The sequence below is a fragment of the Onychomys torridus genome, chromosome 14 (assembly GCF_903995425.1).
Source record: "Onychomys torridus chromosome 14, mOncTor1.1, whole genome shotgun sequence".
In the NCBI taxonomy this organism is placed as follows: Eukaryota; Metazoa; Chordata; class Mammalia; order Rodentia; family Cricetidae; genus Onychomys; species Onychomys torridus.
The window spans coordinates 18857008-18929096 of record NC_050456.1 but is presented as its reverse complement, the minus strand read 5'-3'; the positions used below and the strand labels follow the sequence as shown (position 1 = coordinate 18929096).

Here is a 72089-nt window from a genome sequence, read left to right as displayed (position 1 = left end):
ATTTACCTTATCTCTTATCATAACTATAACTATCTTGTCTTCAACTACATCAAAGGCTTCAGAAGGATACAATATTACCTAAGTAAACAGGAAATGTATTGTAAGCAACTTACAAAATTCTAGAAATGACAGAGACAGCTGCCTGCCTGGACAGTTACCCAAAGTTCCTCTGTAACACTGGGGCATCCATCTTCAGCCCATAGGCCTAGTCTCTCAGTCATTTTTTTTCTCTGTCCTGTAGAATGACTGTATGCTGTGAATATGTGTTGCTCTGATTGGTTGATAAATAAAGCCATTTGGCCAATAGCAAGGAAGCATAGAGGCAGGCAGTAAATTCAAAGGCAGAGACAAGAAGGATGAGAAAGGCGCCAGTCAGCCACCCATGGAGCAACATGTAATGGTATGCAGGTAAAGCCACAGAACATGTGGCAATATATAGATGAATAGTTATGGGATAATTTAAGATATAAAAGCTAGGTAGCAAAAGGCTTGAGCCACGGCCATGCAGTTATAATTACTATAAGCCTCTCTATGTTTACTTGGGTCTGAGCTGCTGGGAGACTGGTCAGTGAGAGAGATTTGTCCCTACTGCAGGCCAGCTAGGACACAGGAAAACTTCAACTATACCCACTCTTACCCAGTCAGCCACCCTGAGTCTCTTTTTGTCCTTGGTTTCATACCTTCAAATATAATTTTTAAATGAAACCATAAAAAAAGGACAAGACAATGTGTTCCTTGAAATATTTATCTTCAATATCTGAAACCTTTCTTTTACTGGAGAACTTTTACAATGATCAATTAATGCTTACTCTCTCTAATTTGTGTTGGTTGGTTCTGTCCTAACCATTTGGATTTTGTTTCCAAGCCCTTCATAATAATGAAACTTCTCTACAGCCTGAAGAAAATGGTATGTATTTTCTCTTACGTTTTTCTCTGGGTATCACTGGCTGTTCTTCAGTCAGTGACTGTAACAGTCTGTCCACTCACCTGCAAAGCATGATGGGGATTCCGTTCCTACCATTGTAGCATCACTCATATTCCTCATTTGCATTTCTACTGGCCTCTTACTGGGTTTTAAGGGATACTTTAATAATGATCATTTTCATGTAATGTGGTTTTCAACCTTCCTTCTGTTGTTTCAATGCAGTTCCTCTTTGGTTGACACTGAATCATAAAATTTGTTGCTACTTCATAGCTGTAATTTTGCTACTGTTATGAATTATAATGTAAATATTTGTGGTTTTTTATGGTCTTAGGTGACCTCTGTGGAAGGGTAATTTGGACTCCCCCCAAAAGAATCATGGCCCCAAGGTTGAGAACCACTGATATATAATGTATTGGTTCATTTCTGTATGCTCTCTGTAATTCTGGGTTCTACTTTTTGTTAATTCACTTTCTGTAAATTTGACCTAATATTCCGCAGGGTCCTCTTTTTGCTATTATTACTGTTCATTTACAGGAGTTCCTTGATTGTTCTTATACAACCATTTAGAATATAGTAGTTGTTAAGTTTGATGTCAATATTATCAGATGACTTTGGTGTGTAACTTCACATCCTACTTACTATATCTACTTCATTCATGATCAGGACAACTACTTTGTCATATTAGTTACTTGACAACACATTGCTGCTGTGGAATAATCATTTTGTACACTGTGAAGATGTGTTGTTCTCTTTGCTAATAAGAGGCTGATTGGTAGATTGCTAGGCAGGATTTTTGGGGCAGAGAGAAGGCTGGTAATAAGAGAGGTAGAGTCTCAGGAGTCAGAAGGAGATGCCATGAGATGCAGAGTGAGCATGACGGGAAGTACGTACATGAGACAAAGGAGCCTTGGGGCAGCACATATATGAATAGAAATGGATTGATTTAAGTTATAAGAGCTAGGTAAAAACAAGCTTAAGCTATTGGCAAAGAATTTATAATTAATATTAAAGTCTCTGTGTGGTTATTTGTGAGCGTCTGGTGGGACAGAAAAGTCTGCCTGCACATTGCATTTTGTGTCTCCTATTTTGTCTTTGTTGCTGATAAGAAGCCAAGCAGCATGAATTATTCCATATGTTCTTGAAAGTACATGGACAAAGACTCTCATACAAATGAAGAAGTATGAGACTATAGAAAAATGGTTTCTACTTCTATCTCTGAGTGAATAATGTTGAGGTATATCCTTTATGATCTATATAGATTTCTGGAAAGTAAATCAGAATGTGCCAACTACATTAATAACTTTTTCAAATTCATTTTCAGTCTCCCCTTACTTCATTTTTCTCAGGCACTGTAAGTGATACTTGAGAGTATTTCCCAAAGTGAATGAATACATTAAGCTGTTGTCTCTGAATCTGTGGATTTTTTAAAAAAAATATTTGTGTATTTATAAAACAATCTTAAGTCTTATGGTTACCTAGGATTCCTAGGAAACAGAACTTCAGAATAAACACCTAAAAATTATCACCCATTAGTCAGTAATAAGTACCTAATTGCTACCAGCAAGAATAGATGATGATTGTAAGACATAGCAACATCACAATTGTATCGAGTCTAATAGATAGTGGGTTTTGATAAAGAATGTGGAGGATTCCAAATACCACCTCATACACTGGTAGCACATGTTTTGTGGGAAGAAGACAGTGATGTTGAAGTTATTTATATTTTTAAAAGTGGCTTCAAGTATCTGCAAAATTAAAATTACAGGCACAGATGAGCAAACTATCAACTCAAAGTAAGTAAGGTAAAGAGGCATCCACTGTGGTTAAAGGTTTCTTCTCTTTTTATTTTACTCGTCCTGTCCTTCTTTTACCTTTCTATTTCCTTTCATTTTTGTTGGTATTGAGGATGGAATGCAGAATTTTACACAGGCTTGGCAAGATGAACTATGTATCTAGGTGCCATGTAGCTCAGCCTTTCTACCTTCAAACACAGTTCTTTTGACTCAGCCTCAACATATGTAATGGGATTGAGGAATGAGAATGATATCCTGTTCTGGAAGATTCATACTACATATATCTACAAAGTAGATGGTTATGAAAACTTGCCCCAGAATCAAATTGTAGTGGTTGCTGATTTGCCCTGTGCAGACCTTATGTTAAATCTGATCCTAACAAGTATAGAGGAGTCATATAATCCTCACACTGGAACAAATGTTTGGACTAGTCAGAAAATCCTGATATGCTAGCTCATCTAGGATGGAGGAAGAAGCTCCTGTTACAATACAATCTCACCTGGAAACACTTTAAAGAACTTGTATGGGACAAATTCCTTTCAAGACAGTGCTTATTTTCTTCAAACCTTATCTCATTTATAGCTCCTTTACACTTAAGAATCAGACAGCAAACTTGGTGTAAAAAGAAGTGCACTTTTAATAGTTGGGGTTCTCAGCAGAAATAGAACTAGTAGAATGAATGAATACATATATAGTTATACACACACACACACACACACACACACACACACACACACTCATTGTAGAATGTGGTCTGGATACTCTTTGCTCTGGAGAGGTTGAATATTGGTAGCTGTTCAATCCATAGTTCTTAATGCCCAATGCTTCCAATGTGTTTTGAAGATCTGTGAGATTCAGAGAGTGACTAGAACACAATGAGATCAAGTTCTTATGTCAGCAAAGAATGACAACACTAGTGCTACCAATAATTGCAGAGGCATCAGCAGGGCAAGATATGAAGCCAAGCAGGTCAAAACAATCAGCTTTCCCCCTGGATTTCCTTATATCTGAGCAATCACTGGAAGGTGTCATCCACATTTAGGATGCAAATTTTCATTTCAGGTCACCTCATCAAGGAAATTTCTCACAGGTGTTCCCAGAGACTTGACTTCTAGAACATTCTAGATCTTGTCAAGTTGACAATCTGTAGTTTCCATCACAATATTCAGGAGACAATTGTATCTATTTGCAAATAGCTGCAAGTCTGATTAATGAATGCTGTTCATAAGGATACAAACACTTCTAGAGCGAAGGAGTTTCCTTTAGAAAGCAAAAAGTAAAGGAAAAATCTACATAGAAGAATATATTTTGACATTTGTGGAAAGTAATCTGTCACCATATTAATGAATTTATGCTAGCAATGGGGAAGAAATCTTGTTGTAAATTAGGGAGCAGTATATATGAAAACTCGTGTATATCTTTAATTTCTTCCACACACACAGTGAGATCTGTAAATAATTAGATGCAGCAACCTCAATCTAGACTTCATTCCAACACTGTAAGAATTTACCATTGGTCACATAACAGAAAGATGAATAACATTAAGTATGATATAAAATCTAGTTGACTTATCATAAACTGTATTTCTTATATTAATTCTTTCAAAAGAGACGTTGGGAGGACATTATAGGGAGAATTCTGTTCTGAACTCACTTGAGGGTGCAATCCATCTAAGTAGTATTTGAAGTGTATAAACCAATAGTAGTGAGCCAAGCAGTCAGGTTTCTGAATAATAAATAGTCCCGTCTGGTTTGTGTATTATAGTTTATCATTGAATTTATTCCCCTTTAAAGAGATATTCTAGAGGAATGCTTATATTCTGGGCATACACACTCATTCTTTCTTCCATTGTGTTGTAATAGTTTAATTTCCTTCTGGGATCAAAACAAACCATAAATCTTTCAGGTTTTGGTTCAGGGATGAAAGCAGCCAATCAAGAGCATTCATTTCCAGCTCAATAAAATTATTGCTGTTTTCTTATTGGACACACTTTCCATTTGGTAACTCACATCTCTAAGCAAGCAAAGCATAAAACTAAAGGAATAGAGCATAAGTCTTTTGCTAGTGGGTCACTAGGGAGTAATAATGGACCATTTGACTCTCGTTTTCACTCCTTGACTGCAGGGTCTGGCTATTGAATCTGCAACAGTATACACTGGATGTTAATTTTGAACATGCATAACCTCCTTAAGAACATTACTCCATTCTAAGGTTTTGTCACCTAATTAGTTCTGTAAATGAATCTTAAAAGGCAAGAGATATCTTGATATAGGGAAACATTATGGGGTAAGGGAGAAACCTGGTGCTAGCGAAGTTCCTAGTAATCCACAAGGATGACCCCAGATTAGACTACTAGCAACAGTGGTGAGGGTGCCTGAACTGGCCTACCTCGGTAATCAAATTCATTAATACCCTAACTATCATCATAGAGCCTGTATCCAGTAACTGATGGAAGCGGATGCAGAGATCCACAGCAATACACCAGGCTGAGCTCCAGCAGTCTGGTTTAAGAGAAGGAAGAGGGATTACATGAGCAAGAGGGTGGGGGTCAAGACCATGATGGCAAAATCTACAGAGACAACTGAACCAAGCTCAAATGAATTCAAGAACTTTAGACCAAAAGCTGTGGAACATGCATGGGACCAAACTAGGCCCTCTGAATATGGGAGACTCATTTGTGTATCTGGATCTGTTTGAGAGGTCCCTGGCAGTGTGATCAGGATCTATCCCTGGTGCATTAACTGGCCTTCTGGATCCCATTACCTATGGTCAGACACCTAACTCATCCCTGATAAGCCAGGGAGAGGCTTGGTCCTGCCTCAACTGAATGTTGCCAGGCTTAGCTGTTTCCCCCCTGTGAGAACCTGCTGGAGGAGGGGATGAAGGGTAGTGGGGGAAGGTAGGGAAGAGTGGGATTAGGGATGAGAGGATGATCTGTGGTTGGTATGTAAAAATGAAGAAAAAATTAAAAATAAAAAGCTTTTCTAATGTTCTGATACTTCAACTGCTTTAGGATGTAAGTAAAACTAGTGAACTCCATCATCATGGGTTCATTGCCTCATTTTATTTGCAGAGAAGTATCTCCTGGTCAGAATCAATGCTGTTTGGAATGACAAGACAGGACATAAGACATCCTTAGTAACTGGGTGAACATTATGGGAGTTGTTGCCATATTGGATAGTTAGTGCTGATCTCTGTAGTTGTTAAATAAGTATCAGCTATGATAAATGGAAGTCATGTTGCTGAGCCCATACTAATCTATGTTTTCCATGATTATCCATGCATACATTGGTAATGGCAGTGTTCACTGGAGAAGTATAATAAAGACTGGGTCATCTATTGCCCTTGGTTATTACAATTCTCCTGTAAGTTAATGTACTACTTAGTGTACATTTACATGACAGACAATTATTTTCACATATTTCAGTCATTCAGAGAAGCGTGTCTACATATCTTCTTCAAATTTTCTTTTGTTCCTTTTCAGTCATACTTCTTCAAAGTCCCTTACCACCAAAATAAACCATTGGCAGGAACTAGAGATCAATATCTATCTAGTTATATGCTTTGGCCATTTCTATTACTGAGAGATCAACTTAGTGTACTGCTCAATACTCTGCATGTTAGGGAGATCTCCCATAGATCTCTAAGAATGTTTTAGCTTCTCATTCATGAGTGTAGCATTCATACCTTGTAGAACCATTTATACATCATGCCCAAATCTTTTCTTCTTTTACCAACTAGTTGTAGGTAGCTACTCATAAGGCTATAAACACTAGCTGGGAAAGAACACTGGAGCAAGAATGAAGAATAAGGGCATTTGCAGCATTCTTCATGTAATGTACTTCTGCTTTTAAGGGGTAGCCTGTTTTAACCACATCTCTACTGCTTCTGATAGATGATAAAATCTTTTGGTATGTACTCTTATGACTTGGCAGTTTATATAACACACTCTTAATGACAGGTAGCTCAGGATACATACTAACTTTAGTGAATCATGATTAAGCATAAAGTTCATACTAAAGCCAGTGTTAGGCCATAAGTGATTTTGACAAAAGAAAATTAATAGACTATGGATTTTGCTTATTGATAAAACACATTATTGGCAGGTTTTAAAATATGGGTTTGATTCACCTCATTCCACAAGTGTATGCACACACACACACACACACACACACACACACACACACACACACACACACACACACACACGTAACCCACAAGTAGTGGCAGGGCACTACTCCAAAATACTATGGCTAAGCTGTGACTCACCTATGAATATTTTGCCAAAGGCTCCAGACTTCATCCCTATATGTGACTGATACTTCAAACATAACCTACATTACTGGACTATTTGCCTCAAGTGCTACAACAGCTAGGGAGTGTTCAAGATCTCTTGCTTGTTATAGACTCCACTCTCTGGCAGTATTTAAGTCGATAGACAAAGAGGCTAAAATAACACATCTAAGTGAGAGATGGGTTACTTTAAAATCCAGAAGCCCACTATATATTATGCCTCCTTCTTTTTATTATAGAAAATACTAGATTCAACCACTAATCTATAACATTGAAAAGAATTTAATACCATACATTTTAGATCCCTAGAAATTTTTGTGAAATATAAGGATGCTGAATTTTTGTTAGATTTATTTTTTAACCCTCAAACATAAAAACATCTTAGTAGTAAGTTAGAAGTTGCTACTTCTTACTCACTGGCCCCAGTGATTATAACTATCTCAGGACAGTGGGAAAGTATGAATGTTTTAGAATGGAGAGATGATTAGGACCCCAGGAAACTATACTGTGCTGAATAGCTAGAGAGTTGATCTTCCTCTGATGCAAGTCAGTGAGTGTGCAGTGAACTCACTGGCTGTAAAGAAACAGCTAGTATTTTTTTTTTTTCTTAGCAACTGTGGTTAAAAGGCATTTACCAGATCAGAAGCTCTATAGCAATGGGCTAACCTCTCAGTACCAGATTACTTACTCATCAAAATAGAGGGCATATTTATTTGTTGAAGCAATAACACCACATCTGACATAAAAGCTGTAATTGGAGCCACGATCTTATAGAGTTTACAGTAATCCCATGGTCATATGTAAGGTTCATTATCTTTCATTCTTGTTCAAATAACTAAATTGAATGAGTATATGGTGTATTTCAGCTCTTCTTCATCTTTCAGATGTCTGCATTAAGGTCTTCCATTCCTCTAGAAAGGGAGTCTTGCCTTTATATTGCTTGCTACTCCACTGACTGCCAGTGGTAATCTTACCAACATGTCTTCACTCCATAGGACAGAGAACTGTTGTTGCAAGTCTTTCAGCTGCTAAGTTGCTATGTTCCAGTCACACATTCCCAACCTGGACACTAACCACACAATGAGTTTAGTGATTTATGGGTGCCACTATGACCTAAAGTTTATTGCTCCTCTTTCCTATAACTCTTGCAGTGAATGGTGCATAACAGTGATCTTCTTGGGCTCCAAAAAGTAGTGTCTATCTCGAAACAGTATCCAGTAGCTCTTAAAAGTTCTGGTTAACTAATTATTTATAGGTTGGTTTTATTTGGGACCTAGAAAATATATTAGATCCCATTGGAGATGACTGGGAGAAATTTTAATATATATAAAATATATTAAATTAATGTATTATATTGAAAATATATAATATGTAAAAATATATATATGTATATATATATATATTTTTCATGGCATATAAATGTCTTTCCTCAGGAAGCCTGAGAGGCCAATGAGTCTGTATTTATGATTCAGGTTAAAATCTTGTTCATCTAATTTTGACAATTTCTGCTAACACAGATCACGAAACTAGTCTTATTTCTAACCATTTCATGTCTGAGACCACTATTAGTAATTCTTAATCCAAAAACATCTGTGAATTCAGCTTCAAACACACCTGTCTATCTCAGTCAGAAGGATTCCTATAACAACATACCATGGAGGATATGGATTAATCAACAGATATTTATCATAATTTTGAATGTTAGAAAGTTTATGGAAAGATTGTGGCAGATCAGGTTCTGGATGATAGCTAGCTCTATCAGTCTTTGCTTTTATATGGCCGCTTTTCACTGCGTGCTTATATAGCTTTTCCTTTGTGCCCATGCTTGATTCTGCTCGGTTGATTAGTCTTACCCAAAAATGTTCTCTAAGAATATTCTTATCATTCTGAGAGATTAAATCCCTTCCTCCTCCTTGAACCGTGTCAGATTTGGCACCTATAACTTTCTCATTGTAGACAATGTTTTGATTTATCTTTTGCCACACAAACGAACAGTTTAAAGACCTTTCTGTTTCTCAAACTGCAATATTAAGTGCAAAATATTCTGTTTGGCAAGGTTATATCAATGAATTCAGCTTCATCCAACTTCATGTTTCAATTCTTGCGTATTTTCCTCAGAAATCTATCTGTATAAATAAGAAAGCTCAGTGAGTGTGTTTAGAGTGTAGCATACATTCTCATGGGTTATAACTTTGTAACACACTTTAAAGAGAATGGTAGGTCCTGGATGTAGTTATGTCTGTCCATATGAAAACAGGAATGCTGGCATAGATCTTGAAAGGTCACAGCATAGTATTTCAGGGCGACTGCATCAGGGAAATTTAAGGTTAATCTCTTCAGATGAAAATGGAAGTTCTTCCTGTGTTAGGCCTCTTCCAGGTGAAAAAACAATATTGCCTTTAATTAAGAAGATTTATTAGAATTAAGGGCTCAATGTTTCCAGCTTCACATAAGTCCTCCCATATATTTCCATTTCAATCTTCAGGATGTCATTTCTGGCCAATCATTCTTCTCAACTTAAAGGGGAGCATAGAGAGATCCTGTATGTACACTTACATCTATCTCATACAGTTTCAGGACTAGATTCTGGTTTGGGTGCACAGCAATTAGTCCCAAAACTATAAGAGACATTATACGTGTTTCCTTCAGGTCATACATAAAACCTTTTGGAATGTTGAACATTTGTATTTGAGTGGAGAATTTAAATCACTGTGCTTATTTTTTTCCTGTTGTATCCAGTGATATTAGGAGCAACCAGTTCACTTACTACCTTTGTTAATTTGACCAAAATGCTCCAACTCACAGAGCAAGGCGCGTCAATGAATTCATATTATCCTAGTACGTAAGTGGCTAGGACAGAAAAATTGCAAGTTTGAGTTTAGCCTGGAGTACATGTAACTCTGGCCTCATAAAATGAATTGGAATATATTCCTTCTATTTTTATTTTGTGAAAGAATTTGAGGAGTATTGTCATTAACTTTTCCTTGAAAGTGTGGTAGAATTCTGCTATCTGTGCCTGGGCTTTTACTTGGTTGGGGGGTCTTTTAATGTTTGCTTATTTTTCAGTAGGTGTTGTAACTCTACTTAAATTGTTTAATCTAATCTTGGTTTAACTATGGTAAGTGGTACATATGCAGGGATTTATCCATTTTGTTTCAATTTTCCAATTTGATGGAGTACAGATTTTTAAAGCATGTTCTTAGGTTTCTCTGGATTTCATCAGTATTTGTTTTTATGTCCCCTTTCTCATTACTCATTTCATTAATCTGGGTATTTTCTCAAAGAATCACCCTTCACTTCACTGATTATTTGTATTGTTCTTTGCCTTTAATTTATTGATTTTACCCTCAGTTTGATTATTTATCACTGTTTCCTCCTTTGCATGTGATTTCTTCTTTGTATCTAGATATTCATGTGTGTTGTTAAGTCACTAGTATGAGATCTCTATAGTTATTTAATGTAGGCACTTAATGCTGTCTGTTTGCCTCTTGAACCCCATTCATTGCATCCCATAAGTTTAGATACATAATTTATTCATTTTCATTCAGTTCTAGATAGTCTTTAATTTCTTTTTTGATCTATTTTCATTCAAAAGAGAGTTGTTCAGTTTTCATGAGTTTGTAAGCTTTCTGCTTCTGTTGTTATTGATATCCAGCTTTAATCTGTGGTGGTCTGATAGAAGGAAGGATGTTATTTCAGTTTTCCTTTATCTGTTGAGACTTGTTTTGTGTCTGAGCATGTGTTCAGTTTTGGATAAAATCCCATGAGATGAGAGAAAAAGGTATATTCTTTTGGGTTTGAGTGAAATATTCTGTAGATTTGGCTTATAATGTCTATTAGCTCTAGTATTCCTTTGTTTCGTTTTTGACTAGATGACCTGTCTATTGGTAAGATGGGTATTGAAGTCTCCTACTATTAGTGTGTGATGGAGACTTAAATCCCTATCAGTATGTGATTTAAGTGACAGTAGCGTTTCTTTTACAAACCTGGATGCCCTCACTTTGGGGGCATAAATGTTAAAAATCGAAATATCCTCCTGGGTGGATTTTTCTTTGATGAGTATGTAATGTGCTTCCCTATTTCTTCTGATTAGTTTTGGTTTAAAGCCTATTATATTAGATATTAAAATGGCCACACCAGCTTTCTTTGTAGGTTCATTTGCTTAGAATAGCTTTTTCCAACCCTTTACTCCACTAGTCTATGTCTTTTTATTGGGGGAATTGAGATCAATGATATTGAGAGATATCAATGTCCATTGATTGTTGATTCTTTTTCTTTTGTTGTTTTCGTTGTGTTGCTGCTGCTGCTGCTGCTGCTGGTGATGGTGTGTGTGTGTGTGTGTGTGTGTGTGTGTGTGTGTAAAATTCCCTTCTTTTGATTTTGTTCATCATAGTTTGGTTGGATTTTCTGTCTACTTCCTTATGTAGAACAGGATTTGTAGATAGACATTATTTAATTTTGGCTTTAATGAGGAATATCTTATTTTTTCCACCTATGGTGATTGAAAGTTTTTCTAGGTATAGTCATCTGGGATGGCATCTGTTGTTTCTTAGCATCTGCAGCACATATGACCAGGCCCTTCTGCTTTTAGAATCTCCATTGAGAAGTCAGATATAATTCTAATAGATCTACCTTTATATGTTACTTGGTCTTTTCCCCTTGCGGGTTTTAATATTCTTTATTTGATTTGTATGTTTAGCAGTTTGCTTATTATGTTTTGAGTAGACTTTCTTTTCAGGTCCAATCTATTTGGTGTTCTATATACTTCTTGTACCTTGATAGGTATCTCCTTCTTTAGGTTAGGAAAATATTCTCCTGATTATGTTGAAAATATTTTCTGGGCCTTTGACCTGGGATTCCTCTCCTTCATTTATTTGTATTATTCTTAGATTTTCTCTTTTCCTGGATATGTTTTATGTCAGGAATATTTTACATTTAAGATTTTCTTGGATGAGTATATCCATTTCTTCTACCATAGCTCCAATGCCTGTGATTCTTTCTTGGTGAAGCTTGTCTTTGTAGTTCCTTTTGGAATTCCTAGTTTTTTGTTTGTTTGTTTGTTTGTTTGTTTTGTTTTTCGAGACAAGTTTTCTCAGTGTAGCTTTTGCTCCTTTCCTAGAACTCACTTGGTAGTCCAGGCTGACTTCAAACCTGCCTCTGCCTCCTGAGTGCTGGGATTAAAGGCACCACCCGGCTTTGGCATTCCTAAATTTTTCATTCATAGAATTCCTGAAGTTTGTGTTTTCTTTATTTATTTGTTTCCATTTTCAGATATTGAATGGTTTTAATTCATTTCCTTCATGGATTTATTTAAGAGATTTATTCGTTTCCTCTTTAAAGGCCTGTATCAACTTCATACAGGCTGTCTTAAGGTCTTTTTCTTGTGCTTCAGCCATGTTGGAATACTCAGAGCCTTCTATGTTTAGGTTGCTGAGCTCTAGTGGATATATTTTTTCTGGTTTTTATTGTGTTTTTACTCTGGACTCTAGACATCTGAGGTTGTGATGATTATAAGTCTAGGTGCTGGTTTCTGGTTTGGTCTTTGTTGGGTAAGTGTTTTGTTTCTTGTTTTCTGCTTCCTGTATGGATTTTAGGAGAGTATAATGGCTGTGTGTTGCCTGGTGAGAAGTTTTCTGTGGATATGATAAGTGTGGTCATTTTTACCAGGGAAACAGGCTAGCTGCAGATCTTCACCTCACCTGTTCTTCCAGTCTCATCCCCAGATCTGTAGGACATCGTCTGCTGGGGGTTCCAGGTAAAATGTGAATTTGGGTATTAGGATCTGACTCTTAGGTGTAGGAATAGGCTAGGATTCTGATGGAGTTCACAGGAGGGAGGAGAGAGAAGTCTTCCACCAGGATTTGCTTATTTTGTCTCTTTAGAATGGGGATAGAAAGTGAAGTGAGGTCACCCCCAGAAGGTTTGCTATAGTGTTGTAGATGAGGCTCAGAATTAGATTTGTTTTCCTGGCCTGCTTATCTGGTGTATTTGCCAGGAATGCTTGCTGGTGTTGGAGATTGGAATAACGGGATGAGTCGAATGAAGAAAGGTTGAAGGAGAAGAACTTTGTGATCTTTTTCGGGTGGGATTGGATGGGAAATGGAGACCACAGTAGATGATCTCCTACAGATCAAGGGATGAGACTGGGAGAACAGATGAGGTGAAGATTTGCAGTCAGCCTAACTGTTTCCCTGGTAAGAATGGTCTTGGGCTAGCAGGGGGCATTGGAGGCTGGGAACAAGCAGTAAGTCTAATGGTAGTCTCATATCTCTTTAGTGCAAGAAATACTGTCCAGTATCAGCTCTTTGTTTACTAAGAGAAATAGAACAATTAGCAACTTTAATCACACTGGACAGTCAGTCCTAGAAACCCAATAATCTGTTCAGAATACTTGTCCTTAAAATATCTATTGATAAATAGTATTCAAAAATTATACATTTTGGAAGCTTGAAGAAAGAAGTTTGAAAGTTTCTCCATAGAGAAGCAATGAATATTTTAGTAGTTTAAGTTAATGTGACTCTTATAATACATGACTTTTGCATGTGTGTTGGTTACTTGTATTGTTGATATGATAAAGATTCTGCCAAAATTAGTAAATACAAGAAAGGGTCCCTTTTGGCGTATAGTTATGGGGACACATTTCACTGTCCTGGGAAATGCCAGGTAGCAGGTCCCACTACAATCACATGAAAAAGCAGAGAGACATGAGTGTTGATCCTTTACTTCTTTCTCCTCTTTATTCAGTGTAGGAGAATGGGGATGCTGACATTAGGGAGGGTGTTTCCCACTTCAGCTAATCCAGTCTAGTTCCCTCTCAGAGATGTAGCTAGAGCTTTTACTTCTAGGTGATTTTAGATAATGTACAGTTGACAATGAATATTAACCCTCATAACATCCATAGAATATCATATTGCCTATTAATATGTTTATTTTTGTGCCCTGTTGGATGCCAGATGTTGTTCGAATCATAGATGATCTTTTGATGAAAGACACAGAGCCAGGTATCAGGGTGAAAGCTGCAAGATCAGAGAAGCAGAACAGCCAACCACTAGTTCTTATCTCTACAAAATCGTCAGACTAAAGAGAATGAGTTCCTGTTTCCTCATGTCTTAAGTAATTTCCTCTGTCTTACCATATTACTTCCTGGGATTAAAGATGTGTGTGTTTCTCAAGCAAAGGCATGAGATCTCAAGTGTATGCTACCACTGCCTGGCTCTGTGTCTAATCTAGTGCCTGGACCTATCCTCTGATCCTCAGGCAAGTTTATTACAGTATATAATATATCACCACATTTGTGTATCATCTAAAATTATTTGGTAAAAATAGTCTCAAGAACCATTTTTCCTACAAAAATACTTATTAACCAGATTTTATCTAAATAGAACTTATAGGTATTAGATGTGTATATATAAGGATTAACTACTACAGTTATGATGACTGCTAAGTCCTAAGATACTCCAGGTGAGTTAGAAAGCTGTAGACACAATAGAGTTCAATCATTGCAGTCCAAGTTGGAAGGCGTGGGAACTGAAAGAATTAACACTGTGATTGTAAATAGAAAGGCATCAGGCTAGAAACCATTAAGAGCCAATAGTTTAGGCCTTTGCCTTAGTTCAAATGTCAGGCAAAAGTTCTCTTAAGAGCCAGATGGTGGTGGCACACACCTTTAATCCTAGCACTTGGGAGGCAGAGCCAGGAGGATCTCTGTGAGTTTGAGGTCAGCCTGCTCTACAGAGCGAGATCCAGTACAGGCACCAAAACTACACAGAGAAACCCTGTCTTAAAAAACCAAAAATAAAAAAAAAAAAAGGAAAGTCAAGCTTTTATGTATTCAGATTTTCAAGTTACATGATGAGAGCCACTAACATTTAGAAGATAATTTACTCTCTCCAATCTATTTAAACAAATGTTCATCTCACCCCAAAGCACACTTAGAGGTAATTGACTAAATATCTCGGTAACATGAACCCTATTGTATTGATACAAAATTAATCATGAAAACTGACTTGTCTGTATTATTTTGAGTCCTCCTTTGAAGGCTTCAATAGGTTGAAGCCCATGACAGTAACCTGGTTGATTGTGAACCTTTGTACTTATGCCCCCTTTTTTTCTGTGTTTTAGGTCCCAAGAATCCACTCCTTTTTGTCTATCACAGAATGAAGTAATGGTAGAGTGGTTCCTACACTAGGCTTTTCTTTGTGACAAGAACTTGTACAATCATTTGTGATATCTTTTGTGTTTTCAGCTACATAATGAGATTAATTTATGAACCATAATTTGAAATTGTATTTATGAAAGCTTGTTTCATGAGTAACTTTTTAAATAATTAGTTATTATATATACATATATATATATATACATATATATACATGTATATGTATATGAATTTTGATGGCACTTATGGATAGGTGTCTTCCCTTTGTGTGCATGAAATACATGCTGGATGTCTGTAAAGGTCAGAAGTTGTTGGATCCTCTAGAGCTAGAATCTCAGATGGCTGTGTTCCCAGCCACAATGGCAACTGTCTGCATTATTTGGGAGCCACTACATATTGGGGGGTTATTACTTATTTGGCATTTGGATTTTGTATGAAAACCTATCACATCTGGAAGCAGTGTTGAATGCCCAATCAGAGTCATTCCTTTCAAGATCTTTTCTTTATTTTTTTTTTCAGTGATCTTGTTAGGTAGTAGCTTTTTATATGGCTTTTCATACATTTTGATTCAGTTTATGCCCTCAGAATTTTAATATTTGTCTTACAGATATCTTTCACTCCCTTGGCTAGGTTTATTCCACAATATTTCATTTGAATTGCAGTCTTTTGTGATTGGAGTATTTTCTCTCAATTCTTTCCTAGTAAATTTGGAGTTTATGGCTGTTCGTTTTTGTATATTAATTATATTTTGTAATTTCTGAAAGTGTTTATAAGTTTTAGGAGTTTTCTGTAGGAGTCTTTGGGATCTCACATGCATAGAGTCAAATCCTCTACACACAGGGATTCTTTGACTTCTTTTCTTTATTTTTTCCCTGGCATTTCTTTCTTTTATCTTTAATTTTTTTTAGCATTTGTTTATTTTACATATGTACTTATATACATGCACACATGACACATTCATGCATATATACTTGTGTGTGAGTGCTGTGGTACCTGTGTGGAAGCACTTGCACTTGTTTGAGTGATTTCTCTCCTATCAGGTTGTCAGACTTTGCACCAACCAACTTTACCTGCTGATCTATCTCACTGGCCATGTTCTCTTGTCTTATTGTTATAAGTTTTGTAATTGGAGAGCTTCTCTCCAGGTGCCACCAAGCCCCCATGGTTCCATAACCCACATATAAAATAATCATTCAGACACTTATATTACTTATAAACTGTATGGCCATGGCAGGCTTCTTGTAAACTACTTCTTTTATCTTAAATTAACCCATTTTTGTTAGTCTATAAGTTGCAATGTAGCTTGTGGCTTACCAGTACCTTACATCTTCCTTGTCATGGTGGTGGCTGACAGTATCTCTCTACTCAGCCTTCCACTTCCCATAATTCTCCTCCTCCTTGTCCCACCTACCCTATCCTTCCTGCCTGGCTACTGGCCAATTAGCACTTTATTTATTTTAACCAATCAAAGCAACATATTTGATATACAGAATATCCCACAGCACTTCCCCTTTTCTTTTTTTCAAAAAGCAAGGTTTTAACTTTTATATAGTAAAATTTTAGATAAGAAAACAATTATCAAGCAAGAATTACAGTTACAATATTAAATAAGATATCCTATCTATCTTATATTTATGAGTCTAAGGTTTTATATTTAACTTATCTTTTATCATAACTGAGGAAATTATAACTATCTAGTCTTTAACTGCATCAAAGAACTCAGAAGGATATAATATAACCTGAGAACTAGGAGAAGGATGCAAGCAACTTTTGGGAGTCTTGCAGGGTAGACAGAGACAATAGGCAGCCTGGACAGTCACCTAATGTTCCTTTGTAAAGTTGGGGCATTTTTCTTCAGCCCACAGGGCTAGAGTCTCTTGGTCACTTTTTTCAGTATCCTGTAGAAAGTCTGGCAGTTTCCTCTGTGAAGCAGGAATCTTTAAGGAACATTTTGTCAAGCAAAGTTTAGTGGTTACCTTTTTATGGGTCCTGTATGTTTAGTCGATAAATTTTTTTTAAGCAGTTCAGGCAAGAACAGTTTCCTGCTCAAATGGCTATTTTTGTCAAGAAGAAGATAAACTCCATAATGGAGTGTCTTTGATGCCCATCCTCCTCTCTGAAGTAAGTCAGTGCTGCCAGGAGCAGACATGTCTCACTGCCCAGAAAGTCTAAATGTTAAAAATATTTTAAATGCCATATTCTGTAGACCTTTGAAGTGTTTGAAGATTACCTGTCTATCTGAAATATGTCTATGTATACCTAGAAAACTTAACATGACTATAAGTTTGACTATCATAGAAGACTAATTGATCTGTATTTCTTAATTATCCATTACAACCTAAATGAGTTGCATAAACATAATACTTCAAAGGAGAGTAGAAATATATATACAGTATAACAAAATTAACTTTAAGTTTGTATCAATAGACTAAAATCTATACCAATATACAACATTTTAAATAAGTTATTGTTCTTTAAAAGTAAGTTCATTAATCTCCCCTTTAATCCTATTATATCTATATCATATGTCCTTTTTTTAAGAAAGAGATCATATTTATAATCAACCTGATTTAAATAAAAATACTGGTTCTTCTCTGTCCCACACAAGTGGGCTCTTCTGATTTGGGACACAAGAATCTCTTAACCTTTTCTTTTAGCAATATGCCTGGGTTTAGAGAAGGAGTGAGCCAATTCCATCTCCAAAGCCAGCTTGATAATTTTGGGAATTTGGACATAGTTTTTCTTACTACTTCCTGCTGGAGGGGGCGATGTATCTTATGGGGACATAAAGAAAACTAGGATTATGGAGTAGTCCATTAGGGTAAACCTCTGAGCCAGTTGCCTTGAAACCATTTTGGATGTTGGATCATCTGGGCCATGGTGTCATTAGAAACCTTTTAGGTGGTCTTGGCTGATCAAACCTGATGTATCTTAATCTGGAACAAATCCACAGCCTCTGGCTTTCTGTGGAAATAAAAGCAGAGACTCTTTTTCAAAGCAACATATCCTTATATCCAAATTTTGAAGTCAAGGTACCTTTAAAATTTACATATTTGTTTAACTCAACAGCTTTTATGATCAAATCTTTTTCTGTAGATACCCCTCTCTTCTCTTGTCCCACTCCTCTAGACTCCACCCTAACCCAACTCCTATTCCCTCCTCCAACAAGATAAGGCCACCCATAGAAAGTCAGCAGAACCTGGTATATTTAGCTGAGGCAGGTCCAAGTCCCCCTGAATCAAGGCTGTGCATGATGTCCCATCATAGGAAATGGGCTCCAAGAAAGCCTGCTCTTGTACCAGGGATGAACCCTGATCATACTGCCGTGGGGTTCCTTAAGTAGATCAAACTACACAACTGTTTTGCTTACGCAGAGGGTCTAGTCCAGTCGCATGCAGGCTCCACAGGTGTTGGACTAAAGTTTCTGAGTTTCCTCTAGGTTGCTTTGGTTGTTTCTGTAGGTTTCCCCATCATGATCTTGATGACTCTTGCTCATAGAATCCCTCTTCCTGCTCTTCGACTGGACTCCTGGAGCTTTGCCTGGTGCTTGACTGTTTAAGTTCTGCATCTGCTTCCATCAGTTACTGGATGAAGGCTCTATGATGGCAGTTAGGGTATTCACTGATCTGATTACTTGGGTAAACCAGTTCAGGCACCCTCTCCACTATTGCTAGTAGTATAAACTGGAGTAATCCTTATGGATTCCTGGTAATTTCCCTAGCACCAGATTTCTCCCTAGCTCTAGGATGTCTTCCTCTATCATGGTATCTCTTTTCATTGCTCTCCCACTCCGTCCCTGTTCCAGCTTGACCATCCTGTTCCTTCCATCCCCTGCCCTTTATTTCCCTCCCTCACCCTCCATTTACTCATAAAGATCTCATCTATTTCCCCTTCTCAGGGTGATCCATGTGTACTCACTCATAAGTGGATACTAGCTTTAAAGCAAAGGATAACCAGACTACAACCCACAGCACCAGAGAAGCTAGCTGACAAGGAGGACCTTAAGAAGGACACGTGGATCACCTTTCCCAATATTGACAGAAATTTGTCTCAGTTGACTGATTGGCCACATAATGGATTACTCCAATGTTTGATAATCAATTATCTCAGGGAATCTATCCACCTAAAGGCAAGAGCTGTCAATATATTTTTATTAAAGTGTGTCCATCTTTGTTTGCCTTTGCAATATTTAAAACTGAAATTGGTCCATAGTGTTGTGTTCAGATTTCTCCCCCTGAGTTAAGACCACTTCACTAGAGGTTTCATGCTGGTCTCTTTCCCTCTATCTTCTCCTGCCCACAGGCAACAGTGTTTCTAAATATCTAAATTCCTAGTTTTGAGCAGCTAGTGCTCATGATTTGCGTAAAAATGATGAAACATGTTCAGAAGATTAGTTTTGCCTGTACTGTAGGGCTGGGACGAAACCAGGGCCTCACAATTGCCAGGCAGGATTTCCACCGGGCTGCAGCCCCAGCCCATTCCTTTTATCTCGTCTGACTTTTCTTCTTAGACTGTTACATTATTTCATGTAAATTAACAAGCAGAGATGAATAAAACACAAGTGTGCTGAAAGGAGGGTAGCCAGGTCATCTACAAAGTGAACACTGCTGATTATTTTGGTTTCTCTTCTGCCTTTCCTTCATTTTAGATAATGAGCTGTTGAGGAGTGGACTTGTGTTTTTCCTGTTCATCAAACCAAGCAGTGAATACAAAGTAAGCACTGTTTAAAATAATTAGAAATGAAGCTCTGAGGGTATTTTCAGACTACACATGTGAAATTTTGAACGAGAGTCAACCAACTTGGAGATTTTTACTAATATCTCATTTTTTTCTCCTAGCTTTCACAAAAAAGTGATCATATTACCAGTATTGTCACAGACTGTATTTTGAAGGCCTAGCAAAAGTAGAGGTTTGAGAGTTCTAAACTCAGTCTGTCCTTGTTTCTGCAATCTGTACAGTGACTGTGCTCATGTGTTGTTACTATAGTAGGAACCACATACATTGTCATTCATTTTGGAAATTTAAGAATGGATGTGAAATGATTTCAGATATGCAGAGTCTGCATTAACTCATAGAAGTGGGTTACCAGCGACTTCAAAGGTAGTAGAGAAACAGCAATGATGTTTGAATGTTTTAAAGACCGAGTGTGGTCTAGCTAGAGGCCCAAACACTAAGGTTACAAACCAATAGACAATGACACTGCCGACTTCAAAGACAAAGATGTGTAATTAATTATAGTTTACGACCATGAGACTATGTCATACATTCTGTGTTTTATGTAAGGGTATAATATGTATATAGGATGTATACTATGCATATACTTCACTCATATGAAGACATTCCAGGTTTATTCTATGATCTTTGGACCTGCACATGAGGCTGGCAGACTGGAGTTATGAAATATGAGTAGTGATGTGTATACAAGGTGCTTTAACCACTCTCATTGTTTATAAGAAAGGATGAAAACTGTAGTGCTCAGCTTTTCAAATGAAACTTCATCATATAAATGAGGACTCTGATAGAGAACTATTGAGGAACAGCTTTAAGAGGCTCACTTTATTCTAATCAAATGTAGAGCAACTGCTACTCAGTGTAATATTTGACCTATTATTTATTGTCATTCCAGGACATAAAAACCTGATTTTTGAAGCATGAATGCCCATCTGTCTTAGTTGGCATAGCCAATAAATATCTGCCAGATGCTGTACTAATCCTGTTTTTAGCTTTTCTGACAGGTGAGTATTTCTTAAGTAAATATAAGACAGAATACATTTCACCATCACTCAATAGAAAAGGGTCAGGAGTTAGAAGATGATTATAATAATAACTCCAATCATTTATTAACTATTTTTGAAATTGCCTTACTAATATTTATCTCATATATACATTCTCTCTAGGTCCTGATGAGACATATTTTTAAGTTACCGCTAGTGTTTTATACATGTTCCATACACTTATATACATATATTTGCATACAAACATGTATGTATTATACTGCAAACATAGGAACATGACAGAAATAGGTGAGAAGTTCTACATCTTATGCAATGAAATCAGAATGGCTTTTTATTCTTCTTTTCTGGGCTAATCAGTCACACTAATTCTTAAAGCCTGGGGTTCCACTGTAATTGTGCTGTTGCTGTCCTGTTTTGTGTGTATATGAAGTTGAGGCATAATACAAATACAGGTCAAGAATGGGTATAATTCATCAGGACTTCTCAGAGAATTTTCCACATGGTTCATTCTTTTAAAGCTTCAGTTACTTGGACCAGAACCATGGAACAAAATGAAGTAAGGGGTACATCTAAGAAGATGAAAGCAAGGATAATATGTCCAAGACAAGAAACTTTAAAGAGAGGGCATATAAAACCCAGAGAAAACATTGCCTGCAACAGACATCTAATTGTTAGATGAAAGTATTTCTGTATAGCCCTAATTGTCTAAATATTTTATATATTACTTTTTATGTTGTAGACATTAAAGGTTGGAATTAGTGCTTTGGTCATACAAAGTCATATATTTTTTGAGGTTACAGTATAATTACATCATTTATCTTTTCTTTCATCTCTTCCCTTTTCTCCCTCACACCTCCCATATACTCCTCCTGCTGCTTTTCAAATTCATGGTGTTTCATTCATTAATCTTTATTGCATATATATATATATATATATATATATATATATATATATATGTATGTAATTGGTTCAGTCTGTATAATGTTACGTGTATATATGTTCTCATGTCTGACTATTTGGCGTTGGATGACCAGCTGGTGTAGTCTTCCATGAGGAAGACTGTCTCTCCCACTCTCAGCATTCTTTAGTTGACTGTAGTTATTTATGTAAGGTTGAGGTCTCCTGGGCCTTCCCCATTAACTTTGGTATATCTATTGGTGTTCTTATTCAGCTTATGTTTAGACAGTCACGTTGCTGAGACTTTATGAGTATACTTTTTGAAATAACCAGGAGACACAATCTCACAACAAACTCCATGATCTTCTGGCTCTTATAGTCTTTCTGTCTCCTCTTCTACAGTGTTCTCTGAGCCCATCATGTGAGAAGACTTTGTGTATACAGATACACACACACACATACACACACACACATTGGGATTAGGCACCACAACTCTGTATTTTGACAACTTGTCTACAAAATATTATACAGGTAATTGTGTGTGTAAATACACATACATAGTTTCAATAAACATTTCTCATCTGACTGGCAATACTCTCAATAAGAGCCAAAGACTATTTAACAAAATTTCCCAAAATAGACACAGGAAGCCCTCTTTTGACTTGATGGTCAGGGGCTGTCCTAGAGACTCTAAAAACATGTAGCCCATTGCAATTGTGCTTGCTTTCCCCCAAGAAGTGGAAATCCCTATTACTGAAGGCATCATGCACTTCAGAAATAGGACTAAATACTATTGAGCTGGGACTGACCTGAATGCTTCCTCCTTGTGGATTAACTTTCATGACACCAGAAGGCGCCATGCCAGCTTCCAAATGAGGGAAATAAACGTAAGTCCTACCAGTCCATGATATCAATGAACCAAAATGACCAATGCGGCAAAAAATGACTCTAAGAGTGCAGCAGTGATACACATACCTTGGTGGTAACCAGAAGCTCTCTATTTAAACCTAAGACCTTCTCAACAAGAAGGAAGCCATGACTGTTACTAGAAACCTAGGCAACTACTTAGTGCTAGTGACGTCATCTTGGAGTAGAGCTTCCAACCACCACTTTACTAAACCATCATAATCCCTAACAACAATCTAAACATTTGTCCTTATGCCCAAAGATAGGTTTAGTACTCACTCTCTCATCAAGGAAATTTCTCTTTCAATCAGACAGAGATCATTACATCAAAGTCATATTTTTAATCAAAGCATAATTATACTTAAATATCAAACTTGTCACTGGTGTCCAAGAGTAACAATATGACTAATAACTTAAAGTCCTACTTATCATGTTAAATTCCATTCACTGCCTCTCTATTTTATAAACTTGCAATTGTTGGGTTCAGAAGCATTTTGACTTCTTCCCTAGCTTTCTAAAAGAACATCTTTAGGATCAATAAGTGGTTTCTATTTTATCACAAAAGAGTGGGGAGACAAGTGTTGATCTACCTCTTTATCTCTTAGATTTCTTTAAGGGAATTGCAATTTTGTTCTTCCTTTTACCATTTGTGCTTGCCTTCTTGTGTGTTCTGAGAGCAGTGGCATGGTAGCACATGCTGGTGTGATGATATTTTATTTTTGCTCTAATAAATAAAGCTTGCACAGAGATCACAGGGAAAAGCTAGCCACTATATTAAACATAGAGGTCAAGCAGTGGTAGTGCATGTCCTTAATCTCAGCATTTAGGAGGCAGAGATTCATATGGATCTCTGTGAGTTCAGGGCCACACTGGGAACAGAGCTGGGTATAGTGGCACAAGCCCAGCACTAGTTAACCACAGAAGTCTGGAAGTCTGTACAGACAGATAGGGTGTGATAGAGCTGGGCAGGAAGAGGAAGGGATGTAGCTGGGCAGAGCGAGGAAGTGAGATGGCAGGGACAGAAAGGATATAAGCATGAGTATACAGGAAGTAGCCCTTGGTAAAGGCTGAGAAGTTGGTGAGGTGAGGTTGGCTATGGTTTGTCCTATTCCTCTGATCTTTCAGTTTTCACCCAAATATCTGGCTCCAGGATTTTTTATTAATAAGACCTTTTAAGATTTGTCTTACATGTTGGCAAAAAGAGTAGCTTCACTTATTTGAGAGCATTCTTCAAAAGCTAGCAAGTATTTATCCTTTTGATTCCACCAAAAATATTCATTATTTCAAAGTTCCTCTCTTATACAAATAATGGTATATATTTGTGTCTTAATTAGGGTCTCTATTTCTGTGAAGAGACACCATGACCAAGACAACTCCTATAAAGAAAAATATTTAATTGGGGTAATTCACTTATAGTTCAGAGGTTCAGTCCATTATCATCATGACAGGGAGCATGGGGCCATGCAGGAAGACATGGTGCTGGAGTTATAGCTGGGCTCTACATCTTGTAGGCCACAAAGTTGACTTAGAAACTAGGTGGTATCTTGAGCATAGGAAACTTCAAAGCCCACCCGACAGTGACACTCTTCCTCCAACAAATCCACATCACCTAACAGTTCCACTCTCTATGAGATCATGAGGGCCAATTACATTGAAACCTTTACATTCCACAACCTGGCCTCTAAAGTTTGTAACAGTGTCATAATGCAAGATTCATTTAGTCTAATTTCAAAAGTCCCCATAGTCTATCACAGTCTTAACAATGTTTTAAAAGTCAAAAATTTCAAGTCTCTTCTGAGATTCATGAAATCTCTTAATTATAATCAGCTATAAAAATCAAAATCAAAAAGCAGATCACATACTTCCAACATGTAATGGCACAGGATTACATATTACGATTCCAAAACACAGGGAAGCGTCATAGTGAGGAAATACTGGACCAAAGCAATACTGAAAACTGCTGAGTAAACTCCAAACTCTGCATCTCCGTGTCCGATGTTAAAATGCTCTTCAGATTCCTACTCTGTTCAGCTTTGTTGACTGCAACACACTTCTTTCTCTCGGGCTGGTTCTACTCTCTGTTAGCAGCTCTCCTTGGAAGGTGTCCCATGAATCTGACATCTCGAACACCTTGGGTTCTCCAAGACAATCCAGCCTCAAATTCTCAGCTTCATGCAATGGCCTGTCTGTTAGGCCTCCACTCAGGGACAACCCTGACACATGCCTGGCCTAGTGCCTTTCTTTAGGCATGGAGGCAAATTCTATTATATGTTTCTTTTATCCTTAATTCTAAAGACAAAATCATGTGTCCAATGCTGGCAAATTCTGCTGCTTACTGTGACTGGAACATATCCATCCCCCTCTTTCTCCCCCCCCCTTTTTGTTTTTTATTATATTTGTGTTTTAATTTTACACATCAGCCATGGGTTCCCCTGTCCTCCCCTCCTCCTGCCCCTAACCCCACCTTCCCCCCCATCCCCTCCCCTCCATTCCCATCTCCTCCAGGGCCAAGACTCCCCTGGGGATTCATTTAAACTTGGTGGATTCAGTACAGGCAGGTCCAGTCCCCTCCTTCCAGGCTGAGCAAAGTGTCCCTGTGTAAACCCAAGGTTCCAAACAGCCAGCTCATGCACTAAGGACAGGTCCAGGTTCCACAGCCTGGGTGCCTCCCAAACATTTCAAGCCACACAACTGTCTTGCTTATCCAGAGGGCCTGATCCAGCTGGGGGCTCCACAGCCTTTGTTTCACAGTTCATGTGCTTCCATTCGTCTTGCCTTTCATCCCCGTGCTTTTTCCAATCCTGGCCTCAACAATTCACGCTCCCACAGTCCCTCCTCCTTCTCGACAACTGGACACATGGAGCTCCACCTGGGGCCTGGCTGAGGATGTCTGCATCCACTTCCATCAGTCACTGGATGAGAGTTCCAGTCCGACCTTCAGGGTGTTTGGCCATCTGAACACCAGACTAGGTCAGATCAGGCTTTCTCAAGACCACTGCCAGCAGTCTACAGAGGATGCATCACTGTGGACCTCAGGGGACCTCTCCAGCACTCTGCCCGCTCCTGTTCTCATGTGGTCCTCATCCATCATGGTCTACCATTCCTTGTTCTCTCTTTCTGTTCCTGATCCAGCTGGAATCTCCTGCTCCCCCAAGCCTCCCTTCCCTCAAACCTTGCCCCCTCTTTCAATTACATCTTTACCTGCTTTCTGTCCTTCATTGCCCAAGTTTAGCTGTCCTGAAATTTTCTCTGTAGACCAGGCTGGCCTCAAACTCAGAGATCTTCCAGCCTCTGCCTTTTGAGTCCTGGGATTAAAGGTGTGCCCACCACACCCAGCTCTATGCTTTTCTTTAATTCCTTTTCACCAGTTGGAACCTTACCTGGGTGGGATCTTGCCTGAGGTCAGCACTCCCTACATTCCATTCTTTAATCCCTTCATCTCACCAGCCTTATCTAGCAGGTTTAACACAGGATTTAGCTCCTTTCTACTTCCTGGTGTTTTTTTCTTTTTCTCCTCAAACTTTACATTTTGTAATTTACCTTCCTCACCTTGCTCCTTTTTATTATAAATATTTATAAGCATTAACACTAGTAGCCACATGGGCAGAGTCTATACTAGGCTGCTTTGAGGTTTTTTTTGTTTTGTTTTGTTTTGTTTTGTTTTGTTTTGCCATTGGAATTAATCCAAAATTTTTTACTTTAACTTCAGGCAGATTGTTTGGATAAGGGCAAAAGGCAGCCACTTTCTTCACCAAACTATCACAAGAATGATCTCTAGGTAATATATTAAAATTCTACTCCTCTGAAACCTCTTGCATGAGTCCCAGTTTGGTCAAATAAAAATTAGCACTTCTGTCTTCCATGGCTTTATTAGAATAGCCCATTAAGTACTGCTTAAAGCATCTCACTACTTTCCTAAACCAAAGTACCAAAGTCTAAATTCCTCCTAACAAAAGTATGGTCAGGCCTTTCACAGCAATACTACATTTCTGGCACCAACTTCTGTCTTAGGTAGGGTTTCTATTACTATGGAAAGACACTATGAACACAGCAACTCTTATAAAGAAAATATTTAATTGGGTGGCTCAATTACAATTCAGAGATTCAGTCCATTATTATCATGGCAAGGAGCAGGGCACCAGGTAGGCAGATATGCTAGGGAAATAGCTGAGAGTCTTACATCTTGTAGGCAATAGGAAATCAATTTGAGAGGACCAAGCAGATACCATAACAGGTTGCTCACTCTTCTCTTAGAGATATCAGGCCTCAATTTTGGTTTCCTGAAGCTAGATAAACAATTTCTAAAATTTCCAAGGACAAAGGATAATCAATCTCCAATACCCCCAATAGCAAGAATGAGGAAACCTCGTACATACAGGCCAGATCTGAGCCACAGTCAGCAGATAACCAGATAAAGACAAAGCCTGGGACTTGTCCAGGCCTACCCCAAAGTGGAAAACTGTACTCTGACCATCCTATAAGTATCCCTGGCCAATTAGATTGTACTAACATGATTGCCACTTGCATAAGCCAGTCATATCTAAAATGACCTAACTGCTCTAGGATCTTCCTTTATCTGTGCTTCAAAGGAGCCCACACATCCCTCTCAGGGTCTTCTCCATCTTGCCTTTGAGTGGAATGACTGGCCCCAGCATGCTGGGATAATAATAAACAGTCTTGCTGATTGCATACATGAATGGTGGTCCTTTGTCAGACTTCTCCAGGACCCTAACAGATTGAGACAGTGGGCTGTATCCTGATCACAGGAAACCTCTAAGCCCTCCCTGACTGTGGCATACTTTCTCCAAACAAGGCCACACCCACTCCAACAAAGCCATACCTCTTAGTGCCACTTCCTATGAGATAATGGGGGCCAATTCAAACTACCGTGGTTTGTGATAATAATAGTTAAATTTAACAATCCTTTGCCCAATTTGTGCATTCTAATGGCAAAAAAAACCAAGCCCCAAACAAGGATAACTTACATAAGTAACAGGCTTTTCAAAGTAGCCTATCTAATAGAAATATCAAGCAAATCTGGGGTCATTTCAGATTCTCTAGCAGCTGTATTGTAAAAAAGTAAAAGCAGCAAGAAAAAGAAAACAATGAAACTTTTTACTAAAATACCTTATTTAGACATAAGTCCAAATACAAATTCAACATGTTATCAGTATTCATACTATCAATGAGGTAGTCTTATTTCTTTTCTCATTTCATTGTATTTTTACATATGACTCTTTTATTAACAATAGGATATTGAATTGCTATTTGACCTGCATATATATGTCTTATAAATGTATGGTTATAAATGAATATGTCTATAAATAGGTTGTATAAACAAATTACCTTTTCCAAGTGCAGAATATCATATCCATGTTTAGATTTCAGTTAAAAATTAGGAATTGAGTCCTGGTGACATCAGCCCACATGTCAAGCACAGAAGCCACATGTGCGTTGTGGCTTGTGGCAAGTTTAAAGTCCTATATTTGAGGAATGGCAAATAGATTATGACTACTGGAGAGTTCAGGATGGCTATTGTATAGTTCAGGTCTTTGGGTTGGTCATTAAATATGTCAGACTTCCAGGATATCTCAGGAATTAAGTCACAATAGCATCAGCTGACTTCATTCATTGTGGGTACTACAGATACGTGACTCATTCAACTCTTCTATGGATTGAAGATTTATTACCTTTTGTATTAGTTACTTCTAATTTTCATAATAAAGGTAACTTATAGAAGGAAGGATTTACTTGAGCTCTCAGTTTTAGAGTGATAACTTGGCAGAGAGACACTGCAGTATTTTCAGGTACGATGGCAGAAGTGGGACACTGAGAGCTCACGTCTTCAAACACAAGCACACAGCAGAGAGCAAACAGGAAGCAGGCAAGGGTTTTTATTTCAAATACCACCCCAAGTAACATACCTTCTCCAGCAAACTGGTACATCCCAAATATCCTCAAACGGTGTCACCAACTAGGATCAAGTGTTCCAATAACTGAGCCTATGGGAGAATATTCTCAATCAAACCACGGTAGTTTAGACCTGGATAGACTTTGCTTTTCCTTCCCACTCAGTGGCATTTGAACTACTCCTGGTGTCATTTTAACAATCTAAGTAGATTTTTCTTAAATCTTAGCTATTATGTCAGTCATATGCAGCTATTGCACAGCTTTCAATAGACTCACCCCCAACCTACAATACTATATAAAGTGGTATCACAAGTATCCAGTCCTTTCTGTTCTTTCACAAGTCTGACCCTAAGCTTTTCTCTACAATGAACAAGACCCTTGTCTTCTCAATATAGTGAAGAGCATAGAATCTAAAATCACTGATGTACATTTATGTTTGGTGACTTGGCATCTTTGTCTCTAAGATATTTTATGTGATTCTGTAATGTATTAATACTACCAAAATTTAATGTTCACTCAGTACATGTTGTTGCTTAGAATCCAGCCTTTTGATAAATAATAATTTTTGAAAGTTTTTCCTTGTAATAGTTTCAACTATAATTTGAAATTTGACTGTCAATATTTTTCTTCAGCAGAGGCAAAAAGATCACTTCCTTCAAAGCTGCTTGGGGATTTCTCCCGGCATCCAAATAGGATTTTTGTAGTGTCCTAATTTGGTTTCTATTGCTGTGAAAAAGGCCATGACCAAGAGCAAGTTGAGGAAGAAAATGTTTATTTAGCTTATAGTTCTCCATCATAATTCATCAATTAGAGAAGTCAGGCAAGAACTCATGGCAGGAGTCTGGAGTCAAGAACTAAAACAGAGACCATGGAGGAATACTACTTACTGGCTTGCTCCCCATGATATGCTCAGTCTGCTTTCTTATACAACCCAGGACAATCCACCCAGGAATGGCACTACCCTCATGGCCTGTGCTTTACCCCTTCAATCATTAATCAAAACAATACCCAGTAGATCTGCCTATAGGCCAATCTGTTGAGATTCCCTCTTGCCAGACAAGTTTAGATTTGTGCCTATCTGGCAAAAACTATCACAGGCTGATGGTATGTTTTACCAGTTGGTATAAAATAGATAATTTAAAGGAATCTGATGATGTGTCCACTCAGCTTTCTTGTTTAAAGTGTTTTGTTTGTTTCCATCTATGATTATTTTCTTCCTATTTTGTAATAAGTTGGACTAGTCCCTTGAGGGCCGAGTCATTCCTATATGTAGAAATTGAAGAAGCAAACATTAAAAATACAAATCATTGTTGGCTCTTATGCTATATGGTATTTGGAAATCAAACATTGAAAAATACTGAACCAGTTTCAGGTTTTCTATAGACATTTTGACTCAAACCTGACATAGTATTGTATCTATGTTAAGACAGTACAGACTTCTGCTTTCTATTTAAAAATTCCTACCTGCCCATATGTTTTAAAACTGAAACATTTTAAAAGGTAACATTTCTAATGTTATTTTAGGAAGACATTCATTTCTGTTTGTTTCATTTGTAAATAATGTTGAAATAAATCATATTGCATTTGCAACTTTAGTTGTTTCCATAATTCTAATGCAGTCCCATTAAGTATGATTTACATGGTTGCTTATAATACATATATCCTTATTTAAATCTCATTATGTTTTTAATTGTTTGTATTTGTCAAATCCACAGTTTTTCTGCATATGTTAAAACTGCAGTTTTTGCCAAGTGAAAGGCAAATAAAGAGAATGAAATATATTAATTACAAGGAGAGAATTAATATGCATGTCTGCACAATATATAATTATCTGAGGACTTACAACCCTTCATTGAACAGCCTGCTTTACATTTTTAATAGATTCTCTTTTCTACCTTTTGAGAAAATGATTTTCCATAATAAAAATTAAAGTCCTGAGAGATAAGATTCAGGACTGTAGCACTCATAACCTATAAAAAAAATCACTCTTGTATTCCACCCAGTCTGTCTTCCCCTCTCCTATAAGTTGCAATAGAAAAAATATAAAATGACTGTTTGCAACTAATCACCTTACATCCTTGCCAAGCTCAAAGCCTGCCTCCACAGCTACCTATCTTGTTTACTTGCTTACTTGAAATCAGGGACAGTATTTCTTCCTCATAAGATCTTCTCTCTTCTAATAACCTGGATCTTGAACTTACCTGAGGAGATGTGACAACCTCTTTCATATCTTGCCCTAGTTTATTGATTGTTGTTTCTACTGTCTGAAACACTGCTCTACTTTTATTTTTTGAAATTCTGTCCCTTTTTTTTGCTACTACTTATGTTTCAATTTACTATCTCAGATGTTTTCTCTACAAACCCCACTTATTTGTATGTTAAGGTTTCCCTCCATTCCTTGCTCAAGCCCCATTTATCTTCCTCTATCACAGAATTCAGTTTTCCCCTTCATCATCATGCGGCAGAATTTGTTTGGTAATTATCTATTGCATTATCTGGAAGATAGGCTCTAAACAAAAAGAGGCCATATCAACTTTTTATCTTCTCTCTCTAGCTCTTGACACAGTCATGGTCAAGGGTAATTTCTTAATAAGTATTTTATTTATCACAAATGATTTCTTTCAGCTTTATGTATTTTCATGTGCTACATCCTAATAATTTTCCTTTGTAAGAATACTTAAGTACTTCTAGTTATTTTCTATTGCAAACACTTCATAATACATTTTCTATGACTGTATTTGTGTATTCATGCTATACTCACTGAAAGAACAGCTAGTTGGTGTGGGATAGATGAATCATGCCATTAGATATTGCACTTTGTAAATGAATAAATAGGGCATCAAACTCTGAGCATTGCTTATATCAATTCAGTATAAGAAAAACATCTCTATTCCCCCCCCTCTAATCTTCTTCTTAGGGCTATGTCTTCATGGGCTGTTGGATTTTTTTTTCAGACCTATGTAAGGACAAAACACCCACCAGAGAAATTCATTCGACCAGAAAAATCAGTGAATCTGTAGTATCTGAGGTCCTAGGGCCACACTATGGAGTAAGAGCCAGGTCTCTAGGAAGTCCACTGGCAGGATGGACAAAGGAAACCTTGATAGAGACAGTGGTTTTATAAGATCATGCTGTGGTCAAGCCTGTGGGGAAATTTCTCACTTAGGGATTGATATAGGAGGGCTCAGCCCATAGTGGGTGAGATAACCCCTAGGCTGGTGGTTCTGCTTCTATAAGGAAGCAAACTGAGCAAATAATGCCCCAGCATAGACTCTGCATCAGCTCCTGCCTCCAGGTTCCTGCCCCACTTGGGCTCCTGCCCTGACTTCCTTCAGTGATAGATTATGATGTGGAAGTGTAAGTCAAATAAACTCATCCCTCCCCATCTTGCTTTTGGTCATGGTATTTAATTACAGCAATAGAAGCCCTAACTAAGACACTGAGGTGGTAAGTAATGCTTTTGGCAGGTGGAACAATGAGTCTACACCGTGTTGAATAGAAGCTGTCATTATGCTGGTTGGAGAGTGATTATTGCCACTATTAAGGACCAGAGAAGTTCAGTGATGATTGTTCTTAACAAACTTCTGATTACTTTTATAATTTTCTCCCAGAGAAACCCCTTCCTGAAGAATGGTTATAGACTACTGCATAGTTGGTTTAGGTCCTGGCTGTTCTGGCTTAAATTGTATCATTGCTAGAGAATACTGCTGAGGCATATAGCCAGTAATTTGTCAAAATGCATTCATCTCAATTCCACTTGGAAAAGCAAATTAAAAATAGCTTATATATTTTTTAAAGCTTATATTAGGGAGAAATTCTACATGAAACATCAACACCACACCCTCTCATCTTAAGGCTCAGGAACCATTGGAGATGGGAGCAGAAAGATTCTAAGAGCCAGAGGTTGGGGAGCACGTCTGCAAAAGTGTTTTCTGAATAGGACATGGTGGTTACTTGAAAGAACATTCAGGAGCCATGGCTACATGTATAAGACCTTTCCATGATTAAGCTGGCTGCATTTAGAGCATGAATGTGGGAGCATCCCAAAGTTTCCTATCCACAGGTGAAGAGATATTGGCAGTTGATAGGCACTAGGGAAGGGAGAGTTCATTTTCTTCAGTGAAACAGCCACTGATAAATGACTCACTTTTCTTCCAGTGAATGGGCCTGCAGCCACAGATGGTTCCAGAAGCATTGAATGAACTCAGTGTTAAGAGATGTATACATGAATGGGATGGAGAAGTATTATGGGTGGTAGAAGGAGTTGGAAGGGAGGGAGTTGTGAGTGGATTTGATCAAAACATCTTATATATATATATATATTATTCTGAAACAAAAACAGTTTATATTGTTTGGGAAAATAATAATTTTAACATTTCTGAATCTGGGATAGGTTAACTGCTTCCTCATTCACAATTCAATCTAAAGATATCTGAACTTTATGTGCCCCCCCCCCAAACAAAGTCACAAAAATCCGTTACAACAATGACATTATTTTGAATGTACAAGGTAAGCAAGGTGTGACCAGTGCACTGTAGTCCTCAGATATATGACCTCTTAGGTAAAAAGACAAACTGTATAAAATTTCAAGGACCAGTGTCTTCTGTAAAATTTATGGTAGAAATGTCCTGAGATATCCCCTGCAAAGCAACAACAGCAACAACAACAGCAAAAACATGAATCTTGCATCCTTTATAACATACTTGGAAGAGACACACATAGTGGACTTTTTTTCAGGGATAAGGGAGTTCCAAATACAGCATATTCCACTTTTGGGATTACCATCTTATTATAATAGTGGACAACATGAAAAATACCCAATATGAAGTTTAGCAAAGGCCAGGAAATAGCTCTGTAGAATTTATAGGCTGGTATATAACAGCCTGCCACTTCAGTGACATAATTTAACAGACTCTGTACTGGTTTTGGAGTTTTAGAGGTAGAAAAAGAGACAATATAGAGATCACACCAGTCCTTATTAATTTTATAGGTCCCTAAATACTTTAACAAAACCATGCATCCTGTAGAGATCAGACAGATGCTACATAGGTAAATAGAATATGGTAGATAGTTGATAGGTAGATGATAGATAGATAGATAGATAGATAGATGATAGATAGATTAGATAGATGCCAGAACATTGCTTGAAAATAAATAGAATAACCTATCTCCGAGCAAACATAATAGGACAATGAATCTGGAAACAGGTACTATAAGCTTGCCTCTGTCAGAGTCTCCAAATTAAAGTCTCATGTATGCAACAGATGCCCCTTGCACAGGAAGTGGTACATTTGCACTAAGCCTGAGAATGGTCATATGTAAAAGTGGATGCATCAGCAGGTAGCATCATCCATGCCATCCACTATAATTACAGAGTGTGCTTTCTTCTATCCTTGCCTATGTGAGGTCTCCAAAGATAGCTTAGTTCACAAGCAAAACTTGAACCAGGTGCCTTATAGAAGCTTAGTAGATGGGAAGTGAATAAGAGATTTATTTAAACTTTTGCTCTTATGCATATACTTAATTATTATCTCTATTTTGTGAATGAAGAAACTGATGTAAAATGAATAAAATAAAACTGATTTTCCCATTAGTCATGAATAAAGGCCCTGCAAAGTGTTCTACTTTGGATGACACCATGCTTTTTCTGTCACTGTAGCTGGAGTTATCTCCAATACTGCCTGGTCCGGTAGCCACTCACAAAACCACACAGACGCTTATATTATTTAAACTGTTTGGGTTAATGGCTCAGGCTTCTTGCTATCTAGTTCTTATATCTTAAATTAACCCATTTCTATTAATCTATAAGTTGACACGTGGCATGTTATATTAACATATATTAACATCTGCTTCTCATGGCAGAGGCTGGCAGCATCTCCTCACTCATCTACTTCCCAGAATTCTTCTCTCTGCTTGTCCTGCCTCTCCTATATTTCCTGCCTAGCTACTGGCCAATCAGTTTTTTATTTATCAATCAATCATAGCAACACATTTTTCACAGCATACAGAAAGACATCTATAGCACTTGCCCTTTCATTTTTTTCAAAAAGGAAGGTTTTTAACTTAACAATAGTAAAATTACATATAATGAAACAATTATCAAGCAAGAATTACAGTTACAATATCTAGTCTATTTATATTTGGCAAAATTAAAGAAGATATTTTATCTCTCCTATAATTGTGAGTTTAAGGTTTCATATCTAACTTATCTTTTATAATGACTAAGGAAATTATAACTATCTAGTCTTCAACTACATCAAAGACCTCAGAAGGATATAATATTACCTGAGAAATGGAAGAAGGAAGCAGCAACTTTTGGGAGTCTTGCAAGAGTTGACAGAGACAACTGGCTGCCTGGATAGTCATCCAAAGTTCCTCTGTAAACTTGAGGCATCTGTCTTCATCCCACAGGCCTAGCGTCTCTCAGTCACTTTTCTCAGTGTCCTGTAGAATGTCTGGCAATCTCCTTGGCAAAGCAGGAACCTGAAGGACCATTTTGCCAAGCAAAGTTTAGTGGTCACCTTTCTATGGCTCCTGCATGTTCAGTCGACCAAGAACAGTTTCTTGCCCAAATGGCTAATTTGGCAAGAAAAAGACTCCATATAGAGTGTCTTCAATGCCCATCCTCCTCTCTAAGTAAATTGGTGCTTCCAGGAGCAGACATGTCTCACTGTCCAGAAAGTCTAAATTTTTAAATGCTGCCAGCCACCACCATGAGGCAAGATATAGATTTATAGAAATGGGTTAATTTAAGAATATAAGAACTAGGTAGCAAGAAGCCTACAATGGCCATGCAGTTTATAAGTAAAATAAGTCTCTGTGTGTTTACTTGGCTACAGGACTGGCAAGTGAGAGAGATTTGTCCTGACTGTGGGCCAGGCAGGACTAGGAAAACTTCAGCTACATGTCACCAACTTGGTTTTTCATGCCTTCTACAGACTATGTTATTTATTTTGGGAGGAGACTTGAGTTCATTATTAGAAATTAAATTGCAACAGCTAATTATTTCCCATTTAAACACTTACAATCCCCTGTCCCATTTACTAACCTAAAAACAGGTATACACATATGTTGAGTCATTTTGTACAATTACTTGCAAAAAAACGGATAGAGATGGGGAGGGCATGTGAATTTATGCATGCTAATGAAACCTTAAAATAAAATGTTTCCATGCACAACTCCCAGTCTTGTTGGATAACTTTACTTGATTGAAAATTACTTGAGAAAGATGAAATCATAAATTACCTTAAATTTCCCGAAAGCCTGTGAACCACCTATATTAAGTGTTAAGCTGATGAAGCATCAACCTGAATGGTAAGAATTTGTTAGAAACAGCAAGAACTACATTTTCTAAATGGGGGCTGACATGTAACAGTACCACTGGGTACAATTCTGGGTAATATTGTGTATTTGTAATGTGGTGATAATTGTTTGCCTTACCATTCACAACTTCTGCTTTTCTTACTCCTACCCATGACTATTTATAGACACTATTTATGCTTTTTTATACTATTGTTAATGTATTTATTTACTTATTATTTCATTCAACAATAAAGTTATTATATAAGCCATTATATATTCAAGTGATTCTTACACTCATTGCTAATCATATGTGAAAATATTATCATTAAGTTATGACAATGAAGCATTTGACAGATGAGCAAATACAAGGTAAGTGAAACTGGGATTGATATCAGGAACTATGAGTCTGAAAGGCATGTGATTTTTTAAGATAAAAATATTAAATTATGTGTATGTGTTTGTGTGGTGGCATGTGTATATGTGAGTGCAGTTGCCTGCAGAGGCCATGAGAGAAGGTATTTACTCCCAGAACTGGAGATATAGGCAGTTGAGTGATGAGCTGCCCAATGTAGGTGCTGGGAAGGGAGCTCTGGTCCTCTGTATGAGCAGTACTCACTATTAAGCAGTTCACCACCCCTTTAGCCTCTGGAGTGCATATCTTTAACCACTGTGTCTTTTCTCATAAATTGATTCTATAATATCTCTCTCCACTTCTCTGAACTCAAACACATCTGTAACCACAACAGGAAAGCTCAAAAGATATCCCTTTTCCAAACTCCTTCCAAATCTGCCTTCCATATCAAACTAAACTGGAGTCCATGTGTGGTTTTTGTTTTTGTTTTAAACACATGCAGTCCAATTTGTGCTGCCATATACACTTGGGTCTGTGAGCATACTGGAGTTTTGTTGACCTACCAGGGGCAATACCCTTAAGAAAACTGAATTTCCCTCTCCCAGCACATATCAGTTGCCAATAACTCTTCAGTCAGTGGTGAAGCTTCACCCAGTTTCCCTTTCCATGGTGAAATGTTGTCTGGGTTCAGCTTGCCCTGCTCTTATGCACACCATCATGACTACTGTGAGAGAATACGTGTAACTTCTCAGTGGAATATGAAAACACTGTTTCCTTGTGTTTTCAGCTACCTCTGGCTCTGAAAATCTTCCAACACCTCCTTCACATCAGTCCCTGTGCCTTGGGAAGATCAAGTTCTGATATAGATGTCCTGTCCCTAGCTGAGCATCATGCAGTTTCTTTTGCTCTGAACCCTTGTTAGCTGTGGATATCTTTGTTAAATCGTCATTCTGGTGAGTATTTCTCCACTTGAAACAGACCTAGAAATAACTGGGAAGAGAGAATCTTAGTGAGGAACTGCTTCTTCAGGTTGTCCTGTGGGCACATTTGTGGGGCATTTTCTTGATTGATGAGTGATGTAGGAGGACCCACCCCACTGTTCACATCACCACCACACCTGGGTTATATAAGAAGTCATACTAAGCAAGTTATGGGTATCAAGACACTAAGCAAAATTTCTCTATGGTCTATGTTTAGTTCCTGACTGGGCTTCTCTTGATAACTGATTGAAATCTGTAACTCAAACAATTTTCTCCCAAAAGTTATTTGGGGCCAGCCTTTTATCATAGCAACAAAAGAAAAGTGTGATAGTTACCATCTACTACAGGTAGAAACTTCTCTGGCGAAAGTTAGGAAGTGCATTAATGAATGGGTAAAATAAGAAGTCAGGATTTGATTTCATACTATGTCTTATTAACAGAGTACAAGCAATAGGTTGTCCCCTAAAGGCCTATGAGCTGTCTGTCCATTGGCCCCTGTAACAGAGTTAGGTATAGATTTCATGTTGTTAAGTGACTTTAATCAGAGTAGTTAGTTACTTTCATAATGCCCAGGCCACTATAGCAACAACAGTCCTGTCTTCCCAGGCTAGTTGTTATTGTAGTTCATAAAGTTGACAGCTGGGTAAAACTGATAATTATATTTCTCCTCTTGTAGTATTGCTAGCACCTTCTATTTCTATGAAAGCTATCTAGTAGGGAGAAAGGTTCTGGATCAGTTTCAGCCTTATTTCTCAATGTTCTAGGACTCAAGAATGTGATGTCTCCAGTAATAGGGTATTACTGACAATTTCTGTAGGGTAAATAAAAGCATGCAATAATTTAGGTCTATGAGCCTCCACTGGTCAACAATGGCAAAATAAGATATCCGTTCCTGACACTGGACTGTTTATTGGTTAGCAGTTTAGAGGTGTCTAATAGGTGTATTGTCATCCTGTATAGGATAACTCCTTTTCAGTTTGTGTGTGTGTGTGTGCGTGTGCGTGCGTGCATGCCTGTGTGCATGCCTGTGTGCATGTGTGCATGTGTGTGTGTGTGTGTTGGGGGGATTTAGAAAGCTTATACAGTAGTAGGTTTCCATATGACTTTTAAAAATGTCTTAGAGTTAGTTGTTTCTTCTCATAGCCCCTCTGCTTTACCATACCCTGCCTAATTCAACCCTTCATGTTCTGTTATTCCCTTTTACTCTTTATTACTGCTGCATTTTTGTTTTTATGGAAATTACTTAAAAATACAGGAAACACTATTTTAAAATATTTATTTTGTCACAAATTATTTCTAAAGCATCTGATAGGTGTTGCGACTAAGCTAATTGCTGTAGAATATGATATTCTAGATATGATAAAAATTATCAAAAATGTGTGATTCAGTCATGGCAATACAAATTAAGTGAAATTGTGAACAAATAATTAACACACAGCAAGATTATTTTAAGTAAAGATGTAAACATGATATTGTTGGTTTACATTGGTAAGGATCTCTTGTTATGCATAAAGGTTTATGTTGTGATAGAATTATCTATACTTTTCAGAGATGTGGATATTATAGGTCTAAGCTATATGTTCAGCAATAAAACAAAAAAAAATTGCCTACTGCTCAAAGAATATGGTCACTAACAGCACTTCCACTGACATCACCCACATGCATCTTTGAAGTGTATGCTCCATTTTCTCAAGATACATGTAATTTTCTCACAATAGTATTTTTTTTTTCAAATATATGGCTTGCTGTAATGGATGCAGGGTCTTATATACTGGAAATTAAACTCTATAAAAGATTTAGATGACTGCCCAAATGAGACTACACCAATGCCCATGCCAAAGTAGAAAAGCTCATGAGGTCTCAACCCTATATAGAGAATCACAGGCAACTGAGGAAAACTGGGAGCAGGAGAGGTGGTCTTCCCCAGGGAAGAGCACATCAATAGGTTCCCAAATGCCAAGTGGTCAGCTCTGAAAACATACATAGACATTATACAGACCAAGTAGGTTATATTTAAGGATATATATGCATATACATTTATGCATATAGTAACAGTTAACAGAAAAGGGAGCCATCAATAGGCCAGTAGTATTGGGTTTTATCCGAGGTCTCTGGGCTATCTAGTGTCTGGTTCTTGTTTACCCAATTAGTGTCTGGTATGAGTTCTATGTTGGGGAGTAGATCTTAAATCAAATCAGACATTAGCTGTTTACTCCCATAAGCTTTGTGCCACTATTGCCCTAGCATATCTTGGCAATGGTCAAAGGTTTTGTGTCCAAGTTGGTGTTTATGTTTCTCTTTTGGTAGCCTACAGAGTATCTTCATGTACAAAAGACATTGGTTGTAGACATAGGAAGGTTCTATGTAGGCACCAGCTCTACTTCTCCATGTTCAATGAGTTCCATGGATATTGTCTTCAACAATGGAACTTGCTGTCAATTTGTGGAGAGCAACTAAATGTCTTGGCAACAATCTGGTTTATTTGGAGATTTCCATGAGACCCTTTTGGCCAACAACTCAATTAGATATAACTCAGTCTCTGTATTGAAAGCTTTATTTGGTGACAAGAGATGGCCAGGTGGGTATCCCTCTCTCCCATTATTTGAGACTTCATTAGGATCATCTTGATATATTTTAGGAAGTTTTCATTGCATTATGTTTCTATAGCCTCCCTCAAATTCTGCTCAACTATCTCAGCATTCTTTTTCTCAACCCCATCTCTCCTCCTTTCCCCTACTTATCCTTCCATTTCCATCCTCGCCCCTGCCTTGAGTCCATTCATAAAATCTATTCTATTTTCCCCTCCCATGGGAATGATGTTTCTCCCCTAGTCATTTCCTCTATACCTAACCTCTCAGGGTCTACCAATTGTAGTCTAACTATCATTTAATGACTAATACACACATATAAACAATTATATATCTTATTTATTTTTCTGTTTCTGAGTTACCTCAGTCAAGGTTATTTTTCTAATTTCATCCATGTGCCAAAAAATTTCATGATGTCATTTTTTGACAGCTGAGTAATACTCCACTGTATAAATGTACCACATTTTCTTTGTCCATTCTTCTGTTGAGAGACATCTATGTCATTTCCAATGTCTAGCCATTATAAATAGAGGAGTGTTTCTTACTGCTTGCTCCTCATGGCTTGCTTAGCTTGTTTAGCTTGCTTACTTATACAATCCAGGGCTCCTAGTCCAGAACTTGCACCACTCATAGAGGCCTGGGTCATCCCTCATCAAGCATTAATTAAGAAAATACCCTGCAGGCCTGTTTTTAGTCCAATCTTATGGAGGCATTTTCTCAATTCAGTTTTCTCCTCTCAGATGACTGTTGCTAGTCAAGTTGACAATTAACTAGCAAGCATGACTGGTACAGGGATATATGTATAACAGTGATCAAACCTATTATTCACAACCTACAAACCTGAAATAAGCCATTGAATATCAGGGTAAATCAACAATGAGAAGGAAAACCCCAAAACTCCTTCAACTGTGGGCTAAAAAAAAAAGGCTATGTACTTTCTTGTATTGTGAAAGGGAAGAACCAGGGCACAGTTATAATCAGATCAAAGCAAAACTGAAATCCAAAACCGTAAATAGGTCTGATGTCTTGGACTCATTCATGATCTCCTGAGCTCCAAAGGGCTTGGGCAACTCCCTCTCTCTGGTTTTGTCAGCCACAGCATACACATTTTATCTTGTAGGCTCAGGCCAGCTCCAGTCCATGCTTGTTGCTGTTCTTATTGGTCATTCCACACTTCCAGCCACCCCAATATGCCAGAGTTTCCACTACATCTAAGGCTATACCTTTAGCAATGGCCTCCTGGAGTCACTTCAGGGATCTGAATGGTGTCAAATCCAAGCTGCTTTCTTTGAACCCCTTCACACCTTGAAAATCAGTACCACATAGGAGATTTTATGCTTAAACTGAAGCCCTGGCTACTTCTGGGCCACAGCTTCTGGGTAATGTCTCTGAAGATATACGTCCCATAAGATTTTTGCCTCATTTATGCTGGTAAGTATTTTATTATATAGAGGATGAATAGATTTATATTATACTCCTTAATTCTGTTCAGATGTCTCATGTCAAAGTTGAAATGGATTTCTGATTGCTCTTACTCAATTCTACATACAGTGCTTTTTATAAGCTGATGAAGTTGATTTCTCTTAGTCACCAATGTACTTTACCTTGTCTGTTTTTAAGGAAGGAAGATTTGGTTTGGCTTACAGCTCAAGGTTACTGTCTATTCTGGCATCAAGAGCTTGAGACATCTAATAACAATACATGCTTAGTGAGGAATGATTCTATAGTTAGCAATGAATGCTTATACCCAGATCTTCTCTCTCCTTCTATACATTAAAAAATTCATAAAAGTGGACTATATTTATATTATGTCACCCTTCCTTTCTTCTCTCCAACTTCTTCCATATTCTCCTTATTCAAAAATTAATGGCTCCTTTTTATTGTTGTTATATATATATGAATTGATATATAAATACAACCTGCTGAGTCCATTTAGTATTTATGTATATGTTTTAGGGGTGAAAATTTTATATTGGATAACTAATTAGGGAGCTCATCTTTGGGAAAAACTAATTCTACTTCTGCTAGCAGTCATTAATTATCTGTAGCTTTTTATCAAGGGTGCTACTTTGTGAGAGTTCTCCCATCCATGTTGGCATGTCAATTAGCTTCCTTCCAAAAAATTCATAGGCTGGCAGTTGTGGTGATATTTTATCTGTATACTGCTGTGGGACATTCTGTATGCTGTGAATATGTGTTGCTCTGACTTGTGGATAAATAAAATTCTGATTGGCCAGTAGCCAGGCAGGAAGTGTAGGCAGGACAAGCAGAGAGGAGAATTCTAAGAAGAGGAAGGCTGAGTCAGGAGTTGCCAGCCAGACACAGAGGAAGTAACATGACAATGCAAAACTGAGAAAAGGTACCAAGCCATGTGGCTAAACATGGATAATAATTATGGGTTAATTTAATTGTAAGAGCTAGTCAGTAATAAGCCTGAGCTAATGGCTGACCAGTTATAAATAATATTAAACCTCTGTATGTTTATTTGGTTCTCAGTAGCTGCAGTGCTGGGTGGGAGAGATTCGTCCAATTGCAAGCCGGTGGGTGGGGGAGGGGCACACAGGAAATCTTCCAACTACAGTGTACCCCAATAAAGCTAGCCACTATAGTAAACATAGAAGTCAGGTAATGGTAGCACATGCCTTTAATCCTGGCATTCAGGAAGCAGAGATCCATCCTGACCTCTGTGAGTTCAAGGCCACACTGGGAACAGAGCCATTTGTGGTTACACATTCCTTTCATTCCAGTACTAGCCATGGAGGTCTTGAGGTCTGTAGAGACAGACAGGAAGATATATAGCTGGAAGGAGAGAGAAAGTAAGACGGCAGGACAGAAAGGCATGGGTAGACAGGAAGTAGGTCACTTTGGAGACTGAGGAGTCGGTGAGGTGAGGTTGGCTGTGGCATGTCCTATTTCTCTCATCTCTCAGTTTTTACCCCAATATCTGGCTCTGGGGTTTTTATTAATAAGACCATTTAGCAATTTGTCTTACAGGCAGTTCCAAGCAGCCAGCTAGCATGTGAGCAATCTGCCTCCAGGATACACCACCACCAATGACCAGCAACCACTGGATTCTGTTCCCCCAAGACTCATGCTTCTGCCCAGCCCCACTAACCTCATGATCTTCTCCGTGGCCAGCTCTTCCCTGGAACTCCAGCAGACTCCATAAGCACAGGTACAACACATACCAGTTGGAAGAACAGACTCCACATTAGTCAGAAGAGCAGGAGAATATCCTGGATCTAGGCACCCAAACTGTGATGATACTGTGTCTCCCAATATATTGTGCACCCTAATAAACTTATCTGGGATCAGAGAACAGAACAGCTACTAGATAGACATAGAGCCCAGAAAAATTGTGGCACACACACACCTTTAATCCTGTCACTGGGCAGGCAGAGAACCATCTGGATCTCTGTGACTTTAAGGCCACACTGGAAACAGAGTCAGACATGATGGCACACACCTTTAATCCAAGGACTTGAAATCTCATGTCCTGCTTGGGAAAGACACATGTCTTTAATCCCAGGAAGTGATGGCAGGAAGCAGAAAGGTATATAAGGCACGAGGACCAGGAACTAGAAGCTTTTATGCTTTTAGCAGCAGTTCAGCTGAGATCCATTCAAATAAGGACTTGGAGACTTCCAGTTTGAGGAAACAGGATTGGCTGAGAAGTTGGTGAGGTGAGGTTAGATGTGGTTGTTCTGTCTCTCTGATCATCCAACATTCACCCCAATATCTCATTCTATGTTTTTTATTATTATTAATGTGACTTTAAAGATTAATGTTATACCCAAACCCACATAAACCTCAGCTGAGACAACCCTACTGGACCTGAAGACCTGCCAATCATCAGAAATCTTGGTCACTCAAGACAGAAGACTATAAAGGAAACAAATAATAAAGGAACAAAACACCCATCCAATGAAGACAACCCAAGAATCAACAACCATACTTATAATCATCCTAAACCTAGACATACAAACAAGAATATAAGAACATATTGAACATCAGAAAGGGCAATATGGCACCACAGAACACAGTAATCCTATATCAGCAAGATCTGAACCTTCTAACACAGCTGAAGCACAAGAAAATGAGCCTTAAAAACTTTATAAAAATGATAAAGGCTCTTAAAGAAAAAATGAAAAATTCCCTTAAAGATACTGAGGAAAAGACAAACAAAAATGGGAAGAAATCAATAAACCCCTTAAAGAAAGTCAATGAAAAACAGTCAAACAGGTGAAGGAAACAGCTCAAGACATGAAAATAGCAATATAAGAGATAAAGAAGACACAGACTGAGGGAATTCTGGAAATGAAAATCTGGGTAAACAAACAGGAACTGCAGATGCAAGCATCATCAACAGATTGCAAGTGGTGGAAGAGAAAATCTCTGGTGTTGAAGATACAACAGAGGAAATAGATTCATCAGTCAAAGAAAACATTAAAACCAACAAAGTCATAACACATAATATCCAGGAAATCTGGGATACTATAAAAAGACCAGGAGTCCAATTGTCGAGAAAGAGGAGGGACTGAAAGAATGTGAATTGTTGAGCCCAAGATCAGAAAAACACAGGGACAAATAGCCAAACAAAAGGAAACACATGAATTATGAACCAAAGGCTGTGGAGCCCCAGTTGGATCAGGCCCTCTGGATAAGTGAGACAATTGAATAACTTGAACTGTTTGGAAGGCACCCAGGCTGTGGGACCAGGACCTGTTCTAGTGCATGAGCTGGCTGTTTGGAACCTTGGGCTTACACAGAGACACTTTGCTCAGCCTGGAAGGAGGGGACTGGACCTGCCTGTACTGAATCCACCAGGTTTAAATGAATCCCCAGGGGAGTCTTGACCCTGGAGGAGATGGGAATGGAGGGGAGGGGCTGGGAGGAAGGTGGGGGTGGGGGCGGGAAGGGGGAGGACAGGGGAACCCATGGCTGATGTGTAAAATTAAAACACAAATATAATAAATTTTAAAAAAGAGATAAAAGACCAAATCTAAGAATAGGGATTGAAGAATTTCAGCTCAAAGGCACAGAAAACATATTCAACAAAATCATAGAAGAAAACTTTTCCAACCTAAACAAAGACATGCCCATGAAGGTACAAGAAGCATATCGAATACCAAATAGACTGGACCAAAAAAAAAAGTCGCCTTGCCACATAATAATCAAAACACTAAACATACAGAATAAAGAAAGACCATTAAGAGCTGCAAAAGAAAAAGGCTAAGTAACATTTAAAGAGAGACATGTCAGATTATGTCCAACTTCTCCATAGAGATCCTAAAAGCCAGAAAGTCCTGAACAGACATTTTACAGATACTAAGAGACTACAGAGGCCAGCAAACTTTCAATCACCAGAGATGGATAAAACAACATATTTAATAACAAACCAGATTTTATCAATACCTATTCACAAAACCAGCCCTACAGAAAGAAGTATAGAAAGAAAATTCCAACCCAAGGAAGTTAACTGTCCTCACAAAAACACAGGCAGTGTATCATCTCACACTGGCAAAACCAAAGAAGGGAAACACACACACACACACACACACACACACACACACACACACACTACCATCACAACCACCCAAACCAAAAAATTGCAGTAACTTAATCACTGGTCATTAATATCAATGGACTCAATTGGCAAAAAAAAAAAAAAAAAAAAAAAAGGACTTAGGCTAACAGAATGGAAAGAAAAATAAGATCCATCCTTCTGCTGCATACAAGAAACACACCTCAACTTTAAAGACAGGCATTACCTCTGAGTAAAATGTTGGGAAAAAGTTTTCCAATAAAATGGACATAAGAGGCCAATTGATGTAGCTATCCTAATATCTAACAAAATAGACTTCAAACTAAAATTAATCAAAAGATATGGAGAAGGACATTTCATATTCATTAAAGGAAAAATCCATCAAGATGAAGTCTCAATTCTGATCATCTATGCCCCAAAGGCAAAGGCACATACATTTGTAAAAGAAACATTACTAAAGCTTAAATCACACATCAAGCCCCACACATTAACAACGGTAGACCTCAAGACCCCACTCTCACCAATGGACAGATCTGCCAGACAGAAACTTAAGAGAGAAACAAGGGAACTAACAGATGTTATGACTCAAATGGACTTAATTTACATCTACAGGACATTTTTCCTCCAAACAAAAGTATATGCCTTTTTCTCAGCACCTCATGGAACCTTCTCTAAAGTTGACCACATACTTGGCAACAAAGAAAATCTCAACAGATAGAAAAAAAATTGGAATAACTTCTATATCTTATCGGATCAACATGGGTTAAAGTTAGAGTTCAAAAACAACAAAAAATACAGAAAACCTTCAAACTCATGGAGACTGAACAACTTTCAACTGGATTACCACTGGGTCAAGGAAGAAATAAAGAAATAAAGTAAAGACTTCCTAGAATTCAATGGAAATGAATACACCACATACTCAAATTTATGGGACACTATGAAAGCAATGCTGAGGAAGGTTCATAGCATTAAGTGCCCACATGAGGAATTTGGAGAAATCTCACACTAGCAACTTAACAGCACACCTGAAAACTATAGAACAAAAAGGAGTAAACTCACCCAGGAGGAGTAGCTGCCAGGAAATAATGAAATTGAGGGCTGAAATCAATAAAATAGAAACAAAGAGAACAATACAAAGAACCAACGAAATAAAGAAGGGAGATATAACAAGAGACACTGATGAAATCCAGAGAATCATTAGGTCATACTTCAAAAACCTGTACTCCACAAAATTGGAAAATATCAAACAAATGCCAATTTTTAGGGATAGGTAGCACATACCAAAGTTAAATCAAACCCAGACAAACTTTAAATAGACATAACCTCTAACAGTCATTGAAAGTCTCCCAACCCAAAAAAGCCTAGGGCCATATAGTTTCAGCATTCTACCGGAAATTCAAAGAAGAACTAATATCAATACTTCTCAAATTGTTTCACATAATAGAAAAAGAAGGAACATTGCCAATGTCTTTTTGTGAGGCTACTGTTACCTTGATACCCAAACCATGCAAAGGTGCAACAAAGAAAGAGAATTACAGAACAATCTCCCTCATGAATATTGATGCCAAAATACTCAATAAAATACTGGCAAACCAAATCCAAGAACACATAAAAAAAAAAAAAAATCATCCACCATGACCATGTAGGCTTCATCTCAGAGATGCAGGGATGGTTCAATATCTAAAAATCTGTCCATGTAATACACATATAAACAAACTGAAAGGAAAAATAAAAACACATGATCATCATATTAGATGCTGAAAAGGCCTTTGACAAAATTCAAAACTCCTTCATGATAAATGTCTTGCAAAGATCAGGGATGCAAGGAATATACCTAAACATTACAAATGTTTACAGCAAGCTGACAGACAACATCAAATTAAATGGAGAGAAACTCAAAGGATTCCACAAAAATCAGGACTAAGACAAGGCTCTTCACTCTTTCCATATCTATTCAGTATAGTACTCGATGTTCTAGCTAGAGTAATATGACAACAAATGGAGATCAAATTGGAAAGGAAGAAGTCAAACTTTCAATATTTTCAGATAATATGATAGTATACATAAATGAATCCAAAAATTCTACCAGGGAACTATTACAGCTTATAAGCATCTTTCAGTGGTGTGGCTGGATATAAGATTAACATATATATATATATATATAGTGGGGTAACTCTAACTAAATAAGTGAAAGACCTATATGTCAAGAACTTTAAGTCTTTGAAAAAATAATTCAGAGAAGATATCAGAAAATAGAAAGATCTCATATATTCATGGATCAGTAGGATTAGCATAGTAAAAATGACCTTCTTACCAAAAGCAATCTACAGATTCAATGCAATCCCCATTAAAAACCTCAATACAATTCTTCACAGACCTTGAAATAACAATACTCAACTTGATATGGAAAAACAAAAAACCCAGGATAGCTAAAACAACCCTGTACTATAAAGGAACTTCTAAAGGTATTATCATCATTCCTGACTTCAATCTTTACTATAGAGTTATAGTAATAATAATATATTGGGTCAATGGAATCAAATCAAAGATCTTGACATAAGTTCACACACCTATGATCACCTGGTTTTTGAAAAAGAACAGAAAGATAGCATCTTCAGCACATGGTGCTGACAACTGGATGTAGGCAGGTAGAAGATTACAAATAGATCCATATCTATCACCATGCACAAAACTCATGTCCAAGTGGATCAAAGACCTCAACATAAATCCAGTTACTTTGAACCTGATAGAAGAGAAAGTGGGAAGTAGCCTTGAAAGCAATGGAACAGGAGATAACTTCCTGAATATAACACCAGTAGCACAGACACTGAGAGCAACAACTAATAAATGGGGCCTCCTTAAACTGAGAAGATTCTGTAAGGCAAAGGACACAGTAAATAAGATAAAACAATAGCCTACAGAATGGGAAAAGATCTTCACCAACCCCACATCTGACAGAGGACTGATCTCCAAAATATATAGAGAACTCAAGAAACTAGACATTCAATACCAAATAATTCAATTAAAAATGGGGTACAAAAGAAAATTCTCAAATGGTTGAGATACACTTAAGGAATTATTCAACATCCTTAGCCATCAGGGTAATCAAATGAAAACAGCTCTGAGATACCATCTTACACTTACCAGAGGAGTTAAGACAAACACTACTAACGACAGCTTATACTGGAGAGGATTTGGAGTAAGAGCACCACTACTGGTGGTACTGCAATCTTGTTCAGCCACTTTGGAAATTGATATGGCGGTTTCTCAGAAAACTGGAAATCAATCTAACTTAAGACCCAGCTATACCAATCTTGGGCATATACCCAAAGGGCACTCCATACTACCACAAGAACTCTTGCTTAACTATCTTCATAGCATTGTTATTCATAATAGCCAGAACCTAGAAAAAACCTAGATGACCCTCAACTGAAGAACTGATATAGAAAATGCCATACATTTACACAATGGTGTAAAAAAACAATATCATGAAAGTTAGCAGGCAAATAGATGAAACTATAAAAAATTATCCTGTGTGATGTAACCCAGACCCAGAATGACAAACGTGGTATATACTCACTCATAAGTGGATGTTAGGTGTAAAGGAAAGTCTAACCAGAGTACAATCTGTAGACCCAGAGAAGCTAGGAAACAAGGAGGACCCTAAGAGGGACACAAGGATCTTCTTGGGAAGGGGAAACAGATCTTTGTGAGTAAAATGGGGATGAGGAGGGAAGCAATGGAAGGGAGAGGATGGGGATGAGAATGTAAGGGAACAGGATGATCAAGTTGGGGGAGAGACAAAGTGGGATAGCAATAAAAAGATCTTGATAGAGGGAGCCATTATGGGGTAAGGAAGAAACCAGGTGCTAGTGACATTCCCAGGAATTCACAAAGATAACCACAGATTAGACTACTAACAATGGTGGAGGGGGTACCTAAGCTGACCTACCCCAATAATCAGATTGGTGAAACCCTAATTGTCATCATAGAGCCTTCATCCAGTAACTGATGGAAGCAGCTGCAGAGTTCCACAATCAAGCTCCAGGTCAAGTTTAGGAGTCCTATTGAAGAGAGGGAAGAGGGATTGTACTGGCTGGGAGGGTGAAGGTTATGATTGAAGAACCCACAGAGACAGCTGACCTGGGCACCTGGGAGCTCATGGACTCTGGATCAACACCTAGGGAGCTTCTATGAGATTGACCTAGGCCCTTTGTATGTGTGTGACAGTGTGTACCTTGGTCTGTTTGTGGAGCCCCTAGCAGTGGAACCAAAACTTGTCCCTGATGCTTGAGCTGGCTTTTGGGAACCTTTTACCAATGCTGGGTTGCTTTGCTCAGCCTTGATGCAGGGAGAGGAGCTTGCTCCTGCCTCAACTTGATGTCCTATGCTTTGTTCATGCCTATGGAAGGCCTGCCCCTTTCAAAACATGGATGGAGGAAGAGTGGATGGGGTGGAGGATAGAGGGGAGTCAGGGTGAGGCGATGAAAGGGGAGGAGGAAGAGGAAACTGTGATCAGGATATAAAATAAATGAAAATTTTAAATTAACTAAAAAATTCATAAGCCAAAACTTCATTTTCTTTTTCAGAATTCCCATTTTAAAAGCTCCCACCAAACAGCTCACTCCAACCTGAGCTCCAAAATTGTCCCCAAAACAACATCATCAGGTCTGCCCCAACAATACCCATGACTGTGGTACCAATACCTGTCCTATTTTGGCTTCTGTTGTTGTGATCAAAACACTGGTGAAAAGCAACTTGTGGAGGACAGGGTTTATTTCTTGTAGCTTCAAGTCATCATGAAGGGAAGACGGGGCAGCAGTGGAAGCAGAGACGGGAACAGGAAAGGAATGCTGCTCACTGGCTTGTCCTCCATGGCTTACTCAACCCCCTTTCTTAAACAGCCCACTACCATCTGCCACAGTGTGGCATCTGTGGTAGTGTCCCCCTACAGCATTCACTCATCAAGAAAATACCTCCACAGATTCGCCTGTCATCCAGTGTGATGAAGGCTTTGTCTCAATTAACATTCTGCCTTGGCACACGACTCTAGAGTGTGTTGGGCAGACAAAAAAACTAAACAGCACACTGAACCTTTAATATGTTATACCACCTAAGTTCTGTAAGCACACTCTGTCATGTTCAGATAAGATCACTTAATGATAAATGATTTAGAATGTATCTTAGTGACACATGGAATGTGTGTATACATGTGTATACATGCATTTTCAAACCTACTAACTCCTAACATCAAGCTAAAATGTGCTTACTGTGTAATACACAACCTATCTTCTTTCTGCATGCTGACTTTCATTCAAATGCCATAGATGTGGATACATTGCACTATTCTTTTAGGTGAATTTTCATTAATGTCTCAAGAATTGAATGAAATCAGTGACTCCAGGTGACCAAGTTGTGTTTGATGCTTGTTGGTAGCTCCTAAATTCAAATTTATAGTAGTTGAAAGAATATAGCATATGGGTTTATACACAACCTATATCAAGCTTTCTTTGTGTTCTGTTTTGGCTATCTAAGCACAAACCTTTAGCCTTAGCTCTCATTTAGTTTTTATCACAGCTAGACTTTTATGTAGACACCAGGCAAATGTTTGTTTACTGCAGGATAAATTTGGTTTCTCTTAAACATTTAAAAAAACATGCAGAATTCTGTGTTTTGTAATGTTAAGTTTGTGTCTTTAGATGGGGGCTCTACATTGCAGAGGGGCCACACCCCACTCCAATGGGGAAGAATTGGAGCTCTGTCTGATAATAAAATTATCCTCTCTGGCACAGGCCTCACATAGTTCTGGCAGGACTGTAGTGATACATTAGTCATTTCAGAGAGAAGATACAGGTCCATGCCAGTCTCTTCTTTGGGGTGCCATCTGCACCATTTTGTCAGGAAATTCGAAGCTAAACTATATCTTTTGGTGAATATTTCTTCTATTTTTAAATCATTGTTGGAAGTGAGTTATGTGACAGCTCTTTGAGTATCACAAAGGTATACATCTTGGTTGCTTCTGGGTACTCTTTATTATCTGCAGTGTTCTCATAATTATGCTACTGAGAATTGACATTTCCTTTTACTTAAATTGCCCATATTTTTTTTTTCTCTTGAGATTGATAGAAAATCAGAGGAAATGATGAGTTCTACTTTGTTGCTTTATTAGTAATGAAGCAACTGACTTGGTTTTCATTGTTTTGGTTCTCTCATCTGGAAATATTATAATAAAGACACATACAGTATTCCAAATGGTGATTATTTCTGTTAAGACTGGCAGTTAAAGTTATTCTAATTTTAATGATTGGTGATAGCATAAGGAGGTAGGTCTTTCAATGTTTGCTGACTAGAAAAATTGTCTAGGCTAATCATATGAATTCAACATACCTTGTACATTCTGGAGGGAAGGGTTACTTCTGTGTTCACACTGTGAATAGAGAAAGCATTCAGCATTCAATAGATATTTGTTTGGCTGAACCAAAAACAAAACAAAACAAAACAAAACAAAACAAAACAAAACAAAACAAAACAAAACAGCATCGTACCTGCTGTAATCATTTTAAAGAAACTTTTGGGATAGTTGTGGGGTTATCAGACAGACATCAGTGTAAAATATAACTAAGAAAATGGTTTCCCACATTCCTGTTTTGGGAAAATAAGAAAAAAAAACTTGCCTAAATATTAGTTTGAGAAGTTTTGTCATTTTGCTAAGAATCATATCAAAAAATGTTCTTCAGAACCTTGAATATTAGGTAAGTAATTGTTACATGAATATAGTTTCTAGAGAGGAATATATAAATCATTCAGAGCCTATGAAACATTTTACTGTTCTTACTTCATTTAAGCCTCAAGACCCATTTTTTTGATGCTCTGCTTTAAGAGGGTAACTTTGAGATACCTATTATTCATGTTACAAGCCTCTGAGTTTATCTGTAGCTCATTAGTATTATAAAAGCTTGTTTTTTTTAATTGCCCAAATTTCCTAGAAAGAGGCTAGATATTTCACAAGGGATTAAGAGGAATATAGCTGTGACTACCTGTATAAGACCTTCACGCACATACATACAAGACCAGGACTACATAGTTAGTTCTAGGCAAACATAATGAGACCCTGTCTCAAAACAACAAAAATGATGTGGGAAAATGCTGAGAAAGAACAAAGAAGACAGCAGGGGATAAGAGAGAATTATGAATATGATCACAATGCATTCTATACATGTCTGTAATTTTCAAAGACACCATCTAATTTCAAAGAGTAGAACCTTGAGAAATGGTAATACTCTCACTAAGCATTCAGCTTCTTTGATGTTTTATGTGAGACTCTTTTTATCTTATATTGAAAATTTCTCTTAAAGAAAAGTCCACTGAAGTGTTTTGAATGAAAATGTCAGACTTGCAGTGGCACACGCCTTTAATCCCAGCACTTGGGAGGCAGAGGCAGGTGGATCTCTGTGAGTTCGAGGCCAGCCTGTGCTACAGCGTGAGATCCAGGAAAGGTGCAAAGCTACACAGAGAAACCCTGTCTCAAAAAACAAAAACAAAAACAAAAGAAAGAAAGAAAATAAGAAAATGTCCCCCATAGACTTGTAGAGAGTGGCATTATTGGAGTTGTGAACTTGTTGGAATAGGTGTGGCCTCATTGAAGGACCTAGACAAATATTTTTATATAATTGTGTAAGTAAGAAAATGAAGTTTCCCTGTGAGAAAATTTGTGCAATTTCAAGTATTTGTCTTCTTAGACATCTATGACATCCAATGATTTAATCATTATTTAGACTCTTGAGCTAGATATTCACCTTGGTATATCACATGAGTCTTGATGTTTAAATTGGCTTCAGGAAGAAAAAAACATAGAGGAGGCAGCATATTAGGCAAAGTGAGTCAGATACAGAAAGAAAACTATTGTATGTTCTCTCTCATACAAGTAATTTTTAAAAGTTGACCTGAAAGTGAAGTTCTGATTACTAAGGCTTGGGATGGGCAAGGGTAGAATCGATGCATGTATGTATAAAAATGTCACACTGACCTTCACTTGAATGTACAAGGAATATGTGTTATTAATTACTGAGGAATGAGAGATAGGAGAGGAAGGCGGAGCAATTAGAAGTACAAACAGCCTTTGAAGAGCATAATTTGATATTTTTGCAAACTCTTTTTCCAAGAGAGAAAAGTTAAGATAAGGAAAAATAGAAAAATGGGAAGAAAGATGTCTCATCAGTGAAGAGCACGTGGGGCTCTTCCAAAGAACCTAGGTTTGATTCCAAGCACCCCACATAATGTCTCACAACTCTCTGTAACTCCAGGCCCAGGGAATCTGATGGCCTTTTCTGGCAGCCATGGACACTGAATGTGTTTGGTGAACAGATAATCAAGCAGGCAAATGCTCATGGTAATAAAATAAAAATAAATAGTATCTCAAAGTAGAAAAGTAGAAATTAGGGTATAAATTTTTAAATGAATGAAAAAGAAGAACTACTTAATGCAATTTGTGCTTATCCTTTGTAAGTGATGCTCTAATGTTTTGGGGATATTATTATTCAAGTCACTCATAAAACTCTGAAGAGTTAATGTTTAAGTTTGACTTAAAACTAAATTACTAGGGTTTTAATTCAACATAAAGATTTTAATTGGTTACTTATCACTGGAGAACAATTTTAAGGAAAATGGTTTGAGAAAGTTAAAAAGACAAGTTTTTTTCTGATAAAATGTTTGCACAACATGCTCCAGCACCACAAAACAAAACAAGGCAATAATAAACGTTATACTTTTTAAATATCCTTGTGATGAAGAAGATAAGCCAAACTAATTTAAATAACAATAACAAATAGCAAACTTCTATGGATAAATATTTGAAGTTATACATGTTGCCACTCTTAAATAAATCATAATGAAATTTGTCATAATTTGAAAATTCCTTCATTCACTCTAAACATTTCATAAAACTTATCTGTGGTTTCTTAAGATTGACGCTAGTAGTTTTGAAATGTAATGTTTCCTGCGTGTTGTTTGGTGGTTATTCTGTAATATGTTCAAACACAGAAGAAATTTCAAAATTCTACACCAACATGAACAAAATCAAAATAATATTTGAAACTAAAGTTTTAGTAGAGTATTTAATGAAGAAAATGTCTTATGAAAATGCAAATTGCATGTTTTATAATTCTTTTATGAACTTGAGAGCTAGGATACCCACAGAGTAGGAAGATTCAAATGAACACCCACACTGACCTCTGTTGTAAAACAGAACAACCAGCTCACTGCACAGAGGAAAGACGTGAAGTGCTCATGTTAAGTGGCACTTAGATTTATTAAGCAAAGCGAGCACTTAGACTGAAATCAGATATCTGACAAAGGTAAATTACTTTGTTGTCACGTTCATGAGCTGCCTTATGGTGCCACTCATCTCAATGAAATGATGGACCTAGAAATGCTAATTAGATGTTATAGCCTGAGCAATATTGAAGAGCCTTTTTAATTTGTACTTCCACCATGTTCTTTGAAATGTCCTCACATATTTACAAGAATGACAGTGATGGAATGTTGGTTTTCTTTTTTGTTTACTTGATTTTTTTTTTGTTTCTTTGGTTTTTTTTTAACATAGATTCAAAGATTTTATTGAACTATGTAAAAGTTTAATGGCAACATCCATTGTGTGTGTGGTGATGGATTTGCTGAAAACAAATTTATCCGAGTAAAACAAGTACTTTGGCGATATTTATCTCTATTGTCCCGTTTTCACTCTCTCCTCCCTCATAGTATAGTTGCCTTCACTATGCAGACAGTCTCACTGTTACTGTGTCCTGCATCAAAGTGAGTTTATACATTTCTATATAATCTGGGATCCACAAATGACGAAGAACATGAAATATTTGCCATTCAGAGTTTATTTCCCTAAATATAGTAACTACCAGTTCATCCAATTCCCGGAATAAAAACATGATTTCACTCTTCCTTGTAAATGAATGATACTCCATTTTGTATGTCTACCACAGGCTTTGTCCATTCCAATATTGAGAAGTAGTGGTATAGCTGATAATATGATAGCTCTATGCTTAGTTCAGGGTGGGGAGTGGGGGTGGGGAAGCTTCAGTACTCTCAAAACTAAATACCTAAAACCAAGTAATCCAAATAGCATTTGGTTTATTCAATGAAACTGAGAGTTCTCAAAAGATAAAATACAAATTGTAGTGATGCTATTTCCAAAAGTCAGCCTGCTATAAAAATTCCTTTGAAATCTTGTATAGTTAACATATAAACAAAAGTCTAAATTAAACATCCCAGGAATCTACATTGTATGTATACATGTTGCTTTAATTGAAGATATCATACAGAATTTTCTTAACTTGGCCAAAATAATTCCTATCTATGTTATTCTGTTAGAAACTTGGCTAGTTCCCCAAATTGCCAGTATTATCATCCTTCTACATAACTAATATTCTTCATTTTAAAATTAATTTCCAGAGCTCTCTTGTAGTGGTTAGCTGTTCCAACTTTGATCTGGAAGTACTGCCCCCATTGAGGCTTTGGTAATTGTCACACCAACAAGGCTAGGCTGAGACAGGAGCCCTGAAGACCCCAGATCTGGATGTGCTGGCTCTCTTGGTTCCAGGATCCTGGATTCTGGATGTAGACTGAGCAGAGTTCTCCAGAGAATACTGCTGGGCTATGTTACACCTTTCCCTGTAACCTATCCCTTTACTTGTAAGTTACCCCACAAAACAAACCTCCCTTTTAACTCTGTGGAGTTGCCTTAATACTACAACCAATACTCTCTTAAGACAGATAACATGCATTTTTTTCATCATTTTAATATGCAAATCAGTTTATCAATTCTTTTATGTGAATCTTGAGAAAGAACTCTTAGGAAGTAGGTGTATAGCAAATACAAGTGAATCCAGAGATGTAATAAAAAATAGTTTAGCTGGGAGAAATTAAATGTTCTTTAACAATAATAGAATAACATAAACCTTGGTCTATAAGGTCCTTCCATTTGGATTATGTGATTGTATGCATTTAGCATCATTATTAAGAGAACAACAACAGAGTATGTTGATAACATCTTGTGTTACTGTCACTATATAACTTCAACACAAAATATTGATAATTTTTCTTTCATTGTGGGAAGGTGAGAAAATTTTCAAAATCTTGATCAATGTTTCAGAGTAAAAGGGGGGAAAGTGTTTATGTGTAATTTTCCTTTTTATTAGTTTGGGTTGAATTTATATAGGCAGTTTATAACTAACTAAAATAACTGTAAATAACTAAGATAATAGTCTATTCATAAATAACTAAAAACTAAGTATGAGACAGGAAGAGAAAGACAGGGGAGAGAAAGAGGCATTGCCACCATCCCTGATGTGGTCCCTCAGCATGGCTGGACGGTGTCTTCATCATCGGGCCACTGGTGACTTCTTCAATGGAAAGTATTATTAATCTCAAAAAAACTTTCAGTTTATAGACAAATATTCAAAATTACAACATTTACCTTGACTTTCAGAGCTTTTTGGAAGCTTGTTTATGCTCATTTTCCTAGGGTTTTTAGAAACTCTTAGAATACTTGTGCTCTGGTTTATTTTTTTTCTACCTGTTGAAACTCATCATAGTAATGGCTCTGGTGATTTCTTGTTTGACACATTCAGATGATGCTTCCCAGTACATACATTCCACATACTATTGTTATTTTCCCCTTGTTTTCTATCAACTCTATAACTGTCTTGATTGTAGTTTCTCTTAGTTTTATTTATTTATTTTTGTTACCTACATGACTAACATCAGCTTCCTAAAGGGGGCCCTCTGCCTTCAGATTTCCATTATCTACAACTTCCTAATTTCATTGTCTTCGTTTTGTCATTTTCTATACACCCCTAAATGATCATACCTATTGGGTTGATTATTCTAGGCAATCTAGGCAACTGATCTTATGAGGGTCAGTGTCTTTGAGTATGTATCTAAGAACCCAGATGCAATAGAGAATAACAACACCCTGTGTCTGTATCCATGACTAATATATAAAGATGTACCCTAATCCATCATCTTTTCTTACTGTCTTCTGGGCATTGTAAGTAAGGGCACACATGGAAGATGATATAAAACAAATAAAAAAAGGGCCCCGATACTATATTTCTCTGGTATACATAGCACCATAGGAATGATTGAGTAGCCATTTGCTAATTGTTTGGGTCTACTAAGTAGGTCATAGGAAGTTCATGTGCTTTAGTGACTTCCTAGTATTACCAAAGAATAATGATAAAGGAGACAGGAACAGATGCTGTTACAGGTCAGGCCAAGAAAACACAAGGATTTGAAACCCTTTATTTCTGACCACCACCGTGCTTCTCCAAATGTTAAATTTAATGTTGGTCAGTGCTACAAAGACATCATATTTTACAAGGGAATCTGACTAAATCATCTCAGTTGGAACCTTCTTTAGAGTATACCTGTCGAAAAATTAGTTTGAAAGATTTTGTCAGTATGTGAATGACATCTCTGTTTAAAGGGTTTAGTGAGATGTGGTCACTCAGTGATCTTCAGTGATCCTCAAGTTACTCTAGAGCTGTGGATCAGTACAACGAAGTTTCTTGGTACCCTGTGTTTTTACCAGTATACAGTTAATTTAAGAAAGAAACTAATAGGATATGAAAATATATACTTCTCCCTGGGTCTTGGAAATAATGGAATAGTAGCAGCATTTTTATTTTGAAGTACCAAAATGAAATAGACAACTTTCTCAGAACGTCATACCTTTCTCTGCCTGAACTTTTACTAATGGGCACCACCCATGAACTGTGTCTTCAGTGACTCTGCTCTCTCTCCATCTCTCTGTACCTGTGACTACCTGAACTAGGAACGAGAAGAAAAAAAATCTACCCCACCAGACAAAGACTGACTTGGAAAAGTTAAAAAAAGCAGTATTACATACTGTGAGATCTGATCGCCTTCCTGCACATTGCTCAGGTCCTGTGAGATGCTTGAGTATTCACTTCAATTAGTCTTTAAGGTAATAGTGTAATCTTTGAGGAAAAGCTATGTTTGACTTGAATTGTAGTACTTTGTCATGGAGTATAAATTTATATTTGTTGCCTACTATGCCTTCTTTGTTCCATATTTCAAAAACTTCCCTTTTCTGTTCCTCAGTGTCATTCTACTCATTTGCTTGCTTTGTAAGCTACTATATTTTTACACACACCCTGTGCAATGCTGATAATCTAGAAGATATCAGTGACTTGCCAGGTCTTGGCTAATGACTACTCTTCTTTGGCACATTTCAGTATAACAGCAGGGAATCTATTAGACCATTCTCTCTCAAGTTCCATTTATTTTCAAATATAAAACTTTCAAAAATACAAGCATGTTTCCCAAATAATTTAGGTCTATAATAAGTATTGTAAACACACATATATTGCACAATGAGAAAAGGGTGATGTTGCATATGCTGGAGCCTCAAGTCTAGTCCCGGAGTGATTGCACCCCCCACCTTTACGCTAATTGTGGTTTAAACATTATTATATTTTCTCAGCTAATTATTTCCATATATTCTCTATCCTCTTTAAACTGGATTTTGATTAAGCCCACTAGATTTATCAGATGAGAATGCAGGATACAAATTATATTTAAATATCAAATTAACATTGATCTTGCAGTATTTAGGGTACTTTGATACTGAAAAAAATCATTGTTTGTGTGACATTAAAATATAACTGGACATCCTGTATTAGGTCTATAAACCTAGTTGTGATGGTTTTAAGTAGGATAATTTAACTCATTTATGTGACTTGTAATTGAACAAAATGCTTTGATATATATATTTTGATACATGATAACTTTATACATTCATCCTGGTACCAAATAAGAACACAGGAAGTGATCTATTCTTCCTAGGAGATCTATGGTAGACTCTTTCTGATTACCTTTAAGAATCAGCTTTCTGCTCATGCAAGACTAATTTTGAAGTGGTGCATCTAAATGGCCAAGATCTTTCATATGTATTTGAAGTTAAAGTTCTGAAAAAGTGATTTCAGGTCATCTCAACATTGAAATTCAGAAACGCTTGAGTGACAAAAGCCAACAGAGAGCCTCTGGACAAATCATCAGATCTCATGTGCTCAGCCTCCAAATCTTCAAACTGTGATACACTTACTTACTACATGCTAATATTTCTTTGCAGGGCCCATGAGTGTCAGAATCATTCACATTCACAGAGTTCTTTGAATATGAAAACCCAGTATCTTGCTACGCATGGTAAGCACCATATAATTATGCATGTATTGAAATAATTTAAAAGAACATATGTTTTCATGAGAATTATCTTAATTTGACAAAATGCTTTGCTTTAAAATCACAGTCATAGGAATGGTTATTTGAGAATAATATAAACTTTTTTATATTTAGCCTGTTGGCAATTTTTCTTCATAAAACTCCCACTGTTCTTTTTCATAAATAGTCAAATGTTTTCCTTTCAAATGGTGTCTACCATTAAGATTGCTTTTTAAAGCTTGCATTAAGATGGAGGGATGGGAAGTCACTCTAATTTTCAGTTCATGTTACTTCTTGAGTACTGTCACTACTCTATAAAGCTATGGAAAGTGAACATTAGCCCTTTAAAGGAGTCACATTTCAAGGATCAGGTGGGAAAGACAGAAGTGTTGGATGCACCTCACTGCACTGCTGTTCATCCCCAACACTTTGCACAATGTGAGAATGTTTAATAATTCCAGCCCAACCTACAGATAAGAATCTCTGGTGTCACATCACAACTGACAGTGCTGGTGTGAGATTTGCAGTAAAACAATATTCCAGCTGTAGCTTTCATTTACAGAAATAAAACAGCAGAAGTGGAGGGAAAAGGCCAGGGTAAGATAAACACTTTCATCTGGCAACAGTACTGACATTAAATTATACTAGCTACATGAAAGCGAGGAGAGAAAAAAAAAAAATCCAACCTCAGGGTGGAAAACTAATATGGACTGCATCATTTGCAAGCTATTCTTCCATCCATATTTTACGCTAGCTAGCTCATGTTTAGTTACCCAGGGAGACCACCAAATATAAATAGGCTCTTTTTTTAAATAAAGTCTATGGTAACTGTTGGACAGGCAGTCTTATTTTTCTCCCATTAATCACTAGAAACTTCACACGACGTGACAGTCTCAGGGGATACTTCTGGCTGGGAAAAAAGATCCTCCCTCCTCAGTTCTAATCAGTCCATCCCATCTGTAATGGCTTTAGAAAATTGTTAATGACATAAAGTGACAGTCGAAGGGCTTTTTGGTCTGTCAGTATAGGGTTACTATGAGCTCCACAGCAGACTACTCCAGGCAGGCCTCAAAGCTGCTGGAAAATGATCTGGATTATGAAGGAATAAATTTGATATGTTAGCAATCACAAGCAGGAACTGAGAAGAAAGGCTTCCTTAATACAGTTCTTTGAGGCTATAATGGGAAATGCGAAGATAAATCTGGCTCAGAGACAAACCCACACAAGACTGCTGCAAGCACACAGAATATAGATCTCGGGTAGAAGATGTGTAAAACATACAATGGCCTGAATAAGGAGCTAAGTATATAAGTGCAAACAAACCCATTTTTATAGTTAGCATGGCATTTTGAATGGAGTTTGAAGCCTAAATGATGCTATCCTACTTGTAGTTGAAGATGGGAAATGTAACAGTAAGTACCATGCTTTTATATAGAGAAGCTAATAAAATGCTGTAGCTGATTGTGAGTGTAAAGCAAATTAAAGCTAAAATTGGATTTCTTCATAAAAATTAAACTACCTTTGCTTCCTCTCATCTAAAATATTGCTTTCTCCCATTTCCATTACCTTGTTTTGGACTTAGGAAACCCAGAACAGTGATGCGAAAATGGCTGCAATGGAAGCTTCCGTTAGCTATAGCAACGTGACATCACACAGTATAATGTTATTCCCTATGTTGTATAAAGTTCTATACAGGATGGATGAATAAATGCATATCTGGAATTTGAATCTGCTAAAAATAGACCATAATAGAAATGGAAATGTAGATTTGAGTTTTTTTCTTTTCAGATTTTATTCTAACGCATTAAAACATTTTCTTTTATGTCCTTTTTTTTTCAATTTTGACAATATTCACCTCATTAGGGTGTCATAGAAAGTGACAATGTAAACAGTTTCCCACACATCTCCTTCAGGTTGTGCTAAGGGCTATAAAAGTACTGCATTCTGACAATTTTGTGATCTTGGAAGATTAGGTAAAAGATTTTTTTACCTAGTTATAGATAAAGTTTTTACTCAGTGATAAAGAGCATCTAGAGGATATTTTCATCCAATCCTACCACATTCAAAAAGACATGTGAATGAAAAAATTTTTGCATATAGAAAAAAGGAAGTGTTTAGAAGAGAGGATATTTCTCATCAGTCACAAATAGTTTGAGAAGGGCTCTATCTTAAACATTCCATTTTCCCTGGATCATTTCTAAAGGAAATTTCTGTCTATATGTTTCTAGAATTAGACGCAATTTCCTTTAGATGGACATCATTTGGTAGGAATAGGCAACTAGCAAATCAGCCGTACCTCTTCTGCAGCTGTGCATTACAAACAAGAATGGAATGAAAAAAGCATAAAGATAACTTCTCAAGGAACACTTCCCCATGATCTCAATGGGTGGAATTCGGCTGACTGCATTTCTTTTATTAAATGTTGCACTTTCTGTCTAATAATTATAGTTAGGACATGGAAATCAGACAGCTGCTGAAGGAGGTTCACCACTTGCGTCTGCAGTGATCATAGACTTTAGATGCCCACGCTAATTCCTTCAGCCTACTAGGAAGCCATCTCATAAATATCTATTTCAGAGTTCTAAAATGGTTAAATGACACCACGATAACCTGATTTAAAGAAAATGTTACAAGAGGGCTTTAAATGGTATTCTGGTGGCCTAGAAGAGTTAATGTAGTTTTCTTAAGTGCCCAATTCAGTTTTAGTTTGTAATGTACAGAGCAGGGAATGTGTCTCAATAACTCACTGATAGTTTCATCTAATATCAGCACATTAAGGGGAGATAAGATTTTTGAAGGAATCTAGCCTAGTGTAGCTAGCCATCCCATGTAATTCACCTTGGCTAAAGTAAGGAAGATGGAGGACATTTATTTTATTTTATGACACAAAGTGTTGCTCAGTTCTTGAACTGAAAACAAAGCCAATTAATATTATTAAGGGAATAAGAAAGAAAGTTGAAGCCTTTGCAAATTAAACAACTTTTGAAGAAATATTGAAATGATTCTCTGTTTAAAACATATTACAAGTGGGCACGAAAGTAGTAAGTAGTAATGCACGTGAGAAGAAAGGTTCAAATGGGAAAAGGATGAGGGAAAATTCATTATATTAATATGTTACTCTGTCAAACAGAAAAAAAAGCACTTCAAAACAAGCGAAGAGAGATTATTTACAGGGCCTATATTGCTTTCTTCTGAAATATATTTGATATTTATGCATAACACTTTCTGGAAACAAAGAATACTGACTTCTTATAGCAGGTGTGCATCACCAGTAGAATATTGAACTTTGTCTAGTATTTGATAACAGAACCATATAATACGCCCTAAGAGCAGGGAGCAGATAGAAACTTACTCTTTTTTTTACATTACCTGAAACATGTATTTCTTATGTTTTGTTTACTATAAAAATTGTCAGAGCTTAATTATTTTAAATGCAGTTTAATATTACAGTATCAAATTACACGATCACTTTGAACATAAGAAGTGGCATGAAAACATAAAAATGAAGTGATGATAAATAGAAAAGAAACAGTTTTGGATCCAAGGTAGAAAATATCTCTTTCATTTATAAAGTGTTTGGCTGGATGAATAAATCAATTAATAGATGCACAGTAGTGTAAAAACAACAACACAGGTTAGCTACCAGCCCATCAGTCATCTTAAAGTTATTGCACATTTATACACATGTATAGTTCTTAAGGCCAGAAAAAGCTCAACAGAAGCACATTAGATTTATATAAGATAAAAGGAAACACCTCAAATTGCCAAGGGAAGGGAAGATCATGAAAGCCAGTATAATTTAACTTAGAAGAAAATGGTCACACCTCTGGATTCTTAGCTCTTATGGGCAGTAGTTGGATTACCTTGAAGAAACCATTACACCATTCTTTGTGCATAAATTGGGTATAGCTATAAGTTTTCTATGGTTCCACCTGGCCCTGCAGTCCCACAGCTGCTTATAAAATAATCATTCAGAGGCTTACAATAATTACCAATTTATGACCTGTGGTAGGCTTCTTGCTAGTTAACTCCTATAACTTAACCCATTTCTCTTAATCTGTAATTTGCCACATGGGTATGGCATTACTTGTCTGCTGGCATCTTGCTGCTCCTTTGGCTATGGCTAGTGTCTCTACCTCTTCTCCTTTCCTCTCTCTGCATATCTGCTTGGATTTCCCACCTGCCTCTAAACTGCCTTGCCATAGGCCAATGCACCTTTCTTTATCAGCCAATCAGAGCAACACATATTCACTGTAGATGAAATTCTAAACAGTCTTATTAAATAAGAAATATAGAGCCAGATACAGAGTTAAAAGCCCAAGAAATCAGAGCACAAGCAAAAAGCCTTTAGCTTACCACTGGCTGCCATTGCTTCCCCAGAGAGAGAGAAAAAAAAAAAAAAGAAAGAGAGAAAGCAAGCAAGCAAGCCTTCTATCTACCAAGAGAAGGGAAAAAGCTACATGCCCATGCTCCAGCTTGAGCTGATTTGGCCCTGAGCTCTGGAACCAACCACATGAATTAACAATCTGGCCACAAGCAGCTCCAGTTGTGGGTAATGGCTTGTAGCTATGGTGGAGTACAGTTCTGACCGTGTGCAGCTGGACTGCCTGTAAACTCTGGCCAAGCCAGGGCCCATAACCACCAATGGTTTTTAATCTAATTTTACTATGTTAAAGTTAAAAACATTCCTTTTTGAAAAAAAAAAAAGAAAAGGGGAAGTGCTGTGGATGATTGATCGATAAAGTGCTCATTGGCCAGTAGCCAGGCAGGAAGTATAGGTGGGACAAGGAGAGAGAAGAATTCTGGGAAGTGGAAGGCTGAGGCAGAGAGATGCTGCCAGCCACTGCCATGAGAAGCATGATGTAAGATGCTGGTAAACCATGAGCCACGTGGCAAGGTATAGATTTACAGAAGTGGGTTAATTTAAGAAAGAACTGGATAGCAAGAAGCCTGCCTCAGCCATATAGTTTATAAGTAATATAAGTCTCCGTGTGTTTGCTTGGGTCTGAGCAGCTTAGGGACTGGAGGGTGAGAAAAATTTGTCCTGACCATGGGCCAGGCAGGACCAGGAAAACTTCAGCTACAATTCACAGCATACAGGAAGACATCCCACAGCAGTTGGTGATTTAACAGTACCTTTGTTGCTGAATACCTTAGAGAAATCTGCAATCAGTGATAGATTTTATGTAATAGATGGGACTGGAATAAATTATTAACCACATAGGAAACAGAAATGAGGTGCATTAAAGAGTTATGTTGAAAATGGGAACCATTGCTTTATGGCTTTTCCCAAGGAGAAATGAACAAATGTCACTCACTCAGGTGGAAACAAATTATGTGAAAAAATAATAATTTCTCCAATGTCCAACTTGATGAACAACTGATCTTATTGTGATTCTTCATAGGAGTATGGGTGAAGAGGTCACAGAAATATGGATGACTTCAAAACCACCAAGTCCCTGAAAACTACCCCAGCATGTATGTCACTCATGAAAACTGCCTCATCTTCTCAGTAGTCGTTACTGCTGATATGAACTCATCAGCATCACTAGCTCCAGGAGCTTCCTAAGACTTGTAAGTTATTTACTTCCAGAGCTTCATAAGCCTCTCTCCTTCTAGGTGGGGCTGTTTCAATTTGGATGAGGTTGTTATAAAACAACCACAAAATTGTATTAATATTTATGTGAGGAAATTCAGGAAATACAGTAACAAGGTTCAAAGAAGAGTGGAGACGATATATAAAATAATAAAAATATTTATAGCATATAATAATAAAAGGAATGTTATAACATGCATGAAGAACTACAGCCATCAACTCTTCAACATTTAATCCAAAGGCTTAAACCTACATACAACAAATCAGAATCAAGTCTAACTTTGTTGATCTTTAGATATATTCAATAATATCCCCATATCACAGGACCAGTCTAGGAAATACCCCAACAGGCCTCTTATGAATTTCCACATAAATTGTTTCCCTATTCTTTCAAGGCATTTGTTACTTTCTGCCAAAGCTCTTATTCTTTATTCATAGAATTTTGACTACTGATTTATAACTCTTCTCCCATTTGACAGTTGTTCACAGGAAGAGGCAGCATGGAATTTGCCACTCTAAAATAAGCTGACATATAAGCAGATGTTGGAACAATGAAAGTAAGGGTATTTGAAGGCCTTGAATAACAAACATATCAAAAGATATAGCCTTTACATCTAAGACAGTTACTATCATAGTTTCAATAAGAAATCCTCCTGTAGTCTCATGTTTGAAACACTTGGTCCTCAGTTGGTTCTGCTGTTTGGAGAGGTGATAGGACATTGAGAAAGTGGAGCTTTGCTGCAAGAAATACACCCCTAGGTGAACTTTAAAGGTTTGTAGCCTCATCCCACTTCCTGATCTCTTTCTGCTGCTAACTCCGTGAGGGCACAATGTGATCAGCCCGCTTCCTGCTTCTGCTGCTGTGCTTCCTTGTGCTCATGAACTCTCTGGATTCATAAGCCAAAACAAACCAATTTCTTCCCTAATATACTCTTTGTCAGGGTACCTTTATATAGCAACAGAACAGGAACTAACGCAAAAATCATGTAAGGAAAGTTGGGCTGTTGTTATGAAGAAATTGTCCACGTTTTGGAAGAATGTGTAAGACACTGGAACTTTGGACTAGGAAAGCCTTTGAATGCTGTTAGCAGAGCTTAATGGGCCAGTCTAATAGGAACTGAAGGATCGTAGTGCTGAGAGTAATGCAGGCAGTGGAGGCCAAGGTAAGAATGCTTCAGAGGGCGGAGGAGAAGGACTCTTACATTCTGGGTGGGATGTTAATTCATTTGATATTTTGGTAAGTAATTTTATAAAACGTTTCCCATGTTAAAAATTTATATGAGGCTAAACTAAAAAGTAATTTCTTTGGCTGAGGAAATTTCAAGGCAGCCTAACATAGAGTATATGGTATGGCTGATGGTTACTTTGTGTAGATCTATCATGTAAAAGATCAACAAGTGGGACAGAAATAAAATCTGTGATGTTTGGAGTGAGAAAAAGCACCATGAAGCTTAAGGTTGCAGCAAAGTTGAAGTCATGTGCTAAAGAGTCTGTAACTGTCAAAGAGATTGATGCTTTTAAGAAGAAGCCTCCTGCTCTGCCTTGGCACAGGAAAAGTGCCCAGCGACAGCTACAACTTGTGAAAAAGAGACATAAGTATTGTTTGCTCTGAGAAAGCAAGCGCCTAGGAAAGTTCTGCACCAGTTTCAATGTACAGAAGCTGCTGCAAGCTGGACATAGTGGTACATTCCTTTAATCCTAACAGCCAGGAGACAAAGGCAGACTGATTTCTTTGAGTTCAAGGCCAGTCTGGTCTACATAGTGAGTTCCACTACAGCTGGAACTACACAGAGAGATCCCATTACCAAACAAATGAAACAAATAAAAACTAAAATTAAAAAAGTCACTCAGAAGCTGCTGTAGCTGGGATCCAAGGAGCTCAATGTTTCTCTTAAGCTGTCAGCCAAACACGACAATGCCATCCACTTGGAACCTCGTTTATTGACCAGAAAGTTATAGGACCAGGAGAAGCATGAATTCTTCCTCCATGATTTCAGGGAAACACTGAGGCCACACAATATGTGGCAGGATTGGAGTGCCTATGAGGAGGCCCTGAGATGCCAACTGCCTGAAGGTTTAAGGGGGAAGTCTGGGTTTCAGTGGATATACCAATATGTTGGAGATATCAGAGTCACAAGACATCTTTGGAATCAAGTACATACAGTATAACAAGTCCATGAGAAAAATATATGTTGCAGGCAGCAAAGCTGGGGGTGGGACCAAGTAAGTCCTTTGAAAGTGAAGCACTAGAGTATAACAAACATGGACCTCTAGTGTATGATCTTGTCCTACTGGGCTTTGGTCTTCCTCTGGTGGAATCATTCCCCACTGTATCCTCTTTTGAAATGCTTATGTACTTTTTCTGTCATGGGATGTTGGAAGTGTGTGATTTGTTTTTTTTTTTTTTATTTTACAGGTGATCATAATGAAGTAATTAGCTTTGTTTCAGAAGAAACTTTGGCCTTTTAAGAGTCTCCAGGATGCTTATGACAAAGGGGTATTTTCAATTTGAACTAAATGTATTTTGCATCATGGAAAAACGAGGAGTTCATGGAGACGAGGGATGTAATACAGTTTGGATGAGAATATTTCCCATAAGCTTTTGCATTAGGTCGTCTGGCACCTAATTGGTGGTGCTGCTTAGAGAAATTGGAGACAGAGTTTCGATGGAGGAAATATATCAGTGTGAGATGGGCTTTGAGAGTTGATTGTCTTGCTTTGATTTTTTTTTTCTCTCTCTGCTGCTTTACCTGTGACAATGAAATGTGATTAGCCTGCATCATGCTTCTGCCATTGCATCTTTCTCAACTCTATCCCTCTAGAATCATAAGCCAAAATAAAACCATTTCTTCCCTAACTTGCTTTTGTCAGGGTGTCACAGCAGCAGAAAAGCAAAGGATAGCCGGGCATAGACGCATTTTTATGTGGAAAATCATTCGTGGCCTTAAGTTACAAGTGTAGAGTGACTAGAAATGAATGTACTTGGAGGTTAAGGACCTCATCAGAAAAGAACCACTGAATCATTTAAGTGAATGTGAGATTATAATGTAAGGAAGTTTAACAGAGATGAAAAAATGATTCCAAAAACATTTAACATTTGAAATTTTAACTATGATAGAGTAACTATAAAAAATAATCAGAGTGATATTTGACTCCATATTTGAGAGCAAATTAGAAACTCTTAATGCTATATCAAGACATTTGTAATTCTTCCTTTAAGTAGTATAAAACCAATTGCAATTTTAATAATAAGGTTTAGTTTATTTTGCATTTTTGTCTGCTTGTGTGTTTTAAACACCATGTGAGGATATTGATTTATTACTCTAAACAACAAAATAAGTTTAAATTTTCAATAGATACTGATTCAGTTATAAATCTGTAGAACTGATGAGCTCATTTACTATCTGCATTAATTCTTACCCTGCTTAAAAGTTGACTGACAAGTTTTGTTTCTTTATTGTAAAAGAACTACTACGAATTAATATATTAAAATACATTTTATATATTTCAATCTGTTGTAATCACCATTATTTATGGTCACCTGGTCTTATCTTTGTCTGTGTAGAACCTCTTCCATTTTACTTGTGATCAGATCCACCTCTTCCTACCTACAGCTCTTACATTTGTCTCTTCTTTATCATCATCATCATCATCATCATCATCATCATCTTCATCATTGTTGTGAAGAGACTACCTCACAGCAGATGCCTCAGTCCTATGGCACTTACAATCTTTCTTCCCCTCCCCCTTCCTCAATGTTCTTCTGTAACATCACCCTTGAGACATTGGCATTTCTGAGATATTGAAATCTTACAATGTCCTGAACTTATTTGTGACGACTTTATATTAATTAACAAATTAAAAGCATCTGGAATAACTTTGGAGACAATGAATAATTGAGAGGAATTGTCTTTTATGTTTAACAGGTTAATTGAGATGGGAAGACCTACCTTAAAGGAGGGCAGTGCCATTTCCTAGGCTTTGGCCCTGAACTTTATAAAAAGAAGACAGAATACAATCTTCTTCCTGACTGCAGAGAGAGAATACAGCTAGCTGTTTTCAACCTATTTTTGACTTGGCTTCTCCCCTATGAGGCACTATACCCTGGAACTATGAACCAAAATTAGCACATTCTCCTGTAAATAGCTTTTGTAAGGATATGCTATCCCACCACTGAGAAAAATGAAGACATTTATGTTTTAAATTTCTTACTCAGAATTAAAAAAAAATCATTTCTCTCAGGAGCATTTACCCACTATAAAATGCACTATTGCATTTAGAAGCCATATGATAGAAGTGCTCATAGAAGTGTACATTGTTTTCTATATCTCTTCAGAGGAAAAAACTAAGAAATGCATTTGAAGTACAAAATGTAATTTACTTAAAGAAGATACAATTCCAATGGAAAAATATGGAGTTTTATTTATATGAAAATGTATTATTTATATCCTGTTACTCCAATGTCAACAATCAAGGTGTTTTTTTTATGATTTCTCTATAATCACTTCTTTTCCCCCTAAATTCCAATACAATACTTTCATTGTATCTGTGATGTCAGCTTGAAAGTACCTAGAGTCATATGGTAGATGAGTCTTTAGTCATGCCTATGGGAAATGTCTTTACTGTGCTAATTGATACACAAAGTCAAATATTAATTGTGAAGGAGACCATGCTCTAGGTAGTGGATACTGGACTGGATAGAGTGGAGAAAGTGGCAACAGCATAATACACATTTAGCACTCTTGGTTGCTGCTGGACTCTAGATGCCATGCTATCATGTGACCAGCTGCTTCAAGCTCCCTCCACCTTAAATTCCTTACCTAAAATGTACTGCAAGCTCTGTCCTTAAATCCCCTACTCATGTTGGACTGTACACTTTAACTCTGAGCCAAAATACACCCCTTCCCTTTAGTTATTTTACCATAGCAACTGGAGGATGGATCTCTGCCTCCCAAATGATAGGACTAAAGGTCACCATTTTCTGGCCTCTATATCTAGTGGCTGTTCTGTTCTCTGACCCCAGAGATAAGTTTATTAAGGTACACAATATTTTGGGAAAAACAATACCACAAAACACAGTGCTCATTTCTGCTTTAGCCCACCTATTTGTGTTTTTGTGGAAGCATTTCTTTCTGTTTCTATTATTTATTCATTTGTTGACTAGAACTTAAACCCAGAGCATCATACATGCTAAGAAAACATTTAGCACTGATATACATTTCAGGCCCCATCAAACGATTTAGTTAAAGTGGTAACTAACATACTTGTTTAAATATTAACCTTTTATTTTAACAGTAATTTTACTTATCCCTCTAGATGAAATCTGTCTTATTTTTGGACAAGCAAAAAACAGAACCAAACTAGAATTTTTTTTTTTCTTCGAGACAGGGTTTCTCTGTGTAGCTTTGCGCCTTTCCTGGAACTCTCTTTGGAGACCAGGCTGGCTTCGAACTCACAGAGATCCGCCTGGCTCTGCCTCCTGAGTGCTCAGATTAAAGGCGTGCACCGCCGCCGCCGCTGCCGCCAACACCACCACCCGGCAAAACTAGGAATTTTTAATGGAATTTGCATTTTTTGTGGTTAGCTTTTCTACTATGTATTTGTTAATTTAGACATTTGTGTTTTTCAAAAACCCTAAACTCCCCTTGATTTAAGGAGCATCATGACGACATAGGACTGGATTATGTGAGGGTGGGGCACAGAGCAAGGCACTGTCCAGTCTCTGTAATAAAAGCGTTTTCATTGATTTATTTTTATAGACACAGATCACTTTAAGATATTTCCCCAAGGATAAATGTAACTTCACATTTTTCTGTCAGACACAAGTTCTATCTTAGTGTTTGTAGTAGCTAAAAATATCAAACAAAATTGCATAGGGCTAGAAAAAGATAGTTGTGTGTGTATGTGGCTGTGTGTTATCAGAATGAAGGGGGAGAAGATGGGATGAGGGTAGCAATTTCATTTCATGCTCAATTCTTTGGTCAATAGCTTCTGCTGATAAGCTGCAGCTGTGATCTGAAGGAGAAATGTCCCCATAGGCTCATGTTTGAATACTTGGTCCTAAGTGACAGGTGCTGTTTGGGAAGGTTATGGAATTTTTAGGAGGTAGAGCCTTGTTGGGGGAAGTGGATCACCAAGGATGGCCCTGAGGCTTCATAGCCAGGCCCCACTTCCTTTTCATTCTGTTTCCTGAATGTGGTTGCAGGAGGGTCAGTAAACTTCCTGATTCTTTCTCTGTGTCTTTCATGACCATGATCGACTGCTTCGTTTAAGAACTGTCTGCTAACCTAAGTCCTTTCTCTCTTCAGTTGTGTTTGTTGTCAGGGTATTTTATCATAGCAACTGAAAGTAATTAAGATAGCTAATAATGCTTAATATACTTATATACATCTCCTATGCTTTGATCAGGGTTGTTTTATCCTTTCAGAATAACATTTTATAGACATTTTATCTTATATCTTTGCAGATGTATATTGCAGGATTCCTTTATTTTTAATTCTATCTATATAGTTCTGTGAACACTTTCAAAAGGAAAACCCTCAGATTATTCATGACAAAGGAAGTACAATTTCTGTTATATGTATGTATATATATATATGAAACTTGCTAAAATCCTCTATAGAATTAGAGCTGACCATATATCTTTGGCTATCCTTGTCAAAAAGTTTAATTCCTTTTTCCTACTGTTGTCAGTAATTGGTAAACAAATGTATATTTCAGTCGTTAAGAGGCACATAGAAGGGGGACTTTGGAACAAAATCAATCTACCAGATCCCATTGCACAGTTTTCAAATTCAGGCCTCAGAGTGGATCAAGGTCAGGTATTTCTATTTCATATTGGGTGATCACAACATTATTT

The 72089-nt window shown here is 37.4% G+C and overlaps 1 long non-coding RNA gene across 1 annotated transcript; it reads left to right on the top strand.

Annotated features, from left to right (window-relative positions):
- Nucleotides 1-37066: 37066 nt before the first annotated feature.
- LOC118595190 lies at nt 37067-67965 on the top strand. Its single transcript, XR_004946483.1, has 4 exons — nt 37067-37221; nt 59546-59619; nt 65040-65208; nt 67647-67965. It is a non-coding gene; the product is annotated as an uncharacterized LOC118595190 (long non-coding RNA).
- Nucleotides 67966-72089: the final 4124 nt, after the last annotated feature.